We start from the raw sequence: 71,226 nt of genomic DNA, 5'->3' as shown, positions 1-71,226 counted from the left end.
ACACTTTGCGAGATCTACAGAGTAGAAATTTAAATAGCTTGAGGTTAAAATCCACCAATTAAACACATGAGTATTCCACTGCCTAAACGATTAGGTCATGCTCCCTCCAGCCCATTTATACTGCCTCCATAGTCCATTCAACTAACTCTCATTTTATTCTGAAAAATCAATATCACTATAACGGATTACCCTTGCAATTATGCTACTTTATTAGAGAGAGAGATTGAGAGATTTACTCTTTTATTAATTAGACATAGAAAAGGGTCAATTATATGGGGATGGGCCAAAAAGGAAACGGAAACTATTAAACGTGATGGAAAGAGTATTTCGCAATCAACCCCAGTAGTTTCAGGGAGAATGCAAATTTTAAAAGCTCAGAAATATATTCCTTCCCAGTAGCCTCTTTGCGATCTCGTAAAATACCAAATCTATCCAACTAAGCACAATTAAAGGAGAAAACTGAAAAGATGGATGAGACAATATGTTCAGGAAAATTTTAACAATGTCCATGAAAATCAATAGCTAGTTACCAACATTCTCCTTAAACCTCAACGTTGAAGAAAAGAAACTATTTTCATGGGTTTGAAGCGAGCCTTTTAACTATAAAAGTCAGTTCTACGTCAATTTTAGAGCATTCAAATGTATTCCCTTAAGATCTGCTATGTATAGTTTATGGTGCTTGCTGGCTACTAAATAGAAAAATATAATATATGAGAACACAGCCAAAGGAACCACGTACCTACAGCATGCAACACGCAGCATTATTATGGAATTGGTACATAGAATTTCCCTTAAAGGGCACAAACAGTGTTTAAAAGACAATGAAAACAAGCACGGCTGAAAATATATATTACTAGTGGTTCCGCTATAGATCATTAGATCGTAGCTTAAAATAGGGTGTAACAGACTACTTACAGTGGTCGCTTCAAAGAGCCTGATTCTAACGACTGATTTACAAGGGAGGCAATCCGGACTGGATCACAGGTACTGCCTTTGGGGAAAGTAAAGAGAACCAAACCACTTCTTGTCACCTTGACCAACACAAGATTTAAAGCTTGTTTGATAGAATTGTCGGCTGTTCCAGAAGATGTAGACTCAATATTTGACAGCTCATCTGCGTAAAGGTATTAGAAGTCAGTAATAAACCTTCCAACAAGTCATACTGTTACACAACTTGGACCAGAGCATGAACTTAATTTGAGCCTCAGTAATCAGGTCCGAAAAAGCAAATCTTACTTTCAATAGCTTCAGTTGCTTCTCCCTCCACCGGAAATAACTTCCTTCTTTTGACATTTTCATTGACATCACACTCCTTCAAGGAGCCACTATCAGAGCTTTCGATATACTACAACAGATGTTAAAAGAACCATTAATATTTATATATGTGAAGCTTACACTTTTTAAGTCAGAACGGACAGTTGTACATCTTCATTATCATCAACGGAAGTAATTCAACTATCTCAAGCAACATTATATATACTGTACTTTCAACTATTAGGAGTTTCGACATTAAAGAAGTAACAGCCTAGCATGCAAACTTGATCCAATTAGAAATCTAGGACACTACGAATCAGATATCAAAAATACAACTACTATCAAACATTGAGATAAGTCTTCTCATATTGTTGAGAGATTGTCTTCAGTGCAAAGAAATTGGGTCCAAAGTTGTGCATCAATTCACAGTTGCAGAAGCTCTTTCCATTGAGTAAGTTACTTTCCTTTATTGCATCATGAGTAAGTTACTTTTCTTCTCATACAGAATAGTAAACCCATTGACTATATTGGATTGGAAATACCGATAGTAGAAGGGTTACAACAAAAAGAAGGCCAAACAATTTTAGTTTAAATGTGTACGAGTCATCCTAGTGCGTATACAAGCCACCTTGACGAGTAAAATTCTAGAGTATACTCGTTATCAGGGAGAAACATATTAGATTGCCTTGTTGGAGTTGAAAAAAAATCAGACTTTTTATGAGCATACTCCTCCACAAGAGTAGTGGGATCGTTTGCAAAATTTTCAATTTCATGAACCTTGCCTTTTATATGCTTCTGGAACATGCCAGGTAGTGGCCTGTGTAAGTTATTTCACAATAAAATTCGATTCTGGATAATCTACGAATTTTGCACATTTCATAACAGGGCAAATTCAACGAAACAAAATTACAAGATAGTGTCACCAGGAGGAAAAGGAACTACTTTCTCGAGGATGGGATTGTAAAATTTAAGGGGAATTTAACTTTTCTAATAACCTAGCTAGGACATGGCTATAGACATTAGACAAGAAAGTGGGGGAGGTATATAGTGGATAGATGTCCCTGGAGAGCTCAAATACTAATTGTTTCAGTTGTTTTGATATTACTTCGTAATACTATTGCTGCTCGCCTGCTGGTGATATTAATCTGCTAGTGGGTGCTACTGTTAATCTGTTTTCTTTCGACCTGGTGCTATTATTATTATATGGTCCTAATACGGTTACCCTCATTTCATATTTTTTCTATATATTCGTTTTCATTTGTCAGGGCTTCAGGGTTTCATGTTTTATTGTTGTAATGCTTGAGAGTCCACGTCTTCACACTTAGAACTTAGACAAGAAATTTATCTCTTTTCCCTTCGAGCTAATTGACCTTTAGTGGTTACCGAACTATTCAAGACAATGGTGTCGTAAAAACTACAAAAACGAACACGCGGGACTAAAGGGCAGTAATAATCCATGATAGCACACATGACACATTCCTGCACCTACATGTTGAAATAAAACTTCAAAGAACCGCATTTAATTCCTTGCAGCACATCGTAGCAGGATAGAAACTAACAAAACAAAAAGGGGACATTGTTCGTAAAATTGAAATAATCTTTGGTATTACCTTTCCAAGAATGGTGATAGCTTCTTTTGTTGCACTTTTCTCCCTCTCTGTGGAAACAAAACAGAAGCTTGTTAGAAACTGTGATAAGTACTATACACAAATCATAATCACATTAGACAATCAGAGGAACGCCAAAAGCAGATCAGCTTTAGAGGACCAGAAGCAAGGGTTTGATCGAGGAAAATACACTACGAAAACAGAATAGAAGTCCCGACCATAACCCTAGGGACGAAAGCTCTGATGTACGGGAGCAGCAACAACATTATGCCAGACCCAGTGCTTCAATGCCTCCTGTCTATGGCGGAGTAGAGGGGGTTCTGACATGCGCAAACTTACCTCTATGTTAAAGACAGAGATGGGCAGTTACTGATGGCCCATACTGAACATTGCATCGTAAAATATATCAACAATCTACTTCACAATACAAGAGATACATAAATTTTAGTTTAGTGAGCCACTTTGCTTTATTCCATCTCATTCCGAAACAGAAGAATAGTTTTCAATATACAATGTCCAAACCACTCAATGCTTCTGATGATGAGAGCAGTCCAGCACTAACCTAAACGGCGAAAACCGATTCCAAGTCCAAACCATCAAACACAGTTACACCAAAGAAACAAACACCCTTATGATTCACATTTCACAACACTAAAAAAAAACTTAATTAAATTCCCAATATTTTCTAATATAAACAGTGTCAAAAACCTAATCATAGGTACCAAGATCAAAACTTTATGATTACCAGCAATGTCAAAAACCCTAATCAATCAAACAAACATCAAAACAATAAGAAAACCCAGTAAAGCAAACAAAAGGAAATAGAGCAGTATAGAAAAAAAGCAGGAAAAGAGACTGACTAATAGGGCAAGTGATGAGGAACCCAGAAAAGGAATGTTGAAGAAAAGAAGAGGGAGCATTGTAATCAAAGCGAGGAATGCTAATAACAGCAGAGTGTTGCTCCCATGGCTTCATTTCCTTATTAATAACCCCTTCTCCTCCTCCTCCTCCTCCTCCTCCTCCTCCTCCTCCTCCTCCATTGTTTTCTTGTTTCTGCAATTCTCCTGATTCTGCCATTTTTCTTCAGTTTCCGGCTTAGCACAGTTCTAACTGGTTGGCAACTCGCGGACTGTAGAGGTGACTGGTTTTATATGTTGCTCTTTCTTTTTTGTGATTTTGGAATTACACCTGAGTACCTGACCAGGGTCTCATTTGGGTCGGAGTACTGTTAGTTCGGTATTTGCGTTGGGTTGAGACAATTCAAGTTTAGCTGATTGGGGTTTGCAAGCATTCAAGTATTTAATAACTAGTTGAGATCACGTGCTAAAGCACGACATTTGTGAGGGTTATATATATAGAGCTCGTAAAAATTTACAATATTTATATAAATGAGTTGTACTTATAATAGAATGTTGTAATATACTGATTATAATGTTAGTAATATTATAAGTCGAAAAATAAAGGGATTAAACTTCATGTTGTAGCATCATTGAACAAACTCAGTATTTACTGATTTACCTAAAATTATTTTTTACTCGTATAATTGCCCAACCCAAATTTTCAAGAAAAATCTTGGTTAAGAAAGGTGAAATTCAGAATCCAGCTAAACGTTGTCACCAAATACTTTATAATGTACAAAATGTTCTCATTGCAGCTTATGGGTTTTAACTTAAGCTACAAATTATACAAATTAGACGCAATACCTGTACTTTTCAACATGTATTAGATAAACTATAGTCTAGACTCGATAAAATCAACTTTGTAGCAATCTAGCTTCTACAAAGACCATATTCTGGTATTATAATCTTGCAACGAACTCCCTATTACCTGGTTATTGATAGGCTTATCGTGTACCTATGTAAAAATAATATTTATACCCTAGCAAAACAAATGAATGTAGTACGTAGGGGTCGAACCACAGAGAGACGGGAGTTGTTAATTAGTTGTTATGGATTGAACTTTTATCTCGGTAGGTTAACGATTGATTTGATTTGGTTGAAGTGATGTAAAGATAAAACAATAATAAAGAAAATGTCTAGGGAGGTCGGGTCACGCATGCTAATTATGTAAATGTTCATGTCAAGTTAGGAAGTTGATTATACGATAAATGTTTAGGCTTAGAGACACCCACCTTACGATATTAGTGTCAACCATAGACCGGGTCCTAGATAAACTCTCGTCCATGACTAGGTCGTCCTACTACACATGCTTAGTCTGATTCAATTCCATGCCTCTCGACTTTTAGAACGAATGAACAAACTTAATCGATAAATAAGGCCTTTAAACAAAGATTAAACATTAAGGTGCAAACATGTAATAAAAACAATTAGACAATATAAACTTAACCTTATTTTGACATTTACATATTACTTAATCATGCATGGCTTCCCTTACTCCTTAGACAAAATGAAACTACTCTAACATGATATAAATGTAAACTAAACTAACGACAATTGAAATAATAAACATAATGAAAATAGGAAAAGAATTACCTTGAAATGGAAATGGAACTAGGAATTGAAGAACAATGCTTAATAGAAATAATCTTGAAATGTAACTTGAATACGACTTGAATGGAAATTATATTATAAATTGAAATGCTTAAGGGAAATGTAAACAAACTAAGGTAAACTAAAACTAATCTAAGCTAAGCTACTACTAATATATAGAGAGAATTTTAGATGGAAAAATATGTGTGAAGGTTGTCTCCAAGTCGTCCCTAGAGGCTTCTATTTATAGGAGATCATAAGGGAAACATATGCATTTGACGGAGCATTGAACACACCCGTGGACTGTTCAACCCCGATCGGGGATGCCAACCCCGATCGGGGATGCCAACCCCGATCGGGGTCGTGTGTTTCTCGCTTGTTTGTCTTCAATTGTGATTAATTATAAAATGGTATCCAATGCTTATGATTTAATGCTTGTTTAATCACCCGATTAATCACACCTTTGGCATCCCAAGCTCCTCAAAGCATCCAAAGTAGCATCCAATATTTAGCATCTTATGTTTGCATTTTGTGGACTTTGCATTTGGGCTTGACTTCCATTTGACTTTGTTGTGCATTTCTTCATTTAATCCATCACTTTTGCTTATGCAAGTCCATGCATTATCTTCATGCTAGTCCATCTTACTTCTTTGTTAGCCAAGCTTCTAGTTTACTTGCAAATATGTAGGATTAAACTCCTAAAAGCTCTTATACCTACAAAACATGACAAAACATACAAATAGAACTAGAAATCAAATATTAGCTCAATATCACTAAGATAGTGCATAATGGCATGTAAATTGGAGCTAAAATATGGGGATAAAATGTATATAAATTGGATTTATCAGTTATCTAGAATCTGCACACAAAGGAGAAAAGGCTGTTGTTTTAGATTGATCACAGGAGTTGAAAAAGGGTAGAAAATATAAGAAAAAACAGACCAAAATTGTGTACAAAGAAAATATATTATACTTCGGGTAAGATCAAAGTTGGACCCGTATAAACTTATATTCAACCCAGAAAGAAAAAAAAAAAGCGCAACTTATAATAAAGGCCATAAAAGACCTACAGCTCATCTGTACAACTATATACTTGTAAACAATCAGAAAATTATATGCACGATAAGAGTAGATTCTTTTAGTTAACCGGTAGCAGTGAATTAAAGGGTAACACACCCTTATAAAAATGATTTTTGGAATAAAATAGAGAGTCACGAAATAGTGGAGTTACGGGACTAGCTGGGGCGTTCATTCTTCAGTTTAAACTTCTGAAAAAATTTCAATTTGTCTTATGACATTACTCATTTGATTTCCCATATGCCTACACAAATAATCGAACACTAGTCGTCAATATGTGGAAGTCAGAGACTCATAGTGTAATACCCCGTATTTTATATCGTTAATTGAGTCGAGTTCATTGTTTGGTCGTATTGATATCGTAAGAATTAATTTAAAGTAAGCTTGTTAAGACGGGTTTAACTGAACGAATCAAGTCGACTAAGCTCTTTTCTACACTTACCCATTTACCCGTTGACCTCCCGTTGACCCTAGCCCATTTACCCATGACCCAATTAAACATTTAACCTAATTCTACCCTAACCCTACAAAACCCCATTCCCCTCACACGCCTACCATTTCAGCGGCACACTTCCCCATCAAGCACACAAATCGAGAGAGGGTGAGTGAGTGTGGATATTGTCGGAGCAGCAAGGAGGGTCCTAGGGTGGTTGTCGACGTCCATAGCTAACCCTGGTGGTTGTTTAGGTGGCGGAAAAGGTATGGGTGCAACTCCTTCTTTTATTCTTTTCGTTTTCTGTCAGGTTTTGTTGGTGTTGTCGTGACTCAGGGAAGGGGTGTTGGTGTTTGGTGTCAGGGGTATGGTACAGGGTGGTTTGGGTCGTCTCTTTTGGTGGCGTCTAGGGAGGTTCTTAGCGGCAGAATTGGCGGCGAGAGGGGATGTTGATAGGGTAGATCACACGGGTGCAGCAGGGGGTTTTCAGGCGGGTTTTAGATGCCTAGGTTGGGGTGGCACCACCGTGGACTCGGGGGAGGTCGAAATGGTGGTGTCACGGTGTCTGGGTGTGTGGTCAGACGGCGAGCAGAGCGGTGGTGTTTTGGCAGAGGTTAGGGGGTGGCTGCGGTGGTGGTGTGACGAGGACAGGGGGGTGTTGGTGAGGCTCGGTGGTGAACCAGGCCAAATGATGGCTCTGGTTCGACTCGCCGGCGGCAGTCGACCCACCTGGGGTTGGTTGCTGGTGGTGGGGTCGAAGAGGGGAGCAAGGCAGGTGGTGTTCGTGGTGGTTTAGGGTGGTGCGTGAGGGTTGTGAGGGAGTGTGAAGGTGCGGGTTGTAGAGACGGGTTGGTAGTGTTAGCGAGTGTTGTTTTAATTCCTTTAAACGTAAAAAAACTTGTTTTATCACTTAATATATCATACCCTTGTTTAGCTAATTAATTTCCGAGTTATTTAAATGTTTAGAGACGGGTTGAGTCGGGTTGGTAAAATAGAAAACTGCTAGATCGGGAAAGTTTCCATTCAAGGAAACTTTCCATTTTAAGAAGTTCTAATTTTAGTAACTTTCTATTTTGGGAAGGGAATGGTTTAAGTAATTGTTTATTATCTATTTGTCTTTCAGAGGGCGAATTTGTTGTGGAATATTACTAAGCACCCGACTTTTGACTGCAGTACTGAGGTAGGGGAATACACTGGACTTGATATAATATTATGTGACTGGATTGACTAAATCGGTGATTTACATGTTATTATATGATTGCCTGATTTCATTTCGTTAAGTACTATTGTTAAATTGTTTTATTATATTATTACGTTGGAGTTGGTGGAGGTGGTGATGATGACATTGTGATAAGGCCCAGGCGGGTTCTGCAGGACTTGCCCTGGTGTCCTCAGCTGCGAGCTGGCAGATCGGCTTCGGTCGATATTTATAGTCTACCGGGGATCGGTATGGCTGGGTTGTCCGGGTTGTGAGTTGTGACGGCGGTGTTGGTGATGGAGGAGTATGTGTTCTGTGTTACTGTTTAATTGTATTACCTACTCAGCTTCGTGGCTGACCCCGTGTATTCGTGTACGCCTGTGATGATCCAATTAATGGGGAGCAGATTGACAGGTATTCAGAGACTGATGGGAGCTGGCCGGGAAGAGAGCTTGGATGACTGACTTAGTGCCTAGCCCACCTTAGTCTTTTAGTAGTTTTATCAGACTCATCTTTTAATCGTATTTGGAGACTTTGTTTTAATTTCAGTTGTAATGTCACTTTAAACATTATAATAAAGTACTGTGTTTCTTTCCTTTGTTATCTACTGCCTCGGGCTTCCGAGATGGTAACACCATCATTTATCTGAGGAGTCCTAGTTCAGGCCCTTAAATAAATGGGGGTGTTACAAAGTGGTATCAGAGCGAACGATCCTCAGGCCTAAACCAATGAATCCAATGAATTTAGGAAGAGTCAAATAAAATGAACCCCGGGATAGAACTGTTAGGAGCACACTAAAGGTAAGGGATGAGTAAGGGGCCCCCTCACACCGAACCATTGGCCCTCTCAGTTTGACCCGGGTACCTTGAGATCATACGAGAGAAAAGGGTAGAGTAGGCAAGTTGTGTGATATTGAGCATAAAAATTTTTCCATGATGTGAGAATTAGACAAGGTGATATGCTGTTAGTATAAGTACACACGTGTTTATCTGTGACTTGGAGGTAAGAATTGGCATGACAATGAAGTAAGACATTTATATGTACGATGCTTAAGATTTTAGAATGAATGTTATGTCTAGTGATATGCGGTTATCTGATCCCTGAACCATATTAGCTAGATATGTAGGGTAGGGGAAGATTAGAATTGACTAAGTAATTCTAGTGTTGCAGGGAACATCACTAACTCACCTAATTCTTTTTATAGACATGCCTCCGAGAAGGGATACCGCTGCTAATGACATGCAAGCGGAGTTGGATAGGCTCCGAGCTGAGAATGAGGCCCTAAAGGCCAAACGATTGGACCCGGGAAAGATGAGTACCATTGTGGCAAGGCATAACCCCACAAAATTCACTGGAGAAGGGGAACCACAGTTGCTGGGGGAATGGTGTAGAGAATTCACCAATCTGTTTGAATTGGTAGCATGTCCGGAAGAGCTGCAGGTGGATCAAGCTGCCCACTACCTTAGGGCCACAGCCGGTGACTGGTGGACCAGGAACAAGGTGGATATACGAGAGTTTGCTAGGGAGGTTGCTGAGGACCCTGAGACGGCACATGTGTCTTGGTTGGACTTTCAAGAGCTTTTGAAGAATGAGTTTATGCCCGAGTTCCAAAAAGCCAAACTACGGGAGGAGTTTGACACCTTCAAGATGACAGAAGATATGACAGTGGAGACTTATCATCGAAAGTTTCGACAGTTATCCTCATACACTGATGACTTTGGGCAGAATGAAGCTATGTTGGCTATGAGGTTTGAGCGGGGGCTCACTATGGACATCAAGAAGAGGCTCACAGCGGCTCCACCCACTACAGTTCAAGACATTTACTTGAGGGCTGGTCTTCTTTGAAAGACTTTCGAACAGATCAAGGCGATAAGAAAGGCAAGGCCGAGAAAAGGAAGCTGGAGACCACAAGCGATATCTTGGGGCAAAGAAGCGAGTTCGGGCAGATATGGTGGGTACTCCACCAACAAAGGTGCCCCGAGGGGTATGAGAGCTCGAGTGGAGGCGGCTTCGAGGGTGCAGTGGGGAGGTAGTTCTGCGGGGCTTACTTGTTTTGGCTGTGGAAAGACAGACACAAGAAGTTTGAATGCCGATCATCCGGGGCGAATCGGTCTGGTGGATACAGGGCACCTATGTCCGGTTCGGTGGCTCTCGTTCGGTGGGGTCAGGTATAGCGATTATCGCACACCTATGTCTAGCTATGGGGAGGTGCGAGGTCCGGAGCTAATAACACTACCAAGGAAGCTACAACAACTACCGAACCGTAATCAATGAGCCAGAGTGGGAGCACCAACTTTCAGAAGACTGCAAATGAAGGGAACAAACAATCTGGAGCAGCTTCTTCAAGTCAGAGTGGGGCTAAGTCCAGTGGCAAGCTCTTCGCCATGGGCAAGGAGGCAGCTAAGAATGACTCTCATGTGGTGACTGGTACATTTCCTGTTAACTCTAAACCCACCTTTGTGTTGTTTGATTCCGGAGCTACACATTCCTTTATATCTGCGGAACATGCCAGAGTCTTAAACCTTAAGTCATATGATAGAATTGTTGATTCGGTAGTGGTACCTTCGGGGGAGTCGGTGTCTTGTGATAGAGTCTACACTGGGGTACCAATTCAGATCGGAGAGGTTGTGTTTCACTGTGACCTTATAGAGTTTCCCTTGGGGGGTTTTGAGGTGATTCTGGGGATGGACTGGTTAGGGAAGTACAAGGCTTTTATCGACTGCTATCAGAAGAAAATCTCTTTGAGGGGACCTAAGGGAACTAGGGTGTCTTATAAGGGGCATGTGGTCAAGCCAAGAGTCAAATTCATATCTGTTAATACCCTTAAGTCGAGTCTGAGGAAAGGGGATCAGTTAATCCTGTGTCGGATGTGGGACAGTGGGGCGGAGACCCCTAAGGTGTCTGAGATTCCAGTGGTGAGGGAGTTCGAGTGTGTATTTCCGGAGGACATTCCAGGGTTACCACCGAAGAGAGAGGTGGACTTTTCCATTGATCTGAAGCCGGGAACAGGGCCGATTTCTAAACCACCTTAACGTATGGGACCAAAGGAGATGGAGGAACTAAAGAAGCAGTTGGATGAGCTAGCAGAGAAAGGTTACATACGACCTAGTGTTTCACCTTGGGGAGCACCAGTGTTGTTTGTCAAAAAGAAAGATGGAAGCTTGAGACTATGCGTGGATTACCGTGAGTTGAATAATGTGACCATCAAGAATCGTTATCCCTTGCCAAGGATCGATGATTTGTTCGATCAATTGAGTGGAGCCGGAGTTTTCTCTAAGATCGATCTGAGGTCGGGTTATCACCAGTTGAGAATTAAGAATGAGGATATACCTAAGACCGCTTTCAGAACAAGATATGGGCATTATGAGTTCGTGGTCATGCCATTTGGGTTAACTAATGCGCCAGCAGTGTTCATGGACTTGATGAATCGAGTGTTCAGTCCTTACCTGGACAAGTTCGTGGTTGTGTTCATCGATGATATCTTGGTGTACTCCAAGAATGAGGAAGAACATGAGGAACATCTACGGTTAGTCTTGAAAACTTTGGAGGAGAACCAGTTATATGCCAAGCTGAGCAAGTGCGAATTCAAGTTGAAGAAAGTTGCTTTTCTGGGACATGTGATTTCCAAGGAAGGGGTGTCGGTTGATCCTAGTAAAATCGAGGCAGTGACGAGATGGCAGAGTCCTAAGAATGTGGGTGAGATCCGAAGCTTCTTGGGGCTAGCAGGTTATTACCGAAGATTTGTCAAGGACTTCTCAAAGATCGCAAAGCCATTGACGTCATTAATGCGGAAGGAGAACAGGTTTGTATGGGATGAGAGCTGTGAGGAGGCATTTCTCACCCTTAAGGAACGTCTCACTACAGCTCCTATACTTGCTCTACCAGATGGGAATGATAATTTCGAGGTGTATACTGATGCTTCCAAGAAGGGTCTGGGGTGTGTATTGATGCAAAACGGGAAAGTAATCGCTTACGCTTCTCGACAATTGAAGACCTATGAGGAGAATTACCCTACTCATGATCTAGAGTTGGGGGCAGTGGTGTTTGCGCTCAAACTATGGCGACATTATCTTTATGGGGCTACCTTCAAAGTATTTTCCGATCACAAGAGCTTAAAGTACATTTACACACAAAAGGAGTTGAACATGAGACAGAGGAGATGGATCGAATTGATCGGCGACTATGACATGGAGATACTTTATCATGAAGGGAAAGCGAATGTCGTAGCAGACGCGTTAAGCAGGAAATCCATCCATGCTTTGAGCAGTGCCAGATCTAGGGTGAGGTTGCATAATGAGCTGCGGGAGATGGGAATCCACATGATCCGGAGAGGAGAGATTCTTGGGGACCTTACCGTTGAGCCGGAGTTATATGAGGAGATCCGAGAGTTACAGAAAACCGATGCTAGAATTCAGAAGTGGCGCAACACAGTAGAACAGGCAGGATCTGGGAATGATTCCAGGTTTGCTATCCATGCTGATGGTAGTCTGAGATTTGGAGGTCGGTGGTGTGTTCCGGATAATGAGGAGCTGAAGAGGAAGATTCTTACTGAGGCACACGCTTCGCCATACTCGGTTCATCCTGGGGGAGATAAGTTGTACAAGGATCTCAAGAAGACCTTTTGGTGGCCGAATATGAAGAGGGAAGTTGCTGAGTTCGTGGCTCGATGCTTGACGTGTCAGAGAGTGAAGGGTGAACATAAGAGACCGCAAGGGAAGGTCCAACCTTTAGATGTGCCGGAGTGGAAGTGGGAGAGCATTTCTATGGATTTCATAGTGGGGTTGCCTCGAACTCAGAAAGGTAACAACATGATTTGGGTGATCGTCGACAGACTGACCAAGTCAGCTCACTTTATTCCCATGAAAGATACTTGGAGTAAGGCTGAGTTGGCTAAGGCTTATGTGCAGTACGTGGTCAAGTTGCACGGTGTGCCTAAGGATATCGTCTCCGACAGAGATTCCAGGTTCCTATCCAAGTTCTGGGCAGGAATTACAGTCTTTGATGGGTACTCAACTGAAGATGAGCACCGCTTTTCATCCTGCTACCGACGGCCAGACAGAGAGGACTATTCAGACCCTCGAGGATATGTTGAGAGCTTGTGTTCTAGAGTTTGGCGGATCGTGGGAGGACAGATTGGGATTGATCGAGTTTTCTTACAACAACAGTTATCATGCTAGCATTGGGATGACACCTTTCGAGGCACTTTATGGTAGGAAATGCAGGAGTCCTGTGTGTTGGGATGATCGATCAGACGCTGTTGTTTTGGGGCCAGAGATGATTCAGGAGATGGTTGAACAGGTCCAGATTATCAGGCAAAAGATGAGAGCTTCTCAGGACAGACAGAAAAGCTATGCTGACACTAGGAGAAGTGAGATCTCTTTCGAGGTGGGAGAGAAGGTATTACTCAAAGTGTCACCGATGAAGGGAGTCATGAGGTTCGGGAAGAGAGGGAAGCTGAGTCAGAAATTCATCGGACCTTATGAGATTTTGGACAGAGTTGGAGAGGTGGCCTATCGTTTAGCTTTGCCACCAGCGTTAGCCAGGGTTCACAATGTCTTTCATGTTTCCCAATTGCGGAGATACCTGAGTGATCCATCACATGTGTTGAGTCCTGAGGTGATCGAGGTGGATGAGCAGTTGTCCTATTTAGAGATACCCAAGGAGATTCTGGACAGTAAGGTAAGGAAGACCAGGAATGGGGAGACAACTTTAGTGAAAGTCTTATGGACTAACCACAATGTTGAAGAAGCTACATGGGAGACTGAGGCTTCCATGAGAGAAAGCTATCCACATCTTTTTACATGAGGTAAGTTCCGGGACGTAACTTCCTTTTTAGGAGGGTAGAATGTAACATTTTACTTCCGACCTTATCCGACCTTAATCCATGTGTCTTTTACGTGTCTTTTACCCTAGGGAATTTGTTTTGGGGCCACATCGAGTGGGGGTTGTTAGACGAGTGAACTTCGGGACGAAGTTCATTTTAAGGGGGAAAGACTGTAATACCCCGTATTTTATATCGTTAATTGAGTCGAGTTCATTGTTTGGTCGTATTGATATCGTAAGAATTAATTTAAAGTAAGCTTGTTAAGACGGGTTTAACTGAACGAATCAAGTCGACTAAGCTCTTTTCTACACTTACCCATTTACCCGTTGACCTCCCGTTGACCCTAGCCCATTTACCCATGACCCAATTAAACATTTAACCTAATTCTACCCTAACCCTACAAAACCCCATTCCCCTCACACGCCTACCATTTCAGCGGCACACTTCCCCATCAAGCACACAAATCGAGAGAGGGTGAGTGAGTGTGGATATTGTCGGAGCAGCAAGGAGGGTCCTAGGGTGGTTGTCGACGTCCATAGCTAACCCTGGTGGTTGTTTAGATGGCGGAAAAGGTATGGGTGCAACTCCTTCTTTTATTCTTTTCGTTTTCTGTCAGGTTTTGTTGGTGTTGTCGTGACTCAGGGAAGGGGTGTTGGTGTTTGGTGTCAGGGGTATGGTACAGGGTGGTTTGGGTCGTCTCTTTTGGTGGCGTCTAGGGAGGTTCTTAGCGGCAGAATTGGCGGCGAGAGGGGATGTTGATAGGGTAGATCACACGGGTGCAGCAGGGGGTTTTCAGGCGGGTTTTAGATGCCTAGGTTGGGGTGGCACCACCGTGGACTCGGGGGAGGTCAAAATGGTGGTGTCACGGTGTCTGGGTGTGTGGTCAGACGGCGAGCAGAGCGGTGGTGTTTTGGCAGAGGTTAGGGGGTGGCTGCGGTGGTGGTGTGACGAGGACAGGGGGTGTTGGTGAGGCTCGGTGGTGAACCAGGCCAAATGATGGCTCTGGTTCGACTCGCCGGCGGCAGTCGACCCACCTGGGGTTGGTTGCTGGTGGTGGGGTCGAAGAGGGGAGCAAGGCAGGTGGTGTTCGTGGTGGTTTAGGGTGGTGCGTGAGGGTTGTGAGGGAGTGTGAAGGTGCGGGTTGTAGAGACGGGTTGGTAGTGTTAGCGAGTGTTGTTTTAATTCCTTTAAACGTAAAAAAACTTGTTTTATCACTTAATATATCATACCCTTGTTTAGCTAATTAATTTCCGAGTTATTTAAATGTTTAGAGACGGGTTGAGTCGGGTTGGTAAAATAGAAAACTGCTAGATCGGGAAAGTTTCCATTCAAGGAAACTTTCCATTTTAAGAAGTTCTAATTTTAGTAACTTTCTATTTTGGGAAGGGAATGGTTTAAGTAATTGTTTATTATCTATTTGTCTTTCAGAGGGCGAATTTGTTGTGGAATATTACTAAGCACCCGACTTTTGACTGCAGTACTGAGGTAGGGGAATACACTGGACTTGATATAATATTATGTGACTGGATTGACTAAATCGGTGATTTACATGTTATTATATGATTGCCTGATTTCATTTCGTTAAGTACTATTGTTAAATTGTTTTATTATATTATTACGTTGGAGTTGGTGGAGGTGGTGATGATGACATTGTGATAAGGCCCAGGCGGGTTCTGCAGGACTTGCCCTGGTGTCCTCAGCTGCGAGCTGGCAGATCGGCTTCGGTCGATATTTATAGTCTACCGGGGATCGGTATGGCTGGGTTGTCCGGGTTGTGAGTTGTGACGGCGGTGTTGGTGATGGAGGAGTATGTGTTCTGTGTTACTGTTTAATTGTATTACCTACTCAGCTTCGTGGCTGACCCCGTGTATTCGTGTACGCCTGTGATGATCCAATTAATGGGGAGCAGATTGACAGGTATTCAGAGACTGATGGGAGCTGGCCGGGAAGAGAGCTTGGATGACTGACTTAGTGCCTAGCCCACCTTAGTCTTTTAGTAGTTTTATCAGACTCATCTTTTAATCGTATTTGGAGACTTTGTTTTAATTTCAGTTGTAATGTCACTTTAAACATTATAATAAAGTACTGTGTTTCTTTCCTTTGTTATCTACTGCCTCGGGCTTCCGAGATGGTAACACCATCATTTATCTGAGGAGTCCTAGTTCAGGCCCTTAAATAAATGGGGGTGTTACACATAGCATTACCAAAACGCCAGCTGCTACAAAGTTCAATGATATCTATGTCGCTGAAATTAATCAAATAGAGGTCCTTATTGTTTTGGGCCCCGGTTCCTTAAACCGGCTGTTATACGGCCCTATATAAATATTACACTTTAAAAATTTTGGATTGATGACTTTAATCATTTGCTACAGAACCACAATCAAATAATCAAGCGATTGATATTGAATGTTGTTGTAGAACGCTATCAATCGTTTTTCGGTTGATTGCGGATTTCTAGATTCGAGATGACGTTCTTCCTTGGCCAACGCCAGAGCCGGAGCTAAGGGAGGGGTGCAGTATTTATTATACCATCGTATTATCTCAACGAAACAACTGGCGATGTGTTGTATGCCGGGACCACTAGACTTCGCGCGGTTCATATTTTCGATACCCCCGGTTCAGGTGATGATACTACTACTACTTATATTTGCTTTGCAAATCATGCTGTTTTTGTTTATGGATCGGAACACAGCCCGAATGAGACATCTATACTCTTTCTTCTTCCTATAAGTCCATGTAGAGCTGACTCATTTGTCCTCTTTCAACTTTTTTCAGTGATAGTCGTTGGAGCTGTATGAGTTTGCTTAACGAAGAGGTACTATACTCATATCCCGTTATTTAATTTTAGTTTGTTCTTTTAAGTTGTGATTGTGTGAAGCTAATCCATTTAATTATCTTGAATGCAGCTACTGAACAATAAGGTGCAACTGTAAAAAAAAAAAAAAAAAAAACAATAAAATGAATGAAAAAAACACATAATACAAGAAAAATGGTTAATTAATAATGAAATAAGAGACTGTCTCTTACCAAAAATTGATATTGATATTAATAAATACGATAGTTTATAAATAAGACGGTTGTATCTTGTACAATGGTTAAATTATAGTTTTTGTGTAGATTAATTAATTTTATTTAACAAAACGGGGATCAAATCCAAAAATGAAAACGAGAACAAATCCAATCCGACCCGCAATGTGGATGAATCTTAAATCTTGATGGTTGTTGACTTGTTGCCTGTTGGTGTCATGTTCAACAATTGCAGTTGCAATAGGCCCATGAACACATAGGTCACGTAAGAAAAAAAATTCATTATCTATATGTATATTCACATAGTTTTATGTTATGTATGTGTATTGCCAAGGTATATATATACATTTATGATTTACCACAATTTAATCACAACTACTGTTATGTTTATTTGTATTTTGCCACGACTATAATTATTATTGTTGGTATCTTCATTTTTTTTCTTCTTTTTTATTATAGTTATTATTAATAACTAGTATGGATCCCGCGCTTGCATGTGCGATATTTATAGACCCTTTGTTTTATAGGGTATTATTTATAGATTTTAAATTGACAAATCATTAATTTTTCATATTTTATTATGAGAATAAAAAATTTTAATGGAAAACTAATCAAAAGAATGGAATAAAGTCATGAATTGTGTATTTTAATGAATATTTTTACCATAAAATAATTGATTTCAATTTATAAATTTTCTTAAATAATTTTAATAGATTTTTTGTCATGAAATTAATAATTTCAGTTCATACTTTTTTATACGAATTAAGTACGTGTTAAGTTTTTTTTCCATGTGAAACTAATAATATCAGTTATGGGGTTTTCAATTCGAATTCTCCGATTTATACCAATTTTGTTTTATTTTAGTTAAGTGATTATAATTTAGTTCAAAAATATTATAGTGATTAAAAGTTTAAATCTTAATTAAAAGATAATAATTTTTAAAAAAAACAATGTATTGTTTTCTTATTTAATCAGATTCCTTGTAGAGGGAAATTTTTTGAAAAGTTTTATTCTCTTAGTATATAGGAGATTCCTCCATCTTACAATTTGGCTGTCCTTGTATCGAAACTTCCGACTTTCAAATTTTTTTTTTTCCATTTGTCTTACTTGTGAACCAATAATTTTCAATATTCCATGGTCTCTCCCTCCTCCATTCCGCAGGTGGCAGTGGAGGTTGTTTTAGACTTTGGTTGGTTAGTTGGTGATGGTTGTTTTGTGTTAAGTGTGACTCATTCGAAAATGATAGTTGTTATTGCAGAATTCATTTTTGGTCATCCGTATCAAATCTCTACTCTTTATAGTTAACGCTGGATAATGTTGTTTTTCTTGGGTATTGCAGAAAAAGCCCAAACTCTATCTTGCATCCTTCATAGGCATGCACGACTCAACCTTTGGGCGACATTTCACAAAAACAGAAAAGTTTCGAAAGGCCAGTGTTTCCCTCTTAATTTATTTTACAACACAAAGTCTTAAAAGCTTCAAGATGCAAGACATTTCAGATAATGTTTCTGACAACTTTTAATCTTTGATTTTTCTTACGAGAAAAACTGGTAAAATCTGGATTATATTTTTTAGAATTAAAAGCCTTAATCAACAAATTTCAATTTATGAACTATACAACCAGTTGTATATGTTGTACGGTGTAAAATTCGAGCTTTGTGATAAAGTATCTGAGCTTTATGTTAAAGAATATGAGCTTTATTAGAAAGTATTGGGGTCATCCATTTACACATTAAAAACATGAACTTCGAATTAGCTCAGAAAAAAATACATATAAGCTCGGATTCTTATACCTTGGTTGTACAATGCTTATGGTACAACTAGTTGCATAATCCTATTTGTGAACAAATTTAGTATGTCAATTCTCATGTCTACCTTTATTGCTTATATCATGCGGAAGGCGTCAAGAACAGTTGTGTTAGTTTGCATGTAATATGGACTGGAAAAAATTAGTTGGTAAAAGGGATTTAAATCATGATAATATAACAACTTAAGATGGTGCAGAGATGTAAGTCCTTATGGACTCACACATCAGAGCTCTTTTGGCAGTGGTCTGGTTAAAGAAAGATGGTGTATAGGTTAGAGACTTGGTGTTTTGATCATGCCGAATGCAGTGATCTGGTTAAAGAAAGCTGGGAAAGAAAAGTTACGGGTGATGCTTCTCATGTTCTTTTGGCAAAACTTCGTCGTATAAATAACGCTTTCAGAGTTTGGGCATGTAACAAAAAGGACGAATGGGGACTAAAGTGGAGTGAATTTGATCAGGATCTTGAGTCCTATCTTTTGGATATTGAGAATGGTGGTGATTCTGTTAATTACGAATCATGCCACAAAAAGCTTATGGAATTCTCCCTTGCTGCTAGCACTTATTGGCGTCAACGTACCAAATTGAAATGGAATTGTGAGGGTGACACGTGCACAAAGTACTTTTTCAATTGGGTTAAAGGACGATCTGGTGCTAATCTTATCTTAGGTATTAAGAAGGAGTCTAATGAATGGACTTTTGATATGAAGGAGATTGGTGGTTTGTTTCATAAACACTTCTCCACTATCTTTAATTCTGATTCTGAGCGTGAGTGTTTTGAAGATTACTTAAATAAGTATGGTTACTTATTTGATAATCTTAAGCGCAAAGTGGGTATGGAGGAGAGAGCCAAATTGGGTCGTGTATATTCGAAAAATGAAGTTCGTGAGGCTGTGTTCCAATTGGGACCTCTAAAATCACCGGGTCCTGACGGTATTCCGGCAGCTTTTTACCAAAAGTACTGGGCCATTATTAAGAATGATGTTATCAAAGGAGCTCTCAATATCCTTAATTCTGGTACTGTGCTTAAGGATTTCAATAAAACCTTTATTGTTCTTATTCCGAAAAATGATTGCCCAGAGAGAGTTGGGGATTTTCGGCCGATTAGCCTCTGCAATGTTATTATGAAAGTTGTCACAAAGTGTATTGCTAATAGATTAAAAGGGGTTATGGATGATCTTGTTAGTCCTTTTCAAAGCGCTTTTGTCCCTAATAGAAGCATTGCAGATAATATTGTCGTTGCCCAAGAAATTCTTCACGCCATAAATCATAGGAGTTATGGCAAGATAAGTATGATGGCTTTAAAGGCTGATATGAGTAAAGCCTATGATAGATTAAACTGGAATTTCATAAGAGGGGTCCTCTCGTACTTGAATTTGCCGGGCTCTATGGTTCAACTTATTATGAGTACTATTGAATCTGTTTCTTACGAAATTTTGATAAATGGTGCTCCTATGGAAAGAGTTGAACCTGGCTGTGGGATTAGACAAGGTGATCCTTTATCCCCTTATATTTTTGCACTTTGCACGGAAGTCCTATCTCAAATGATTCTCTATGCCCAGGATAGCAATCTCATTAAGGGTATCAAAATTTGCAAGAACGGGCCGGAAATCTCCCATTTATTGTTTGCGGATGATTCACTCTTCTTTATCCGTGGTGACTATGAGAATTTGGATTTTCTTATGAACATTATCGATGAATACTGTGCTGCCTCTGGGCAATGCCTTAATAAAGATAAGTCCTCTATTCTATTCAGTCCAAATTGCTCACTTATGACGGTCAAGAAGTGCTTGACTGAGTTTAAATTTTCTCCTAAGCATGACCTTGGCAACTATCTTGGCCTACCTACAAGTATTGGGTCTTCTAAAAGGGATTTATTTAAATTTCTTGTTGAAAAGACTAAGCGAAGGCTATCCTCCTGGAATAACATTCTTCTCTCTTCGGCTGGTAAATTGACTCTTATTCGTTCTATTCTATCTTCACTATCTCTTTTCTCTCTATCGGTATTTCGTATACTGGTAAGTGTAACATCAAAACTTCAGTCCTTGATGGTGCATTTTTGGTGGAGTGGAACCAGAAATAATAAGTCTATTCATTGGTGTAGTAAAGACTTCCTTAGTAGGCCTGTGGGTGAAGGGGGCCTTGGACTTCGAAATATTGGTTGCTTTAACCAAGCTCTTCTTGCCAAATCTGCTTGGAGAATCTTATGTGTTCCGGGAAGCCTGATTAGTAAAGTTATTGGTCCCAAGCTTGGTCTTCAAGATGATATTTTATTCCAGACCCGTTGGAAGGCTCCCCAAGCGTCGTCTTGGGCTCTCAAAAGCCTTGTATGGGGATCCGATCTTATCTTTAATAATATTGCTTGGACTATTGGATCTTCTTCTCGTCTTAATGCTTGGAAGAGCAAATGGATAGAGGGTTATAGTCTTCATGATCTTTGTGGGGATTTTATTGATGCTCCTATTGATTCCGCGCTGCTGGTTGGTGACCTTCATGATAGCCATAGGAGATGGGATCTCTCTTCTCTTGGTTTCGATCCGGGTGAGGGAGTTACAAATAAAATCCTCGCAACTTATATCCCGTGTCAACCCTCGAATGACTCTTTCTATTGGAAATTCTCTAAGCATGGTGCATTCACTGTCAAGTCGGGATACTATGTTGTTGCTATGGCCTTAACTAACGGACCTACCTCGACTGCTGATCTTTCTAGAATGTCTGCAACAATTGTGGTTTTTTGCAGATCTAAGCTCTGGAAGTTGCCTATCTTTAACAAACTAAAGGTGTTTTATGGAAATTTATGGCTAATGCCCTACCAGTGGGCTCTGAATTCCTCAAACGACAAATGAATTGGCGCTCCACTTGTACTCTTTGTGATGGCTCAACTCCTTGTGTGGAATCTATTTCTCACCTGTTCAGAGATTGTAGCTTTGCAAAGGCTCTATGGTTTGGCTGCCCTTTAGGACTTAGAATCACGGGAGGGATGAACATTGATGTTAGGGTTTGGGTCATAAACTGGGTTACTTATTTCCTAATTGGCCCAGATCCTAACTCCCTCCTTTTTCCCCTAATCGCTACCCTCTGGAGAATTTGGTGTTGCAGAAATGATATGGTCTTCAAGAATCGTCGCCCTTGGCCTATGAGTGCTGTACATTCTATTCTTGGTGACATTCAGTGTATGAAGGAGGTTGTGTGCAATAAGGATGTTAGCCTACTTCGAGCGGCTTTGCTGGACTCCTCCCCTGGTTTTGGTTTAGCTAAGAGGATTAGAAACTCCTTCCCCTATTGGATTGTTGGTGGACCTGGGTGCGGAAATGTTTGTACTGTCAAGTGTGATGCAGCTTGGAGGGCTGATAGAAGCGCTGGCATGGGGTGGTGCCTATTGGATGGTAATGGGACCTTAAGGAATACTGCTCACGCTCGCTCGTTTGCCTCTTCTGCCCTGCATGCCGAAGGACATGCAGCTATCATGGCGCTCAAATGGGCCTTGGACGAAGGGTACCTTCATGTTAGACTTGTTACGGATTGTCTTAACTTGGTTTTGCAGGCTGCGGGAGCGGAGAAGCCGATTGCATCTATCAACTGCATTATCCAAGATATTAAGTCTATTGCGTCTCATTTTCATTGTTGCTCTCTTAGTTTCTGTCCTAGGGGAGTGAATAGGATAGCTCATAATCTTGCTCAGGGAGCTCTTGTGTAAGCTATGCTATTTGATGCTGTCAAAAAAAAAAAAAAAAAAAAAAAAAAAAAACATCAGAGCTCTTAGTCCTAGAGAGAGCTTTCTTAGGAAACCTGATAGTTGATCTCGTGTGTGTAATATTTGTGTCTTTCTTTGACGGTTGCATATATATCATGGTGCCTAAATAACTATTTAGCTAATTTAGATACCGCACAATAAATGCGCGGTATTTATAAAGTTTTTATTTTGTATTACTTAATAATGCTAAATTAAAACTTTATTAATTTTTAATATTTCACGTCATTATATTTTGATATGGAAAAAAATATTGAATTGTAAATTTATTCAAGAAAATTGAGTAAAATTGAACTGTAAAATAATAGTGGTATCTCATTAACTGTTCATTTTTCTCGTTATTGTATTTTGTTTCGAGAAAAAAAAATTAAAACTGAAAATTAATCCAAGAGATTTGAGTAATGTGCTGAATTGTATTTTTTTTTTTTAAAAGTAATTTTTATACCACAAAGCTGATGATTCCAATTTTATAAATTATTTCAAAAAAATTTTGTCATGAAAGTAATCAAAACGATTTATAGTTTTGTTAATACAAAGTATGAGTCAAGTCATTCTTAAATAATAACATCAATAAAAGATTTAATATTTTATAATTTTATATTATTTATATTTTAATTAAAATATTATAGTTTAGTGTGTAGTGAAAATTATATAATTTGATAAAAAGATTAATTTTAATGAAATACATTATAATTATTAATTTCTGTATTTAGTGAAAACAATTAAATAAATAACTTCCTTATTTAAAAAGATGTTTTTTAGAGGGAAAAGTCATGAATTCACCTATTCTTTTAGTAAACAGGGGATAATAGTATGCTCCAGTAATAAATGTTTGGGTCAAATCGGATGAAGTCGAATCGATTCGCGTTATAGGTCAATTTCGAGCCATTTGTTTGGGTTCATATCGAGTACAAGTTGGGAAATTTTGGCGGGGACATTTTTTATCCGGTTTAATTTCAAATATGAGTACATATTGTGCTACTTTGGTAACACCATTGATCTTAATAATCCGACTTCACCCCGTACCAAAAGTTGGAAGAGTTGCCCTTTTTTTAGGGGCTTCTATACCAGAAACAATGGTGTCTCCAATTATAACTCCCTGAAAAACTCCCAATTAGGTCAATAATTGGCCGACCTCTTGGCCGGTATTCGCCGAGCAGTCTTACAAATGGAGCTTGCTTGGTATCACGTTTGTTTTGGGCACAAAATATCACGGGAATTTCAAATATGAGTACAAATTTTGCTACTTTATTTAGGGTTCTTTTATTTTAACATCGCTATGGGTTAATTTGAGTCATCTTTTATTTTGGTTCACTTTGATCGAATTAATTTCAAATAGGGCCATTTTTTTTCTGAAAAAACCCAAAAATGGGTTAATGCATAGAATCAGCCGCAGCAATACACATCAATTCATCCGGGATTGAATTACTCCAACATCTTCGACCTAATGTCCACGGAGATGCGCGAGCAAATTCATGAGCTAAACGATTATAGTTTCTACGAGTAAAAGCAAAAGAAATCGAATCAAACCAATTACATAAGGAAAAAATGTCTTTGTAAACTAAAAAGATATCGCTGCGTCCATGTTTTCAAAGCTTGCTCAATTACGTTAATGCAATCGCCTTCAACAATCACCCTCCGCATACCAGCTTGTTTCGCTTCTTGTATTCCCCACAGCACCGCCATTGCTTCCGCCATAGTAGGATCAAACTACTCCTCCACCTGTCTCGACACTCCCCATGCAATCGTCCCCGAGCTATCCCAACAAGCAGCCCCCCATCCCGTCCCTACTCCCTCCCTTACGCTAGCATCAACGTTCACCTTCCACACACCCTCACTCGGCTTCAACCACCTCTCCCCACCACTTGTAAGCTGCCACGTCCCCTGCAGATTCATGGTTTAGGGAAACTTAAACTGTATTTTAATTGTTCAAAAGCAAATTCTCGCTGAGTCGTTCAGAGTTGAAACAAAACCAGCCACCTTGTGAGTTGCGACTTCATTTTGTGAAAAAAAATTCCGAGTCCAACCACTCGTTCACCAAGTTTTTGAGTTCTTATCAAATCTTGAGCAATTTGGTCGAGCATTTCGGGTAAGATCAAATTTTGTCGACTATCGTAGTGCATATGGAATTAAAAATAAAAAATCAAATAAATGAACCATGAACCATAAACCAACAAAAAAAAATGGTGAAAATCAAAGAAAATAAATACTGTAATATCTACGGAGTACTATTGAATTAATATTTTTCCGAGTGCTACCATATTTATTTTAGAAAAAAAACATTGAGCCTGCTTAACAGATGCAATGTTTAAACTTTAAATCGATTTTAGACTTGCGCTCTACCTCTACCTCTACCTCACAGAGCACACACATAATAGACACCAAGAACGGAACCCAGTGCATAGTGCACCCCAAGACTGAGGTTCAACATGCAGTGTTAACGAACGCGGTTAGTGTGAATGCACGCTAGTCGAATGCAGCAGAACTCGAAAGAACACATCCACAAAATAAAAAACAGAGGGATCACCCCAATAAGTTCAACCATATCCCAACCACAATTCCGACCAGCCAGTACAAGATTAAGGGCATCCACAATTCATTAATGAAACCTACAAGTGCATAGAAATGATGTCCAGCCGAAACAAGATAATCAACAGCAACATCCACATCTCACTACTTAACTCGTTTTCTTAACATCTCATTCTTCCATTGGTGCTGCTGCAGCCTGATCAGATGGGGCTTGGTCGGGAGCAGGAGCACCTTGTTCGGGAGCAGCTTCTGCTTCTTCCTCAGCAGGTGCGGCTTCTTCCTCCACTATTTCAAATGAGTTAATCAACTCCTGGACTACTTGTTGATCCAAAGTGTAGAATGGTTCTCCGACTCCTACAACAGAGACTGTGCATACTGAGCTCTTGAGCTTTTCTCCCTGTAATGTCTCCTTTATTGCAAAGAGGGCATGCTTGATCAGCTCATCCTTTGAAGCCTCGTTAAATGTCTCGAATTTGCGTTCCAAGTATGTTTTAGCAGCTTGTGATCGGGACCCAATAGCAAATGCTTGATATTCAAAGTAATTTCCACTTGGACAGTTGTAGTAGAGGTGAGCACCAGATTCATCCAATCCACCTACCAATAGACCAACACCATATGGCCGCTTCCACGAACGTTGAGTACAGACCTGTCAAAACGAGAAACATGACGAAACCGATTCCATACCACAGACAAATGTAAATGATAATCACAGATCCAACTGTTTGTTAGTAGGCTTCACAGCAGAAATCTACAAGTGATTTAAAGCCCATGAATTAAGTAAAACCCTTGTTCAACAAAGACCAATGAACCACTGAGCTTGAGTTTTTAAGTCCAGCGGTTGGATCTCTAAATACAGGCATTCCTGAACCCCAGCCTTTACCCCACACCACCGCTACCTTAACCTACCCTCAAGCCACAAGTCCAAAAATCCTGGCTCCCACTGCACTCACACAGCCCACTTCTCTGGTGCAACATCACAGGTCCTCTATGACCGATACACATACAGCCCAGCCCAACCCCACCCCACCCCACAGAGCCTTAAACACCACAATTTAGGACTCAATCGTCAACAGAGGTTGAAGACGTGGGGACAAATAAGATCTCCTTTTTGATGGCTTGGTCAAGGCAAGGGAGGAAAAACGGGTAGAATGAGGAGAGCATAGCTCACACAGTGAGTATGTAGAGGAGAGAGTGTAGATCAAAGAGGGATGTAGGGAGGTTTTCTAGGAGACCTGCAAAGTTGAATTAGTTAATGGTTAGGGTCATGTGGTCGGTGGGGTGGGGTGGGGTAGAAACGGTAGAGTCTGCAGCGGTGGAGTCGGTGCTCGCTAGGTGGGTATTGGTGGTGGTGGTTGGGGTGGAAATGGTGGATTAGGCCAATTTGGCCAGGATATAAAGCAGTCAACTGCATGGAGGTGGCAGTAATAGAATCCAGACTGTATGTGGAAGACAGAAAATGGAGATGAGGTGATGTGCCAAGAGTATCAGTATAACGGTATAACTTCTAGTGATTAAAACTTCCCGACCAGGACACGGAAACAATCAAGTGGGGAACTCAGGGAGTATCTAATCGACAAAATGCCTTCGATACCCGTGTAACAAAGAAAATAATTCTTCTTTCTTAGATAAGTTCAAACTCATATATATAGTTTATATACAACGTTGTACTCTATACACTAGAGATCAAAGATACAAGTCTGCAAGGCCAATATAAGCACATATGATATACAGTTGAACAGAAAAAACTATCCTTCACTCAAATACTCTTCCTTTGGTAACATAAATTTATTAAAAACTACTTATTATAACCCTCGAAAATCATGTTTTTTGTAAGAAAATATTGTACAACATCAACACATAATTCTTCTTCGGTTACATAAATTCATTAAAAACTACTTATAAGTTATAACCCTCGAAAATCATGTTTTTTGAAACAAAGATATTGTACAACATCAACATAACCCAATTGTCTCTCATCGTATAACAAAAAGGGGAAATCAATTAAATAACAGTATTGTTTGGGTATTGCTTTTTACTCAAAGTAAATGTAACAATGTAGAAAGTTATTTGGTCAAAAATGAAGTAACCAATGGCATCAATTCAGAGTCATTAGATGATCAGAAAAACGCAATGGTTCTAATCAGCTACTAGCTTTGATGCTCAACAAATCTAGACACCATCTCTCAAAAAATCTGGTAACCATCTTTCTTATATGCCAGACTTCCAAATTAGAAATCATTCTTCTCGTTACCTAACTTTACATTCAAATTAAGCTCACATTCATATATATTTACTACATCTTACCTCAGTGATACTACAGTTGCACGATGCAAGGTCAACATAACCCATCTACGATACACAATAACACAACAATTATCCTACTCTCAAATCTCTCTGGCCTTCCATCAAACTATTTATATAATTCACGAAAATCACATTCTTTGTAACAATGCTGTTCCGCAACATCAAATTCAATTGACTGTTCCAATGGTTAATCTAATCATCTTCTACGTTTGATTTGTTTACGAATATAAACGCCCTCCCATAAGAAATCATCGATAACCACTTTTTGGCTGCTGCTGCCACCACTAAATCAACAACATATATGTTCCATAAAACCTTGACAAACACAGCACCCAACTCTAAAATTATACTCATAACCAAATGACACTCCCTACAGGCCTACCTCTAATTTCACACAAAGTTAAGCTCCAAATCACAACCAAATGGCATGCCCCTATCCCTAATTTCATACAAAGCTAAATCTCCAAATCACAACCAACCCCAAACCTCATTCGATAAGCACGCGCCATCCTCCAAAGCTAGATCACATCCCCAAATACAGACATTTAGCAAAATAAAAAACCCCATAAAATGACTTGTCCCCAGCATCTAAACAACTTCACTCCCAAAAAACACCAAACTCACATAACATCAGTACCTAAACCCTAATCAAAACCACACAAAGCTAAACCCCAAATCACAACCAACCCCAATCTTCAATTCATAACAAGCAGATCACACACTCAAATACACAAACAATTAGCATAATCAAAACCCTAGAAAACTATTCATCCCTACCATCTAAACAAAATTACACCCAAAAATCGCAAAACCACAGAACACCAGTACCTAAAACCTTCTCACAAGAAATCATTGATGAACATACCCCTAGCTGCCTGTACTACTACTGTACAGCTCCCATTTCCCAAATCCTAAATGGCAAACTCCCTGTTTCTATTTCATGTGGGTAATTTATAATTCTCGAATCACATTCTTTGTAACATAGCTTTTCCCCGACATCAAAATCAATTGATAATCATGTCCCATTGTTCTAAGCACCTACTAGATTTAAACCTCAACAGATCTAAACACCTTCTCACAAGAAATCACCAATAACCATACTTCTTAGCTGCTAGTACCACTACATCAACATTTCCATAAAACCTCGACAAAATCCAGCACCCAACTCCTAAATGGCAAATTCCATATTGCTAAATTCATATAAAGTTAATCTCCAAATCATAACCAACCCCAATGTTCAATCAATAAGTCCGCGCCATCCTCCAAAACCAAATCACATCTCCAAACACACAAACAACTAGCATAATCAAAACCCTAGATAGTGATTTATCCCCCATCGCTCCCAAGAACACCAAATTCTCATAACATCAGTACCAAAACCCTAATCAAAACCACCCAAAGTTAAAAATCCGAATCACAACCAACCCCAATCTTCAATTCATAACCTCTAACAGATCACATACCCAAATACATAACAATTAGCATAATCAAAACCCTACCATCTAAACGAAATCACGCCTAAAAATCACAAAATCGCAAAAAGCTTCTAACTTTACAAAATCACACCCAAAAATCGCAAAACCACAGAACATCAGTACCTAAACCCTATCAAATCAACAATTGAAAACACAATAAACATGCGAAATCAAAAACCCTAATTAACCCAATCAAATCATAAATTGCGAAATCAAAACCCTAATTAAGCAAATCAAATTAGTACCTGAGCTTTATCAGCGAGTTGAACAACAAGGCGACCAACAGGAAGAGAAGATTCATAAGTAAAGCCATAATTAATACACTCATTACGCATGTAGCGCGAAAGAACACGACCATCAGCAGTTAAACCAGCAATGGCGACACCGATATGGTCATCAACCTTGAAGATCTTGCGTTGATGAGAAGAAAGTTCAGATTGAGACTTGTTAACACAAGCTAAAACGACATGGGATTTAGATCGGAGACCAATAGCGGCGGAACCTTGTTTGACGGCTTCCATGGCGTATTCAACTTGGAATAATCGGCCTGCTGGACTCCATGTTGTTACGTCTGTATCGTACTGGTTTCGGAACATCTTGGAAGAGAAGGAGGAGGGAGTATTGTTGAGGGAGGAGTGTTTGATTTGTGTGTTGGGGGAGGATGGTGGTCAAGTAGAAGAGGAAGGATTTATGTATATGAGGGGTAGATGGCTTGGGTTTGGGTTTCTTTTTAGGCAAGGCAACGGATTACTGTATCTTATTAGTGGGTGTCTTCTGCCTTTTTTTAACTTTTGTGTAGGATGGCCTTTTTTTTTTTTTTTTTTTTTTTTTTTTTTTTTTTTTTTTTTTTTTGGGGTGTTAACGAGTATCCCGTACTAACAGAGTGACAGTTGGGTAATCTCCTTTGAAATATTAAGGGTAATTTAATGGGTTAACTCCTCTCAAGTTTGGCTTTTTCATTCGCAAGAGTTAGAAATCGAACTCCTGACTATTTGTTTAAAAAATGAGAGCCCTCACTAGTCACACCAGCCAACTTTTGGTATGGACTTTAGACTTTGTAGTGTCAAGTATATCTTTTCTACCTTTGATGTTTTAAAATGTTCACTTTATCTAAAGTTTAATTTAACATTAAGAATACGAGTCCGAGTCCATGTTTTCTAGACTTCAAATTTATTATTTTTAAATGGCTTACATGGTATACGTGATTCAGTACTTTAGTGTGCTCCGAAGATATTGAGTGCAGATTCCCACGTCACCAAAAAAAAGGAACTACTTTATATTAACATACGTATACATAAGCACAAATATTATTCTACAACCAGTTATATAGTGATATTGTACAACTGCCTCAAAGTTGTTGATCTCTTACACTAAATTGTTGAGATTTTACGAAGTTATTGAGCTTAATAATGATTCTGTTAAATTCAATAAATTTGTATCATAGCTCGATAATTTTGTTAGTAGAACTCGATAACTTTATAACAAAGTTCAACCACATTGAATAAGTTGTAAATACAACCAGTTGTATAATACATTAACTGATATATAAGACTCATATTTATAGTCCATAAATTTTAGTGTTATGTCTCATACATATTTATAGTAGAATAGTTAGATCATCTAACTCTCCCTTCCAACATTTATTCCAAAATCAATTTTCCTTCTCAATTTCGTATGTGAACTACCAATGTGGCCTTGTCTATTAACCACCACTCCCTCCATCGAAACAGCATTGCTCCCATTCGCCGGAAGCAATGGATAAGCGGGCAACGAACATATTGCCGGAAGTAGACAGTATTAAACGTCAACTTATCTATGACCAACAAAGAGGAAACACATCGCGTTATTATAAAAGCTTCACACATTTTCCATCACAGCGAAACTATGACATTGCACAACTATTTTACAAACTAGATGAAGTCTATCCATAAACACAGTCCAACAATGACTTGCTGAATATCCACCATGTCATTTTATTAGAATAACAAACATATTTAGGTTGGGTGATTTCCGACTTAAATATGTACATTATCCTTATTATATACTGTAACTAAAAGTATTCTCTTCTTTTGTTAATCTTTTTTCAGCTGATCTCATACAGTAAGCTCGTAAAAGAGTGGGTCATCACAGCAATAGGGTCGGCCTCCTCTCTCAATATGTTAATCGAGTGCCAGCACTCAGCAGTCGCACGCATGACACAAAAGCCTCAACCCAGATTACAAAGTACACTCCAAAGTTCAGCATGAGAGCAGATGGAGATACAATTTTACAGAGAACAATCTGGGTCAATGAGAAAACATGGACACACAAGGTCTGCAATGTGTCCCAAATTAGTGTGCCGGAGTAATTCTGCTACTATAGATTTGTAAATCCGATTCAATTAGCCCTACTAATACAACAATGGAGCATAATGCAAGATTAAAGAAGACATAAATAAATGACGGCTTACAAGCTGACTCTATCTAATGCCCATATGACATGTCTAGGGCATCTCACCGTAGCAAAATTGCCGATAATATTTCACCCATAGTCTTTTCAGGCACATCAACTCCGTTGTCCATCACCGCACCAGATTCTAATACAGCAGCATCCAACACTAACTTCCTTTTAGCAATCTTATACACATTTTCATCTACAGTATCTTTTGTCACCAGTCTGCAAGGATTCCGAAAAAGGGTCGAATTAACAACAGCTCATAGACAAGGAACAAGCCTGAGATTGGTCTTATAATAACTTTTGTGAGGCCATGTCGTAATTGAAACAAGAGTATGTATCACTTATAGTTGTCAAATGATCATAAAATAATGTATAAGGAGTCATTAAGAAAAGGGTCACTGGGCAATGATACAAAAGCCAATAATTATAGGGGAAAGGTCACTAACCAAGGGTCACTCACGATATTAAGAGAGGTACTAGTAATATATATTCTGTATATGTATTACGTCCATAGACCTTAAGGGAAAATTATAATTTCTAAATGAAGTGTTTCATATTGTCAGACAGTCTGATATTAAAATAAACAGAAAAAAACCGACACATACCTGTATACCGTTACGGGTTTTGTCTGGCCTATACGATGGCAGCGATCCTCTGCCTGCCGATCAATTTGAGGATTGAAATCCATATCATATATAATCACAGTATCTGCTCCAGTCAGATTCAGGCCCTGCCCTCCCGCTCTTGTAGACAGCAAGCAGGCGAATATGGAAGTATCGTTATTAAAAGAATCTACGATGGTTTGCCTCTCTGACACCTGCGTACTGTAAGCGAAAAAAAAAAAAAAAAAATTAGCTAGATGCAAAACTCTGTCGAAATTCATCCTTTTTATTGAAAGAGTGAGCTAGACAATCTAGGGAGCAAAGAACATTAAAAGACACAATACCAAAAGCTACATAGCAAGCAAAACAGAGAGACACCAACTTTACCTTCCATCAAGACGTCTATATGTCACCCCAATCACATCCAATGCCCACTCCAAGATATCAAGCATTGATGTCCACTGACTAAAAATGAGAACACGGTGACCATCCCGCTTCAAAGAAGGAAGAAGTTTAGCTAATGCCTGTATAGCCAGAATATTACTAATCAGTGAGACTTACCATTCATTTTGCTTTTAAAAAACTCAAGATTATCAAGGACGCTGAAATTACTAGATTAATGCCTTTTACTGGCATCTTATAGTCGTGCATGTCCACTACATAAAATTATTTTATGCTCTGAATATAGAGCTTACAAAAAATTGACACTTGTGCCTATAATATTTCAAACATCTACTTCCAGGATCTGTACTTACTCGGCACTTAGAAGACGCCATAACCTGTGCCTCAGGAAGAATTCCTTTTGGATCCTCAATGCCAGTGTTACATAAAAGCTGCAGCATCCAGTAGATATAAGTCAATGATTGGAAGAAGGAAATGCTCTCCATTAGTAGAACGATTCCTAATCTCACTAAAATATGATAATACTATAAAAGTAAGACAATTGAATTCTTGATCAGAACAAATAATATCATTCAAGGCATGATTAGTTAAAATATAGAAACATTAACTGAACAAAAGTAGGACAGCTGCATTACAATTTAGGGCTCACTTGAATTAGAGGAGTGGTTATTACGCGCATAATGGATCTCAAAACAAAGAAAAGGAGGAACATGATGGTGATAAAGGAAAGATAAGGGGTGGTGAAGGGGAGATAGAGGTGTGGAATATGGTGGGGAGATATTACTTGAATTCAGGGGTAATGCATTATCAGGGCCAGGTGGGAAACTATTAGTCTATTGCCCCTTAATTAGGTAGTTATTACTCTATATTCATCTCCTTCCTCTATGCACCAGACCACCACCACCACCACCACCATTACTCCATACTCTCCTTTGTATGTACCCCCACTACTCTGGTAACCCCAATAGCTGTAAAAATACAAAACACAGCATCTAGCCAAGGTGCGAGTTAGGTACAAACTACAAACCCTAGATCTCTTTTGAATTTTAAAGCGCTGGTTTATAACTTCATATGCCAGCTGCCCAGAACAAATTCTCACATGCTGGCCTAGACTTCTCATTTAGGGGTAAGACCTGTGGTGTGTGAATAAACATGGTGGAGCACTAAATCGCCTATTAGCAAATATTACACCTCCACCAAGTAAAGAAAGGAGAAGGAGATCATTACTAAGCTTTGATAGCCCCTCCATTCAAGATATTGAAGTAGAAATTCAGTAATTTATTATGCTTACTCCAGAGTCCAGCCCAAGTGGTCCAATAGTTGCTCCGACCTCATGTCAGTACGTTTTTTAATCGCACAATTCGCATTAAGTCAAACACAAAAGGGAAGGAGAGGGAAGCATCAATGTAATGAGCATCCACTATATTATAAAAAAAGTTCCTTCAAGCAAACACACAGTCTAAGAGGATGATGAAATAGCCTATATTTTCTGAGCATCGGTCCTATGTACTTTCTGAGCATCAATTCAGAAAAAAGGATAAGTTGCATGTCACCCCCTTGGTGTGCCTTAATTAATATCCCGATTGCGAAACATCGTCGACGTTTTATAACGAATCGTCGACGCTTTTCATAAAAAAGACGCCTCCTACCCTTCCTCTTCCTCTCTCTACCCAATTATCTCCCAAGCAAAAAACACTAAAAAAAAAAAAAAAAAGATGTTCTAACTCGACATCAACAAAACAACTACACGAGAAATCGACATCAACAAAACAACGATTCAATGTCAAACAACGAGCAATCCACATCAAATGCTAACAACGAATCTGAGGAACGTAATTACACAATCTATTTTCATTTCAATCGATTTAGTATGATAATTGAATTAGATGTTAAGTTGATATATTGAATTACATGTTAAGTCTTCATAGAATTAGGATGAATGTAACAAACACGCCCAAACCCGTCGAAAATAGTTGTAGTCGTGTATATGGACGTGCAAACTCAAAGTCCCCCATGGTGACGGACGTGCAAACTCAAAGTCCCTCATGGACTAGGACGTGTACATTCAAAGTCCGTCATGGACAGGGACTTTGAATTTCAATGTCCACCATGGACAGACTTTGAAACTCAAAGTCCCCCAGAAATTCAAAGTCCCTGTCCATGACGGACTTTGAATGTACACGTCCTAGTCCATGAGGGACTTTGAGTTTGCACGTCCGTCACCATGGGGGACTTTGAGTTTGCACGTCCATATACACGACTACAACTATTTTCGACGGGTTTGGGCGTGTTTGTTACATTCATCCTAATTCTATGAAGACTTAACATGTAATTCAATATATCAACTTAACATCTAATTCAATTATCATACTAAATCGATTGAAATGAAAATAGATTGTGTAATTACGTTCCTCAGATTCGTTGTTAGCATTTGATGTGGATTGCTCGTTGTTTGACATTGAATCGTTGTTTTGTTGATGTCGATTTCTCGTGTAGTTGTTTTGTTGATGTCGAGTTAGAACATCTTTTTTTTTTTTTTTTTTAGTGTTTTTTGCTTGGGAGAGAATTGGGTAGAGAGAGGAAGAGGAAGGGTAGGAGGCGTCTTTTTTATGAAAAGCGTCGACGATTTGTTATAAAACGTCGACGACGTTTTATAGCCCCCATTAATATTGTAATTTATTTAGAAAAAAATAATGTTAAGGCTGCAAACGTAACTATTCTACTATCTTAATCATCATGATCTTCCCAAATATCAACTGGAAGCAAGCACATCAACGATTGTTTCTGGTTGAACTCCAGAAGACAAATTGTCAGGCTGATCACTACATTATTCTCCATGAATAAAGAAATCAAGATACCCTTCTTAAACATGTAAAACCAAACAAACATCTAGATGACATAGAATGATTTGTTGGTGCACGATTCACCATGCATCTAACAAGTTCCACAGACTGAGTGATGCTTGGTTAGGAGAGAGCCAAATATGAAGTATCATGCCCTTAGGGTATCATTTATCCAAAAAAATAGCACGGACAATTGTTTCTTATGAGGAGTCGATACCACTTGTGCAGCAACCACAAAATAAATATTGGGACATTTGATACAACAACAACAACATCAGAGCCTTAATCCCAAAATGATTTGGGGTCGGCTGACATGAATCATCTTTTCGAACGGTCCATGGGTGAACGCACGCCTCAAAATGCGAATAAAAAAGGGGAAGATGAAAAACAAAAAGGAAGAACGAAAATGTAATGGAAAGTCAAGGTGAACTTAGGGGTTTTAAAATCGAATTCCGTCTTTCTTTTATAAAAACTTAACATTTAATCGAGAGAAAAAATTAAAACGATTTTTTAAAAACCGAAATAGAGTTAAGGATCCGGAATGAACCAGATAAAATCTATAAGAAAGTGGTTGGTGAAAAAGTGTAATAAAGGGGAGAAAAATAAATAATTTAATTTCTTTAAATTAAATAAAAAAACACTAAATTTGTCAAAAAACATCAAATACTAAAAATCCACATATATCCTTTCCTTCCATTGTGCCCTCTCCGTCACCATACTCTCCTCAAGCCCCAGAACTCTCATATCGTGCTCTATCACTCTCAACCATGTTTGTCTCGGTCTTCCTCTGTCTCTAGGGACTTTTTCTGTTTTCCAAGTCTCTAGCCTCCTAACTGGTGCGTCCATAGGTCTCCTTCTCACATGGCCAAACCATCTTAGTCGGTTTTCCATCATCTTGTCCTCTATTGGCGCCACTTTTACCTTTTCCCTAATCACCTCATTCCTTAACCGATATTTCCTTCTATGTCCGCACATCCACCTCAACATGCGCATCTCCGCCACACTCATCTTTTGAATGTGACAATGCTTCACAGCCCAACACTCGGAGCCGTAAAGTAGGGCAGGCCTAATTGCCGTGCGATAAAATTTTCCCTTTAATCTTTGGGGCATATCTTTATCGCATAGAAACCCTGAAGCACTCTTCCATTTCAACCATCCCGCTTTAATTCTCGTGAGCCACCACATCTCCGTCTAACTCCCCATCTTTTTGAATAATAGATCCTAGATATCCGAAGAAATCCGAACCCTCAACAACATTCCCATCGAAAATAATACTCCCCGCCTTTGTCGATCTCAACCCCGCCACCTTAGTGAACCGACACCTCAAATACTCGGTCTTACTCCCGCTCACCAACCCACGAGTCTCTAAAGTTCGCCTCCACAATTCCAACTTTCTCTCCACCCCCTCTTTTGTCTCATCAATCAACACAATATCATCAACAAACATCATACACCAAGGGATGTCGTCCCGAATATCCCTTGTCAACTCATCCATAACTATAGCAAAGAGAAAAGGACTAAGTGCGGAACCTTGATGCACCCCGATGGTAATAGGAAATTCTTCCGTTCTCCCAACATTAGTGCGAACACTTGCACTAGCCCCCTCATACATGTCCTTTATGAGGTCAATATATTTTCGCGACACACCCTTTCTCGCCAAAGCCCACCAAAGTACTTCTCTTGGTACCCTATCATATGCCTTTTCCAAGTCAATAAAAACCATATGTAAGTCCTTCTTCTTGTCCCGATGGTATTCCATCAACTGTCTCATGATAAAAATCGCATCCATAGTCGATCTCCCGGGCATAAATCCAAATTGGTTTTCCGAGATGTCTACACATCTCCTAAGCCTTTGCTCGATTACCCGCTCCCATAACTTCATCGTATGACTCATAAGTTTAATTCCCCGATAATTGGAATACTCTTGAACATCACCTTTGTTCTTGTACAAAGGGACAAGAGTGCTTCTCCTCCAAGCCGATGGCATCTTGTTGCTCCTCCAAATCTTGTTGAAGAGCATGGTTACCCATTCGATCCCTTTCTCCCCGAAGCACCTCCAAACTTCTATGGGTATACCATCCGGTCCCTCTGCTTTCTTTGACCCCATCTTCCTTAACGCCTTTCTAACTTCACTCTTTTGTATTCTACGCACAAATTCCCGATTAACCATGCTTGGTGTTACCTCTACATCCCCAAAACCTTGTTCTTGATGGCCATTGAATAAATTATCAAAGTAAGAACTCCATCTAGCCTTTATTTCGTTATCCTGAACCAGAACCTTGTCGTCCATATCTTTCACACACCAAACTCTCCCAATATCTCTCGTCTTTCGGTCTCTTATGCGAGCCAGTTTATAGATATCCTTCTCTCCTTCTCTCGTGTCCAACCTGGCATACACTTCTTGGTTAACTTTTGCCCTCGCATCCCGTACGGCCTTTTTAGCGGCTCGTCTAGCCTCCTTGTACTTTTCAAAGTTCTCATCACTCATGCATTTCCCCAGAACCTTATAGCATTCACGTTTAGTCTTTATCGCTTGTCTCACCACATCGTTCCACCAAGATGTGTCCTTACTTGATGGACATTTGATAACTTCAAAAAATCTGTCATCAGCTTTTTAGGCCTCTAGTGGATGTTTTATTCTTATTCAAACTTTAGCACAGTCAAAGAATGGTCATATGCAGGAAAAGCGACCAAGCAAGAAATACCCAAACCCCCAGTTAAAGCTCATGATTGTTCTGGCGAACAACTAACATCAAAAACTTGGAAAATCCTGGGAAAACTAAAGCAAACGAAGTCCCAACAAATTTAAAACTTACACACAGAAAATATAGCTTTCTAAAGTAGGCCTATATCATGCTTTTTATGTCCCTATTTCAACTCACCCCCATTCTGTGGGGAGAAGTTCCGACTTCTGACTACAGAAAACAAATACAGAAAGGGAAAATAATTATTGAGGACAAGAATTACCCTATGCATAGAGAAGTCACTATAACCCTTCAGCTCATCAACTACTCTCTCCAAAGTACATTCATGACCAAACACGCCTCTGGGATGGAGCTTCTTTGCAAAGCGAACAACATCTTCATCACTGTAGATGCGCCTTATAAGTAAAGGATGATTTGCAATCTGCAAAATAAACAAAGAATATTATGTCAGTAAAGAAGCAAAAATTATACGCCAAATAATATACAACCTGTAAAGTATACTGAGTTTAGTTGTGATAGTAAAAATGGCCTTGTTAAGCGCCAACTCACCTTACGAAACTGAACAAAGTAATTTGAAATCTGACGGCGAGGAAGAACTCGAATGATATCATTAGGATTCATGTCAGGGCTCTTAGCCATACGAGCTAATGAAGCACAACGATATTCTTCAATGGCTTCCTTATAAGCATCCTCCTGTTGTTTTTCCATGTTAACATACTCCACCTGCATCAGAATTAAACCAGCGTTTTAAAATTACTCGAATAATCTCAGACTAAATGAGTGAACAATCGTGTATCAGTCCCACAACAAAGAATTTAAATGTACCCGTTGTTCTTTGGCTACAAGCTGCTGCATTACATCAGACTTCAGACGCCTCAATATGAATGGCCCTAATATAGACTTCATTCGAGCAACTAATTCGTGATTTTCAGAAGTTAATAATTTTTTCAGGTCTACATTCTCTGTAACAAAAAGATCAGGCAGCATAAACTCCAACATGGACCAGAGTTCCTGCAGCAAAGGACAATTTCAGCATACAGAAAGCTCGTGCCAGCAATATAAGTCGGAATTTACTTACTAATAATGAACAAGTTGCTAAAATGGAGCATCATCAATAATCATTCTAAAACACTAAAGAGCATATGAAAAAGCATCATTACGAAGATTCAAGAGTTTTGACTAATGACTAGTCTAAATATAAGACGAAGTGTAAAACCAATGCTTTCTGACTTCCAGATGATTTACTTTACACAAGCATAGTCCAAACAAACACATCCTTAAGGAGAACTTTTACTTTTTGAACAAAATTTCATCAGAAGAATAAGCAGAGATCTGATGTCTTATCATCTATGCACTTTATCATCATTCCTTGTATTTCTACTGATTCATTAATAATATCTTTTCCTATCTAAAAAAATTATTAGATTTTTAGTAGTCAGTGTGCTTGAAGTGTTTTTTAATTGCCATTTAGGTGCCAGTATTCTAACTATTAGTAGTACACAAGTAAAATTTGCCAGTAGCATACATGCAAGTCGTTCTGCAGTGGAGTTCCAGTCAGCATCAATCGCTGCTTTGCATTTTTCGCAACTAACATCAAATTCTTCCATCTGTAGCTGTTTTTATCTTTCAGTGCATGAGCTTCGTCCATCAGCACACAGCTCCATCTCCAACGTTTAAGAATTTTACGATCTTCTTTCTGTTGCTCGCTAGTAGCAAAAAAAAAAAAAAAAGCAGTATAATCACCAAAAGTACATACTCCGTAATTAAGATTATGAAGAATGCTAAAACAATACATATATATGAATAATGGAGCAAACCTGTGTCGTTCAAAAAGCGAATAACAAACAAGAAGCACATTAAATGGTGGTGGCAATCCAGCCTTGGCACATGAAATCAACACTTTCGAGTATGCTGTTCTATTAGCACCATGGTACTGCACTACTGTAAATGCCGGACACCATTTTGTAAGCTCTCTTTGCCAATTCTCTAATACTGAAGCTGGACATACAACTAGATGCGGCCCAGGATCGTTTTCCAAGTAATCTAACAATGTTAGATATGTAATAGCCTGAAAAGGAAAACACTGAGGTAAGAAGACAGTAAAGAGTATAATTAATAGAGTAGATAAATAGAACGATTGAAATAGTATTATCATTAACTCTACCTGAATAGTCTTTCCAAGACCCATTTCATCTGCCAATATAGCTGCCACATTCAAACAAACAAAGTACTCAATTCTCGCAAAAAATTAAACAAAAAATTTTTTAAAAAAAAGCCAATGATTTATGAGACAAACAAAAGGAAACTAAACAAGAGAAAAGAGCTTTCTCCTAATTTTGTATGCTTTAAAAACATTAGAGAAAGTATACACATGCAAAAGGCTAAGTTCGACAATTTTATCAGCTTAACCGCTATAGTCAACTTATGATAGCTATTACAGTTTTATTGTTTTGAAATCAGATACTTTGCCCTACGTTAGTAGTTATTTTAAGTCTTCTAAATCTCTCAAAAATGTATACCAGAGGTCTAGAAGTCTTGCTTTCAGCAAAATGAAACATGAGTAGATTTTCCATACTAATAATAAAAATTCTCTCAGTTCCATTGATATATCTAAAAGAAATAGGTGGTATAGATTATGACACAAAATGTTAAATTGCAGCAAAATTCCCAAGTACTGGTTGTCACAACCGAAATATCAGAGTTCATCTACAGGTTGTCAGAAATTGACTTTAAGACCCACGTGCTTACAAAAGCGCACCAACCAAGACGCCAAGTTACGTATGAAGCATACCCAAGGTGCGTGAAGGGTTTAGGGTTCAGGAGTTTAGGGTTTAAAGTTCGGGGATCTAGTTCAAGGCACAACGCTTGACACCTTAAAGCAAAAGACGCACTTAGTGATGCAGTTTCAGCTTTTATTAATCATTCTTTTATTCTACCCTTTTTCTATCCCTTTACATTCACTTTTGTGCCTCATAAAACCATAACAAGATTTAAAGACCTAAAAGAGATTATTTGTGACCTGGGTTTGGATTTTTTGTCAATAGATTTGCACAAAAAGGGTAACTTGTATCAATTTTATATTTGACAATTCACTTTAAGTGCTTGTCTATTCAAACGTGTCGATTTGACAAAAGAAATAGTACTTGACACTCCACTCTAGGCTAAAAATATGAAAGTTAAGCGCGAAAAGTTGTGTTCGACACGCTTAATACTCACTTGCATAGACTCAAAAGTAACATAGCTTGCATCTGTAAGGTGTACACCTTTGCATTGGGACTCGGATCGTCATCGTCTCAATGTGCATCACGCTGTCCAGAACTTATAAGGTGTATCACGACGATTTTACGACTCTCGCCCAAAGTCTTGCTCACATACACACATGTACTTGTGGCCATGTGGGTACTAGTGTAACACACATTTTTTTTCTGAAATTAAAAATTTGCATTTGTAGTTTCTTTGTTTTCCCTATAAATTGGTGGTTCATATCACGGATCATCTCTGATGTTATATCATTGTTTGTTTATTATAGTAACAGTCAGGAAAGAGAATTCCAAGATTACATGTATGATGTATGCAATTAAGCAGATCTTACCTCCACCTATCTTCTTCCTCTTCATTAACAAGAGAAAGTTGACCCCAACCAGCTGGTATGGCTTAAGAAGTGGCTGGAAACCTGAGCTCTCTGCGCCACATGCTGTATTGATATCATCCTGGAAACATTAAAGGTAAGGGACATTGATAAATAAGGGGGTGTAAAAGAGGGAGAGTATAAGAAAATAAAAGAGACATTCAGTTTTAAACCATATCATGTAACCACCTTACCATTTCAAAAGAACTATAAACAGATATAGACACTTGTGAAAGGCTAAGAAAACATAACACAAAACTATCAAATTTGATAAACTGCAGCTTACATTAAGGAGGCACGAGAATATTGTTTTTATGATGCTAAGGATGTTATACTAACCTTGGAGAACGTATACACATTGGCATCATAAAAATTCTTAAGACAGCAAAGAAATCGACCAATTATTGTCAGAACCACTTCGTGAAAACTTATTCTACAATAATTTTGCATGAAATTATCTATGATGGAATGTATGTCATAACTCATATGTCATGAACTCATGATCCTATCTCTTCAACTCGGCTCATTAAGTTCAGAATGGGATAACTCAATGTTGACATATCACAAACTCTACTTTCACCTCATCATTCTTTGGATCGGCTCATACGCTTTTAATAATGCAGATTAAACACTGGCAAGAGACAATGATGAGCTAAGTCTGAGTGCTTCATCCTCCAAGTTTTAGCTAATATCCCTCTCATTTCACGTTTGCCTACTTGCAACATTTACGTTCGCGGAATTTCCTTGGGAGGTGGTAATTGTTCCAGATTAATGGATATCAAAATAAGAAGAATGCAGTGGTAATTGGAGGTGGAAATGAGGAAGATGAGCTAATGAGTACCCCATAAAGTGAAGTAATAGTTATTCACCTCCCCGTAGAGTAACAAATTACCCCTCTATAGGAGTAATAGTTCACTCATCTCCTCCTCTTGCCACTCCCACCTAGCACCACTTTCCTCTGTTTTCCTCTTGTTCTGAGGTTTGTTATCCCAGTAACAATTACACTCATCTCAGGTGAAACCTTAGTACTTATTATTCAGACTATCACAAGGACGAGAAGAAACCACTCATAAGCTTAGTTTGAAGAGGCACAAAGCGCACCAAAGTGCTAAGGGGCCGAGGCGACGACGAGCAAAGGCACAGAGTAAAGAAGCGTGCCTTTTAGACACAGCCCTATTTTAGTAATAAAATTGTATTTTCCAAATAAAACGTTGGGGAACAATACCTTTTCAGAAACAGTAAAAATTAGGAGTAACATGGAAAATAATTGGCGTAATTAAATATCTAGAGAAAAAGCTATCGAAAATGCATACTAGTTAGTGTTGTTAGGTGAGCCTTATCTAAAAGGCGCGCCTAAAATGCACCAAAGCGTTTGGGCTAGTGCCTCATCCAAGATGCGCCTCGGGCGTGCTTTTTTAAACTATGCTCACAAGATCTTCGCCATGCTCTACAAGAAAACCAGCATGGATTGGACTAGGTAAAAGCAACTACAACCGTCATTGTCCCAAAAACATCACAAACACCTTGATCAACAGCGAAACACGAACTTCTAAACTGCAAAAAACAACCGAGAGCTACGGAAAAAACTACAATAAGCATTCAAACTTGTGAATTAAGTCCCTGAGAATATGTCCAGGCTAACAATCCTAACTCAAGGGGCGACAGCTACAAATTCCAAAAGCAAATTCGCAGCATTATTCACCAGTAAGCCAAATATATCAGCAAAAAAACTCGAACAATTACGAAATTCTTCGAACCTGAGTAACAATCCTAACTCAAGGGGCGACAGCAACGAATTCCGAAAGCAAATTCGCAGCATTATGAACAGTCGAACATCCTAACGCTAATACGATATACATTCATACTAACATAACATAACAAAACAAATTCAGCTCATTATTCACCACAATCACCAGTAAACCTAATATATCAGCAAAAAAACTCAAAACAATTACGAAATTCGTCGAACCTGAGTAACAATCCTAACTGAAGACGACTCAGTCTCAGCATAACGATCACAATTCGCGGCAGCAGCAGAAGAACCGTAAAGCTCCTTCTTAAGCTCAGCCGAAATTTTAGCACACTTCCTTAACGCTTTACCAACCACATCCTTCTCTCCATTATTCACCGCCACTTCCATCTCCACCTCACTGTCGTCGTCCTCGTCATCATCATCATCATCAAACGAGTCAAAATCCGCCTCCTCCTCATCCTCAGCCGCTACCGCCACCGCTTCCTCCTCATCATCATCATCATCGTCAACAATAAACCTCCGGCCAGCGCGAAAACTCCTCCGAACATGACCGACATCATCATCCTCCAAATCCTCCAAATCCTCCAAATCGTCATCAGAAAGCAGCTCAACGACGTCGTCTTCCTCGTCTTCCTCATCCTCCGGCCGGAACTCCTCGTCGCCGTCGTCAGCAGGTGCTCCGCGTCGATAATCGTCGCCGTCGTCGTCGGAGATTTCAATTGTAGATTTTCCGGAAGTTTTGTTACTGTTATTGCGAAATGCGAAGGATTCGATAGGAGGAGGATTGAGGTTGAGGATTTTGGAAGGTTTGAAGTCGTGATGATTATCCCATTCATCGTCGGAGATTTCGTCTAAGTTTCGCTTCATGATTGATTAATTGATTTTTTCTAGGTTTTGGAAGGTTTTAGGGTTGAATTAATGGCGGAAGAAGTAAGAATGGGGGGAAAAGGAGCGCCAAAAGGGAAAAAAGAGAGAGAGTAATAAAGTTGAGTGAGAGAGGAGAGGGGGAAAATGAAAAGGGAGAGGAACCGGGAAGGTTGGAGTTGGACTGTTCGACTTGCAGGGTTCGTTGTCCTCATTTTGTGGACTAATTAATATTTCAGTCCGTCTCATTGAGGACGGTTACTATCCGTCACAAGTTGAAAATGGATAGTGACACCCTCACAAAATGTAAGTGCGTGGGTAAGTGGGGTATACATTTTCATTTTGTAAGAGGGACATTATCCGTCTTCAGCTTGTGACGGATAGTGTCCGTCTTTAATAAGAATTTGTGTTAATATTTAGAGCAAGTTTCATTTCAAACCGATGATATTAGCGTCCATTTAAATTGTAGACGGATAAAATGTGAATATTTCCTAGTTAAAGGTACTATTATCATTGTCAAAAGGTAACGATTTTAGTTATTACCCTATCAATATTACATTGGCGATTTTTGTTATAAAATAGTGACATTTTTCGCTTAAGTTAAGATTATCTGAAATGAAAATTTATTTCTATTTTCGTAAATTATCAATTTTAAATCCTTGTAAATTTACACATACTGTTTGAAATATTGTTAATATCAACAAGTCTAACAAAAATAATTAATTTTGTATTAAAACATACAGTATTTAAGATGTGGTTGTGCATTCAGTTTGTATCGCTTCCAAAATATATCTACACAATTAGCGTACGAAAATACGAAAACTAAACTAAAATATCTAGAATGTACAATGATAAGTAAATGATACTACAAATTCTGGAAAATTCGATTACATAAGCGATATCTTGAGTTGTTGCATGCTCTTTCGTTTTCAATGTTGAGGTTGGTTGAAAACTTTGATATTTTGTATGTTTTGCCTTTGATTATTGTTGCCTAATTATACTTATCAATTCGGGAATGTATCAAATTACCCCATAACTTATGAACTATGTGTAAATCAGCCCTTTAAGTTTCACTTGTAGCAAATTAAGCCTATAACTTTCCAAAAATGTACAATTAGGGATAAATCAAGTTTTTACCATTTTTTTTAACTAAAACCTATTTATTTCTATTATAAATACATTTCTTAAATAATTAAATATAATATTTACCTATTCAACGAAAAATGCAAACCAATTTTAGTATAAACAAAAATTTGTTCATGTAACTTTTCATTGTAAACATCATTAACAATTCTCATATTAGAAACATTTTTCGGCAAAAAAAAAATATTTGAACATGTTTTTTAATAATCAAAAATTTTAGGATTAAAATCTAATCAATAATTTTGATTTTCAATAATAGTAAAATATTTAATTAGCAATTTTTATTCTTAAAGATAAGATATATGGTTAATTGCACATTAAGAGAAACTTATGGAGTTAATTTGCTACATTTATAAGTTAAAGGTTTGATTGCACATAGTATCAAACTTATGGGGTGATTTGCTATTTCTACCCTTATCAATGTCTTAACAACCGATGCTTGAATGAATAATCTTGCAAAATTTACAACTTATTAATTTGATTTTTGAAGTATAAGTGAGTATCATATATTAGTATCTATCATAATTTAATTTCAGTTTAGTCTTGCTGATGACGGGTCGGAGCAAGTGACGGGTAATGTCATTCACAAAATGGATAGGGGGGGACAAGATGAGGGCACCCCATATGCTTCCCTTTCTCCTCTATTTGGGTGATTTGTGAGAGAAAATGGTATCCGTCACTCCAAAGTGACGGATACATGTCGTCTTCAATGAGATTTTGTGATCATAATTTAATATGGTAGTGTATATATTTACCTCATTACATACATTCATAATTTAATGAGGAAAAGCAACGACCTTAACCTTCTCCGCTAGATGCTTATCTATTTTTAATGTATTTTGGTGACTGAAAATTATGAGACAAACTAGGCCAAGTGTGCACATAGCCACATACTACTTAAAGAGGAAAAGAAAACATCTGCAACTGCCACGTGTTTGTTTAGAGCAATAATTTTAGACTAAAATAATGATAAATATATTTTTTTTTGGTTGTTTTTATATATGTTGGCATCACAGCATATACATGAACACGGATTCTTCGTCTTAGAGAGTGACTGACCCACTGAGAGCAACAAAAGCAGGATAAACAGCAACTGGGGTACATAACTGATTTAATTCAAGTCTACTCAAGTTGGCGTCGATAAATAGAAGAAAGAGTAAAGCTAATCCCAAGTGACGGAGATCATGGAGTTTGAGAGACCGGATTCTTCAAAAGTTAAACCGCTATCATACTCGAGAACCTTTGATGCACCAGGGATTGCATTAGTCAAGCGGAACGAACGCGTCTCTGAATCGCCAAGCTGGGAACTGCAGAATGACCATAACAGCTGCACAGCAAATATGTTAGAAATATAGCTGGGAATTAGCAAGACAATAACATATCGCCTTAAGAAGATATCTTGAATCTGATTCTCCCAGAGGTTATGCTTGGACCGAGATCAAACAAAAAGATATCGGGCGTGTAATGAACTAATGATGGAGAGAGTACAGGGACATAGTTCACAAACTCTGTTCAATATGGAGTATGGACAATTCAATGATATGGACAAATTCTGTTCACAGACTAATTGAGTCCCGAACCATGCAGCTGTGATTAAAACAAAGTTCAAACGTTTTGAAGGCTACTTGCCTACTTAGAGGTAATTTTAAGGTAGTAGTTACAACATTTTCAGTGAAATATCGTCCATGACGACCAACATTTAAGACTCAAACCCAGATATAACACCACGGTGGAGACTACGAAAATGGAGAGAAGCGAGGTAGGTATGTTTTTTTTTTTTTTCCGGAATGAGGAAGATGACTAATAACCCCAGTCCCCATCCCCTCCCAGCTTCAGAAGTCAGAACCAACGCCTACCCATGCATCGCTTTCTTCTCTTACTACAATCATGGACCTACTACTCTACCCCAAGTCCAAGCATGCCCTAAGGAATAACTTCAGCCATGGGCCTGACTTGTTTGTAAGTTAGATGATCTTAACACTATCGTCTTCTAGTTGTGTATGGTTTCAATTTGCTATATTATGTGAAAAAAGGCAATATAAGTGCCTATTCAGAAACAGAATCGTTCTACAGATATCTTACTCTTAACCAAGTCCTTCAAAACTCTGTCCACGAATGGCCTTATCATATACTCCATAACATTTTTAAAAGAAAAAAAAAAGGTTCCCGAGGGTCCGTCAACAACTCAACATAAGGAGAGAAGAATGGCTAACAGACAACCATTGTGAATTTGAGATGACACTAACCTGTATTGGGTCAGCACGAAGGAAATTCCGCTGAACTCTACGTCCATCAGGGAGACGAATTCCAACTCGGCACATAAGATTTCTGCCGACTTTTGGTTCTTCAGGGAGGGAAGGATACACAGACTTCTTCGCAGAGCTTGATTCTTCACCTTTGGCATCGGCTGCTTCCTTATCTGTAGAATCTGGTTTAACCGAATCTTGCATACTTTCCATTGATGCAGCAAGAGCTCTTTGCAGTTCATCGTCTTCTTCATTTGTCTCGACTGCGGAATAAAACGTCAAAAGTTTGAATTTTTTTGGGATATAGGAAACAATTTCCTTAAACAACAAGCTATGGACACAACCCTGATTCTTCACAGGTTCTCGTTTAAGACAAGATCCAACGTTCGCGACCTTGCCTTCGTATTAAAAACGGTTATTTTCTTAAATATTTCAACATAAAGTCTGAAATTTGACATACTACATATTTAGAGCAATTTTTGCCCTGATTTTGGGTAGTACAACCCTGAACGTGACAATAAAACTTGTGGATTGCTCAAGTCATTTTGGGTTATACTAAGAGATTAAAAGAGTTTGATACTACTTTTACCAATTTGTATTTTAAATTTTCAGGACAATAATCAATTTATAAAAAAAAAAAGTGAATATATTTATCAAAAAACATCAATGTTGTTATTAGAAACCTTAATTTGGGATTATTGGAAGATAGCTGAAACTTTAGATTATTTTGGGAAGATAATGCAAACTTGAGATTACATTTGTGAAATTTTCGAAAAAGTTATTATACCTTGCAATTTTTGAGCAGGCTTATGAGAGTTTTCTCTCGGACGCTTGTTAGACAGCGAACTGTGATGAGTCTTTGGACCACCATCCATGAAGGGCAATAGATCCTGAAGATTGAGCACATGTTACCGCAAACTTACCAAAAGAGATTGCTCCAATTCCATCAATTAATTCAACAAGTTTTACATGACGTAAAAAATGAGCACAAACCTCCAATAGCCGCTCAGGATTTACCATGCCAGACCATGAACGCATCTTTTGTCCAGTTATTGGATCAATGATGAGGACAACAGGAACAGATTCAATTTTGTAGTAAGTGCAAACCTTCTTTCCCTCACTCGAATCATCATAAACCTTAACAGAAAAAAAAATTAATAATAATAAAACAAGCAGAGAATCAGGACAACAAGAGTTAAAGATAAAGTCAATGGATGAGAGTTCCTTTGACAGTTTACTTTGGTTGCACATTGAATGGCCAACACTATTCCAAAACAACATGACACGAGAAGCTAAACCTTCATCAGCGATGAAAGAAACAGGAATGCATGGGAAGTCTAGAAGTGGCAGCCCCATCCAGACAGGCACCTCTAATTCTCAGTTTCTACTTTCTAGCAACTAGAGATGATTAGAGAGCTCTGAGCCTCTGACTGCTGACTCAAAGTCAACCAAGTTCTAAGCTCATTAATACCTTTGATTCAAAACATGGAAAGAGATCACTAAATGCTCAGAACTGGGAAACAGTATGTGATTGAAATTGACGTAACCAACTCCCATAATTTAGCATTAAATACCCTAACACGTGTGCCACAGCCATTATATAGTGGCACTTGTAAAAGAAAACCTAAATGAAAATTTTATCATCAACAAGAATGAAGCAATAATTGCGTCATAATGAAAGACGCAATTATCATTTAACAGAAACAGAACATAAAATTGTTCAGTGCGAGAAAAATGACAGAAATGAGGGGAAACATAAGAGAAACAAACCTGCCAAAAGATAAAATTAGTTTTGATGGTTTGAGCAACAGCTTCATTTGCCCAGGTGTCTCTGTTAAGCTTCACAATTAACACACGGTGAACAAGTTAGAAAAGTGCAACTGGCAGACTTTCACAAAAAGAGAGGGTAACATTAGTTATCAAAAGTTAAAACAATAGTTACACATGACGCAGTTAGAACGTAGATTACACAGGGGGTATACACTAAACATCATAAGTGTCTCAGACTCTTTAGGATGTAACCAACACAGGTGTGTCCAAGTATGGGACTTGAATATTCTATTTCTATATTCAATGAAAATACATGTTTGGCTTAAAATGAAGTTTCACGTGTCATACCAACAATCGAGTATCAGCACCGTGTCACAGGATAATATGAAGAGTCGAGTAACATAGTATACTACTTTTACCTGAAGACACAACAGAGAGTAGGAATGAAAGAAAACAAAAAATGATAGGGGACATGGCCTAACCATGTGGGAGCTGAATTCTGTAGTAGATTGCAAGTTGGCCACGAGCCACTTGTCCTCAGCAGCAGCAGCAAGCTTTGCCTACAAAGTCATGGCAAGAACGTCATCACACAGAATAAAAATATGAAACAATCCATTAATAACTACATGAGATGCAATTAATAAATGAGACAAATGAAGAGTTTAAAGTAGAGTGAGTGACCCAGAGTACCATATGAAAATTCCTGGATTAGTCCAACTACCCACCCCACTCACAAATGATATAATGATAAACAAATATGAGTACTAGATAAAAAAATATATAAAGTAGCAAACTATCAGCTTAAACCAGACCTTTTCAAAAGGACCCTGGTGCATCAGATCAAATGGTGGCCGGTATAAAGCAGCAAGCTTATCTTGAGAACTATCTGCAGTAGAAGGACCACCTTGCTCACTTGACCAAACACCTGGGTCTTTGTTTTCCTCTTCGAAGTTGCGGAAAGCAACCACAGCACTTCCTCGAGATGGATTCCTTGTTGCCCTGTATCAAGCATTGAAGTCATTTGATACCCATTTCAGAAACTGCAAATAACCAAATGAAGTGCAACATTTGCTACAAAGACAAACACAGTTCAAAGGACAGGCAATGAGATGGCTTTATAAATCATATACTCCTGTCAAATGCTGAAAGAATGGCGGGGAAAAAAACAGCCTGTACACTTTAATAACCGCCTTCCATAAATTAGGGGAAAAACTAACTCCAAATACTAGTTTTCCCCAGCCTAAAATATTGTTTTAACTTCCTAACAAATACAATGGCTACACATTTGTGCAATTGGTCTTCCACATTGTACGCATCACACTCCTTACAGCCCATTATAAAAACTGCAGCTTGTCACTGAACTTTATTTCAGCTTCGCTCAAGAGGATTATGCAAAGGGATGCCACCATAAACCAAAGAGAAACCTATCTCTTGAAGAGTAAAAGGAATCAGTTAAAAAACAAACGCCCAGCAGTTGTTTAATACAATCGCTTGACACAAGGCCATGTAACATTCCCATTTGGTGTACGTGAAACTATCTCCAACAGGGACTCATGAATACACTCTGAGTATTTTGGGTGCCGTAACAGAAACACACAAGAAAAGTAACAACTAATAAAACAAATGAGGGGTGCATAAAAAACCTAGAAACATTCACATGCAGCAATGTTCATTGATCAGGTAAAACAGGCCTACTAAGGAAGGTGAATGTATGATAACAATGTGAGGCAGGAAACAACAGCGAGAAGTTGACTGAAAAATACCCGTAAAGCATCGCATCATCATATAGCGCCTCTCTTATAACTGGTAAAGGTGGACGTACATCATCGCCACCATCTAACCCAGTAATATCTGGTGCCACATCATTGCCTAACCCACTGTAGTATAAGACATGAAAGATGAGATGTAAGGCCAAATAAAAATAGCATCTTAAAAGTAGGATTAACTAAAACACTTTGACAGTTGGAATGCATAGACACCTGGAGCTCTGATCAGTTATTGGAGCAGTATTTTCTGCTGGAGGAAAATATGCTGTCGTTGGCATTGCACCACCTTCATTCCCCACATAAAAAAGCTGAATAGCTTCATCAAGCTTCCAACTTGTTGCCTGAGCCAACAGATGATCTGTTACACTTTGATAGGTACAATAAAAGCTGATAAACACCATGAACAATAAAATAAACATTAATATTGACATAATTTTAGAAGCCTACCCACAGATTTTTGAAGTACAAAATTCCACCAAAAGATAGAGGGTGGGCAAACACGCCTAAAACCCACCAACTTTCAAGTTTCAAAACATTGTACATTCCAGTTCTCCAAAAAAACTATATAGAAATCAATAGGTGATCAACATGGGACTAGAGAGAATATCACGAAAATGTCAAGTTTCCAAGCGGGATAATGCTTTTACAGTTTTATCTAACCTACTGCAATAGTGCAACTACTTTCCAGTTTAGCATGAACCATAAGGGATAAAAAAGAACAATAAAATCCTTATAATTCTTCAAGACTACGTTGATATGTCTTGTCTGCAAGTAAAAATCTCAGAAGCTCTTCTTAATTGCCACAAAGTAATAGGTCCCTAACACTCCAAAATCATTACACACGAGAATTAGTAAAAATGTAAGCCATTGATCACATGAGAAGCCTACCCACTAATATCTTTTGCATAAATTCATAACTCCACCTCCAAAGTTGCAACAGATGCTCAGGTACGAAAAAAGGATACTGATGTGTCTATCAATACAATGCTCCTGTTATATTATCGACTAACACTTTTCTTTTTGCGTTGGTACATTGTGTTCTTTACTGTGTACACTATTATTTTTGACAAACAATTAGAATGTGATAGCTGTGATCAAATGAATATTTTCTTGTCACGCACATGAACCCTTCTTCTATACTAAAGTTGTAACGAAACCAAGATTAAAGAAGTCCATGGAATATAGAGAGTAATTTACTTCACCACAATCTTGCCCAACATATCAACACCCGCTTAACTTACACTCTCAATGTGACATTAGTCAATACACACCACCTCTGCCACAAACTCTACATTGTGACGAAACAAAAACATCTCCAAACATACAACCTCTTCCATGTACTGAAGAAAACCGATAATTATAGCAAGAATTAGCAATAAGCCACCTATCATAATCAAACTGCAACCCTATTCGTAAAGTTTTATGCATTTAAAGCACATATCTCAATACTCCATCAATTACATCCAATTCAAGAACCCAAGGGCAACAGAGACTTCTCACCATACTAGCATAATCTAAATTGAACAATGTCATCAGCCTTCTCTTGTGTACCTTCTTACTAACATTCTCTGAATCAATAAAATAGCATTCAGTTTGCTGCCTTCAATTCACAACCTCATGAGAGGAAAAGGTTGGCGATGGTAGAAAATAAAAGGTTGATAATATTGTTTTCTAAAATTGCATTGATTAGTCATCACCAACAACATGCGCGCGCGCGCACACACACACACATGACACACCCCAAAAAAGATCAAACTTTAGCAAAATACAGTGTTATTAATCAAAAACCCATTTAATTGCAAGAATAACACCACACCAATTGTAACCGATAATCCGATTCCTGAAATCCTTGTCAATTACTCATCAAATACAGTCACTCTTAAGCGCAAATACATGATGATCGCTTAAGAAGATTCTCTTTAATCAATAAAATGGCATTGAAATTTCCGCCTACAATTGACACCCATGTGAGAAAAATTGATACTAGTTGTAAAGGATTGTGAATTGTAATAGGAAAAGGTCGGAAGAAGTGGTAGAAAAGAGAAGGTCCGTAACATTGCTCTCTAAAATTGAATGGATTACTCATCACTTCATCAGTGTAGTCATCACCAACAACAACCGAACTTTATCAACAACCAAAGAACAAATTAGTTCCTATGTTACTCCGACACTTCACTTAATTGCCGTGTCGCTGTGTAAGACACGTGCCGGTGTCCGACACTTCGACACTTCAATTTAGACCACAAAACAGGAAAATTCACCCCAAATAGCCATGTCCGACACGCCGATGAGTAACACAGCAAATTACCATACAAAATTGCCCATTTACTCATCAAATATAGTCACTCTTAAGTGCAAACACGTGATCATCACTTCTATAGAGACAATTAACGATTTAACCCATCATTCAATCATTCACTAATCACCACCAACATCCAAGAACGAATTACCATACAAAGTTACAAACTTTATCTCAAACCCACATAGAAATGCAAACTGAAATTACCCAAAATGGTGAAAATACAACTACATTGCATACAAATATAGATCAAAAAAACCCTAATTACACCAAACATTAACCAACAAAAACAAATCAGTAATCAAATAAAATAAAGATGTTCAAAACCTGTAAGAATTGGCGGGCAGTATCGGTGGTCTGACCAACGGCAATTTCGAGGAAAGAAGAGACCATGCTCTGCTTATCAATAGCAGATAGAATATCATCCATGGATAGATATCAAGCTTTTCTCTTGAAGGTGTGTTAATGGGGGATCTGGGTTTCGTAGATGATGACTGATAAGATGATGTTGAAGAAGAAGATCAAAGGTTTTGAGGTGGGTCAGTTTAATGGAGGATTGAAAGGAAATAATAAAGGAGTGTGGTTTTGGGAAAATAGATTACAAGTTGCTTTGGATGCAATTTAGGGTGCAATCCAGCCGATTTGAGTTCGAACTCAGGTGGGCTTGGAATTGGCTTAGAATCCGTCAGCTCGAAATTTTCCAAGCTTAAAAGGTTAAACATCGGAATCACTTATATTAGGCTTGAATTCAACTCGAGCCCGGCTCTAACTTGGTTAATCGTTATTTTTTTTTACTTTATTTAACTTTTAAATCAAATTAAAAATAAATATATTTTTAAAAAATGCAAATATAAAATAATTATCAAATATATTCAAAATATAATCATAAATGCTAAAACAACATTTTATTAAGAATAAAAACAATTGTAAAAAGCCAAAATAAAGTAATAATGGTCTGTACGGACACAACATGAAAATTAAATAGTCAGGTTAGGGTTGAGGTCTTAAAGCACAAATCCGACATAAATAACTCATTTGTTTAAATGGTTGAAGTCAGGTTGGGTTCACATAGCCATCTAACGCATATGACTTTTTTGCATACACGAGGCTAGACCAAACTACAAAAATTACGAAAACAAAATGTTGAAATCTTTAACTTTTAATGTGAATGTCGCTGAAACAATTACATTTTGTTTCCCATATTTCTTATTTAAAGTTTTTTAATTTCAGGTAATCATATGTATCAACCAAAGAGAGAGACGTCACAAAGAAATATTTGTTAGATGGGTTGCACCACCGGTGAATTGGGTTGTCTTGAATATTGATGGGGCTTCTAAGGGTAACCCATGTCCCAGTCAGGTGGCGTTTTCAGGGACTTGGCTAGTCAATTGATAAAATCTTTCCCGAAAAAAATTGGAGTGGCAACGACAACTAGGACGACAATTATGGCGTTGAGGAGAGGCTTATTGTTGACTTTAAAACTTCGGGTAACGTAGCGTACGTATTACACTTCTTATTATCCAGACAGATTCGAAGGTTGTTAAAATGTTAATGGAATCGACTTTTGATTTCCCAATGGCGCATTCCCACATTATACAAATATGTCAATCGTTTATTCGGGATAATCCTTGGATAGTGGAGTTTCATCACATTTATCATGAAGCGGATTCTTGTGCGAATCGGCTATCGAATCAAGGAGTGTCTCCAATGCAGCAGTTGATCACTTATGACTTATCAAATGTGCCGAACCAGCTATTTCTTTAACACCCCCGTTAATTAGGGAGCCTTTGGCAAGACCTTCCTAGCTAATAGAGGTGTTATACATCTCGATTTCTCGAGGAAATGTGTATGAGACAGCAAATTAAGAAAGCAATACTTTAATTAAGTTTAAACGTTTAGGAAATTATAAATACAAGTCTCCAAAATCCAAAACTAAATGTTAAATTAAACAAATCAATTACTCAAAAAACGGGACTAATGTCTCAAGACCACTCTGAACAAATGAAGGCTCTAAGTGAATGGCCGCTCCGCGTCTCCGACCCGCAAACATGCACAAATGCTAACCTGTCAATCCACTGCTCCCCATATAACTGGAAATATCATATGGATCATCACAGATTTTGAAAACATTAAAGGTTAGTCTCAATAATACAAATGGTCATTATATAATACGATATAAAGATATGAAATTCAATAATGACATCCAATAGTGAAGTGTAAGAGTCACAAACCATCGCCAATCGCCACTCAACCTCTAACTCAACCCGGTGACGGCATCGCAACACTGTCACCAACAACCAGACCGCAATCCATAAAGATACCCGTGACGCTCACAGAATATCGAGCTCAAACGCTAACCGGACCCTGCCAGATTCGTGACGCCGCAAGAATCCCCCCGTACTCAAGCCATAAACGTGCACGTCCTCCTTGAAGTGGAAAACTCCAAGGAGCGACCCAAGCGTAAGACGGTCTCCTGAACCGCCTTAGTCTCCCGAACAAAACACAACCACACCACCACCAACCTCCACCAACATCCACAAGTAACATAATACTAACACAATATGCCAAGTATGATACTTTATCATGCACAAAGGTTATCAAGTATGCTACTTTCACATGAATAGTTAATGTCAAGTATGCGATAACTCAATTCACCAATAATAACTACAATCTTTTAAGACAAGAATGTCAAATCTCATGTTATAATGCAATTCTACCAACTACCATGAAATTCAGGACAATAAACACATGAGTAAACAATTATATTATCAAGACCAAGTAGAAAAAACCTATCTCTTAGCAAATCTTCAATAACAAGCAACAACACTAGAAACCTTCCTCTATGAAGTCTGCTTCTACATATAATCAAGAATTTCCCATCATAAACATATTTTACCACAATAATATATACATAATCCCTTGTTACAACTACTTAATTAACCAATTGCCCAAATAAAATACCCAAAAGATAAAACCTCAAAATTCCCCCAAATTCTAAGATAAACAACAACTTACAATTGGAAATAAGTAAGAACGTACGAAGCTTGGTGAATAGATCTCCCAAATCAAGGTGAATTTTAAAGGCTATGGTTTTGGGAAGGTTATAGAGAGGATTTGGGTGTTAGAGAGAGAGAGAGAGAAAAAGTTTAAGAGTGTGTTTGTGTTTGACCTGGCCGTATTTGATTTGTGTTTGTGCCCCATTAATAACTTTACAAATCAAATACTCAAACTAGATCTGTCAAAACCTGACCTGGCCAAAAACCAACCCTAACCCGACCCATTAATAATCTGCAAATAATCCAGCTTTTTCAACCCGAACCTGAAAGATACCCAAGCCCATCTTGACCCGTAAATAGCGGGTCGAGACCCGACCCGTAACGGGTTGCCCGATGGGTCAAGAAAATATATCTTCCTTAAAATACACAATGTCAAATAGGTATTATAAGTATTGACTTATAGAAATTTGAGGAAAAATATGTATATATGCGGTATGCCATGTCATCACCTCAAACCACATGCCACGTAATCACCTCAAAAGTGCGTGCCACACCATCACTTTCACTATATTACGTCGATTTGTACTCCACGTCAGCACTGTCACGTCATCAGTCCATGTCACCGGCCACGTCATCAACTTGAAGTGTGTGCCAAGCCATTACTTTCACCATATTACATCGCACCGCATTCCACGTCAGCACTGCTACGTCATCACCTCGAAGTGGGCGCCACACCGTCACTTTCATCGTATTACGTCGAACCGCTCTCCATGTTAGCACTGCCATCTCATCACTTCAGATTACATGCCACGTCATCGTTGTCATCTTATTTGAGTCTCATTGTCGTACTTAGCGAGTTAGTGAGGGCAATGATGATAACGATGGCGATGGTGGTGACAATTAAGTTGATTAAGACGGACAAGAAGAGACAACAGATATAAATGGTAGGAATTACGATATAAAAGAAGTTTTAAAAAACGCTAGAAAAAGTTGTTGATCGACCCGTTTTTTTCCCGAACCCGACCCGAAACCCGTATAGAATTTACTCGTATTTTACCCAACCCTTAACCCGCCCGTCCGACCCGTTTGGCAGGTCTAACTCAAACTAACAACTATTTTCCTCTACTACATTACCATTTGTATTGTCTAGTGCATCTTAACCTAACCTGAACCATTGACATTCAACTCATATACTTTCGAAGACCAAGCTATTAAACAACATCCAGACATGATTAAACACCACCCTAAAGATTACCAACATACATATAATCAATACCTAATCACTCAAAAAAATCACCAAAATGGACAATAATAATGCATTAATCCCAACTTCCAAACCTAAAACCAAACCAAAGAAACAGTGCAAACCATTGCACCCGAACCTACTTTAAGAGCAAACAATATATACAAAGCAAGCGAGGGGCTAAGAAAAGAGGCAACACACACATACATTATTACATATACACACACCTAGCTTCAACCACCAAAATCCCCTTTTCTCTATCTCTCTCTTTCCCCTCCAAACCCTAATTTTCAATTTTTTCTATTTCAACTTTTAGGGTTTTCACTTTTCCGAACAATTTCCCCCAATTTCTCAATCTTCAATTAGGGTTTCGGTTCACTACATCTCGATCCGGCGACAGCCGCCGTATAATAATGGCCACCGCCGGTGAAAAGCCTCCGCAGCAGGTCCAACCTCCGGCGTCTACGGCGGAGGATGATTTGTGGAAGCATAATACTGATTGCGTTTACTTTCTTGCTTCTCCTTTGACTTGTAAAAAGGTATTTTTTTTTACTTTTGTTGATTTTGAGCTGTTGATTTGTTTAATTTCTTGATTTTGGATTTACTGTTAGTTTGATTTTTCGAGTTTAATTGTATTGAATTGTTTTTTTGGGTTAGTTTTGATTTAGTTTAGGGTTTAGATCTTTGTGTGATTGGAGATCTGTAGGAGTTAGGGTTGGTGATTTTATGAAGCTCGAACTTAGTTGGATCTCGTTTTGTGGCGGAGTTAGAATTGAGATTTGGTGGAAGATATGAATCAGAAACTTAATTCGAGGTTTGATATTGATTGGAAGTAATCTTGCTAGTGCTAGAGAAGTTATGTTGTCGGTATTGGTTGAGAAGTAACTGGTAAAATAACAAGACTGAGCTGTTTCGTAATATTAGTTACGCGACGAGAAAAGGCGAGGGATGGGGGTGTGATGTTCTTTTCGAGATTCGGATGACAATGAGCTGGATAGTTATATGGCGAGAGAAGGGAAGAAAGGGGAGTGTGATGTTTTTGCGAGATTTGGATGTCGGTGAGTTGGATAGTTGTGTATCGAAGGGAAGAAAGGGGAGTGTGGTGTTTTTGCGAGATTTGTATGTCACGTGTTTGGAATCGAAAATCTCTGGGTTTTGCAATTATCACTTGTTTGTAAAGAAGCTAAAGATTCACTTTGTTGCTTACAGACTCATTCTCATACTCTTTGTTTACTTGTTTGTAGGGAAGCCAATGTGAGTATAGGCATAGTGAAGCTGCTCGTGGTAATCCGAGGGATTGCTATTATTGGTTGAATGGGACTTGCTTGAATGCTAATTGTGGATTTCGGCATCCTGTAAGCTATTTTCTTACTTTCTGATTGTTGGTTTATATTTTTATTTGATCTGTTGAGCATCAGTGAGACCAAGCCAGAAATTTACGTTTATATCCTTCAAATTATATGGTTAAGGGTTCGTCTCACAGTTTCATACGAGTATAAGTTATTGTGATTGAGCATGCCGTAGTAATCTTCTCTTCTGCTTTTTTCAGCCTCTGGATGTTATGGTACCACCTCAAGGCGGGAGTTATGCAGGGCCTTCACCTCTTATGCCTCCTTCAGGTGCACCTTTTGCTTCGATACCTCAGAATGCTGCCAAGCAAGCAGTCCCATGTATCTTTTTCCAGAGGGGAGTTTGTTCTAAAGGTGATAAATGCCACTTCATGCACGGCGCTGTTCCTCTACCTAATACCAAGATCCAGCCAGGCGTCGCGACAACTGCTTCGACGGAAATGCCTTCATTTAAGAAAACTTTTGGTGCCTCTGAAAAGGGTCCACAACCGAAAATGAATGTTTATTCAAATGCATCTAAATCTATTGAAACTCCACGCCAACCACAAGCAAATGCAGCTCTTAAAGTTGTGAAACCTCGATTGATGGAGCAACCAACAGCTGCAAAACGTTATCCATCTCCTGGTGTTATTGAAGAGGCTCCTAAATTTAAAGAAACAGTACCTCCTCTAGCTGCCAATGGGAGTTTGAGAAGCAGGGCTGCTCGTCCACATCGTTCTGGCTCGGTAGATGATGAATATTATCAGAATGGAAAGGATGTTGATGATTCTTTTAGGGAATCTTCCCCTGGTTTCGATGTACTTGTGGATGATAAACTTGAGGAGGATGAATACTATCACAATGACGATCAATATGTGAGATTGAGAGGTCAGGAAGGTAGAAGAACAAGTGAATTTGATATTGAAAGTCGTGATGATTATATTTCAGCAAATGATGTTAATCATGATATATATCACAGTAAACACGGCTACCGTGCATATGACGGTTTGGTAGATAAATATCCTCGGGAGCAGCGTCAAGCATCATCCGAAAGACAAACCATTCACGATAGGAGAGGTCCATATAAGCCAGAGAGCACTGATTTTGTCCCAAATTCCTCGGATCTGCGCCATCGTTTATCAAAACAACGGAGGGATAATGGTCTAAGATCAGTTATTAGTCCTGATTATAAAGCGGATTATCATCGGGAAGATCGAGGGTACCAAAGTTCTCGAAGGGATGCACGTCGTTCCCCCACGCGTGAGAGCACGCGTGAGAGCTCCTTTGGCAGCCGCCTTCAAGGTAGAATAAAGCTCCCGAGAAGGTCTCCTCCTGGGAGTGTTGGTAATATGTATTCAGGGAGGGGAAATGACAGGGTAAGGAACTCGGGCATATTATCTCCAAGCAGGCCACAACAATCTTCTCTCCAAGGTAGGCTTCGAGATAGATTGAGTGGACGAATACAAGAAGAAAGTAATGAAGACAGAAATTTTAGAGGTCAGATGAGAAAGGACTCGACTTTTGAGGATAGTATCGACGGGTTTGCTCCCCCAAAACGTTTATCAGAGCTGCGAGTCAACAAGCACACTGGTAACAGTCAGGTGACCACTGGGAAGCTTAGAGATACTGTCTTGGCTAGTTCTCACACACATGATGGTGATATTTCATTTGATGGTCCCAAGCCACTAAGCGAGATCTTGAAGAGGAAAAGAAATGCTACACCAGCTTCAACGCGTGCTGTAAATTGTGACAATGAAGAGGGTAAAACTGGAAAACCAGCTGCTCTCTCTTTGGCACCTGAGCAAACACAGGGTGATGTACAGGAGAATAATGAAGCTCAAATTGCTGAAGCAGACGAAGAAGAAGTGGGTGAAATTTCGACTAAAAAGGTGAAATTACTTGAGGACGAGTCTTCCTTACTCGATGATGATAAACATCAAGAGGTGGTGGAGGAGGGTTTATTCGGTGGTGACGAGCAAGGTCCCGAAATCGATGAAGAGTTCGATCAGGGAGAAGGGGAAGATCCCGAAGTTGATGAAGAGTTGGAATATGATTATGAACAAGATGACGAGGTAGAGGGTTATAATTTGAATGAAGGGGAAGTTGCCGATAATGAAGGCTTCATGGATGAAGATGATGGAGATGATTTTGCCAAGAAACTTGGTGTTTCTTTCTAAGATCATGATGTCGGACTGTCGGATCTTAGGAACTGCAATAAGGGAAGAAATTCATTACTCTTGGTAGTTTTGCGTTATGGTCAAGTGAATTTATATCTTGTCTCTCTTTTTGATTGTATCTCATTCTAATTGTATTACCTATATACTAATCAAAGGCAGAATTTTCTCGTGTAAGGAACTTTCACTGGTTTCCTCCTTTGTAGATCACAGCATTGTAACATTTTTAGTCTTATTATGAACAAAGTTTTTACATGTTCAATTCTATTTGATACGGTTCGGTTTATGGTCACCATCTTTTCTTAGTTCTCTTTTTCTTCTTGTTTTCTATGGAGGTAATACTTTCTTCATTCCAGTTGAATGTATTTTTTTGGAGGTACGAATGAGGGGAAAGGCCCTGAAATTAAAATCCAGTTGATTGTTAACAGGCCCTGTTACAGAAGTTTTAGATAGACCTTTTGGTAGGGGTAATATTGGTAAAGTACGAGAAAAAGTGGGCTACTAAAAGAGATCCAGTGGAATTTTCAGTAAAACAAAATGTCATGCACAAAATCTCATTGAAGACGGCACATATTCGTCACTTCAGAGTGACGGATATCATTTTCTCTCATAAATGACCCAAATAGAGGAGAGAGAGAAGCACATGGGGGTGCCCCACTATTCGTTTTGTGAGTGGCATTACCCGTCACTTGCTCCGATCCGTCTTTAGCGAGACTAGCTGAATATCATGATTCATGAGAATAAGGTCTGTCACTTTTTTTTTACCAAACAAAGGATTGGTAGATTAGATTGGATTGTTTTTATTTTTTGGTGACCAGATTAGATTGGATTGTACGAAAAAGGAAAATGGATAGAAATCTTAGATTTGATTGGATTAAAGGAACCGGATTAAAGGGAGGTTTTTCTAACATGTGCCCTAGGGCAGATGTTAATAAGTTAATTATGGAAAGATTTTCAACATTATATCACTAATTATGGTAAATATGAGTTTTATCTCTAATTTGTCATGATATATTACCAACAAACCTTCCCTAATTAGCTTATTATCATGTGCCCTGGGCACATGTTAGAAAATCCGTTCATAATTTCCAATGATCCCCACAACAACATTAGCAGAAAAATCTACATAGTTTTTTATTTATCTTTTCAAAAAGATAATCACAAATTTACAGCATCTTAAGTTACTGGAGTATTCAACAACCAGCGATGTCGACTAATTTAACATATCTTTAGTTTCTTTTCTTAAATTTACAATAATAATCTCGAAGATTTAAATGTAAAATGTAAGATGATTTTTATTAATACTGAATGACTAAAACAACATTTTCCATCCGTTCATCACCTTGTTTTATATGCCGAAAGAAATGATAGACGAGAAATGGGTTTAACAAATAAACAAAAAAGATATTTAAGACACATCATTGCTTCTAGAGTTCGAGTAGAATCAAAATTCATTACAACTTCCCTTGAAGAGAACAAGTACAATTGTACAGGGACATTTACATCCACCTTAGCGATAACTTCAGCGGGTGATGAAAGCCGACAAATCAAGTAATCAGCAATGCATGGGTACTGGCTAACACCATTCAATCAACATTACTAGTCTACAACAAAAAGTCCTGAAATGTAATTTCCGCCATAATTTTCAAATAAAGAACTGAACAAGCCCTTTTCGTCACTACAAGCTCATTTGGATTTCACAGCTTCTATTTAGTATGATATACCAGATGATGCCTCAGCCAGTGATAGAGACTGAAGGCCTCTGATGATAGGTCATATCTTCGTATCATCTATTTTTGGCCTTTAGGTCTCGTGTGGTTGAATAATCCCTCCCCTTGAACTATATCAGCCTTGTGGACTTGCGGTTTAACCATGTTGAAGGGACGTGCCACATTGTAATCATTGTCTTCAGCTTGTCCTATCAATGTAGTTAGGAAAGTTGTAGGCTATAAAGCACAGACCTGAAATCCTGAACATCAATCTATGCCAGCGTTGATACTTCAGCACAGTGACAATGACCGATAATATTCTCTCACCGCCTGGCTTCTGATAGCAATACCAAAGTCTGAAAAGCAAAAACCATTAAGAAGAAATTCTCAAAATAACAAGTACGAGTAGTTAATTAATGTTATTTGCAGACAATGAAGAAGACGAAGCACATAAATAATTGATAACCTTGTAGGGTAAGATCCTGCTATGAAGTGAGGCGATAAAAGTAGAAGCTCTGATCTTCTGTATGCTAGCTTGAATGACACATTCACTCTGAAAACATTCATTCACAAGTTTAGTATTAAGCTAAACTGAAATAATCGAGATCATAACGCTAAGAAATACCAAAGGTTTCAACTGTTGTTATTATTCGCCATTCCGCATTCAAGTCTCTAATACAGTTTCAAGTAAGTGATAAGTCAAGAAAGCAAAGTATTATATCAGTTAGAAACGAAAAGGATGAGCTTCAGTATAGTCAAGTCTTGTAAGAAATTTGTGATTACCTGCACAGGATATTAAGGGTTGAAGCTCTTCCTGACTCCATCATACCCATGTTTTAGAAACCTGCAACAAATTTTAATAAGAACGTAGTACTTAAATCCATTGGAATTCCCTTCATTTTCAAATGACAAGTTTTAAGATGGTGATCTTCAAAAAAGTTGTTCTTAGGAATAACTCCACTTTGGTACCCTGAGATTTGGCCTAATTCCATTTTGGGATCACGAGATTTCGCTGATTCCACTTTGATGACCCAAGGTTTGAGATATTTTCCACTTTGATGATCATCAATATAGAATTAGCCAAACATAAGGGTATCAAAGTGGAATTAACCCCAATCTCAGGGCACCAAAGTGAAATATTCCTTCCACTTAATAAAAGGGTGCCGCAAATTCAATAAATGAATGAATTCCAGTTCCAAAAGAGAGAGCAAAAGGGGTTTAAGAAAATTCAACATGAAGATATGCACAAGTGTACTTAAAGGTACGTTAAAACAAATACTTGCAATCCTGGATTCCTGGCAGCTAAAATTAGGCATTGCTGATTTTGCATAAATAGATCAAAACTATTTGCAAAGAGACGAAGGGATGTTACCTTTGTCACTTTACTATGGCTAGAAACTGGAACTGGAGTAGGTCTTATGGATTACTTGCCCTGTTTTCGATCTCTCAGAAAATTAAACATCCGTGTTATTCCCTGCAGGCGGCAACTAAAATTTCCCTGACCAATAGGTTCATTGGTTATTAATTTATTCAACAAAGCACAGTTACTTTAATTTCATTAATTTCAGTACGGGTCTCCCTTGTGACAGGTCAAATATTACCCACGTGGGTAGATAAGAGAAAATCAGAGTGCCTAAGGAGTCACAAATGATTTGTCTTTATCTACCCATGTGGGTTTTATTTCACCCGTCACAAGCTTCTGACGGATACTGTCCGTCACAAATGAGAATTTGTGCTTTAATTTGCAGGTTCATTTAATTTCTACAGAGAACATTCACTTTACCATTCAGCCACACTATTACTTTATTCCAATGGATTGGTGAGGAATCCAAATCTACATTATCAACCTAATTTAATGTTACTAAATGAAAATGAGACGCTGCCATACCTCTGTTAAAATAAGTGCTGGGTTGGAAGTTGGAATCAGCTTTATCCGGTTGACTTGCGAGTAAGAACAGAGAAATCAGGATTGCTTTGCATTGCCACAAAATGACACAGCTGATGCAAGAAAAAGAAACATGGTTGCAAAATTTGACATCACCATATAATAATAAGAAAAAGGAGGGGATCCAGCAATTTAGCATCATGTTGAAGCTATTAGAAGGACCAACCTCTGTTGTAAGGTTTGCATAACCAAACCCAAATATTTGCCCAAGGCCGTCGCCTAACGGAATAAAGATCCGTGAAACTTTCCAAGCAATACGCCATAGGCTACGATGTTCCATAAAATGTTCAAGCAAGGATAATTCAATATTGCTCAATTCTGTGATTGGTTGCTACAAGCAGCAGAATCACCAAATTCAGTCAAAAACCCATTATTGATCATTACTTCTTGCAATTTTGCAACCTCATCCGCCATTCCAAGGTCATGATAATTTCTCACTAGTAAACCATAAACAACTTTGTCAGGGCGAACACCCCTTTTGATCATTTCATCAAATAACATTTTTGCATCTTCATGTCGAACGGCTGGCAGCCCCTGAATTATGCAGGTATAAGCTTGAAGATCAAGCTCCAAACCCATATCCATCATCTTTGTCTTTAACTTAAATGCTTCCTCAATGTTGCCGCTTTTCATATTGCCAGATATTAAAGCAGTAAAAGCAGCTACATCTGGAACCACACCCTTAGATTGCATTTCATAAAAAAGCTCAGAAGCTGTCTCCAAGCAGTTGCTTTTACAAAAACCATCAATTAGAGTGGTATAGATGACAACGTCAGGAGACAAACCGGTTGTTAGCATATACCGGAAATGATTCAGGGCCTCCTGAACTAAACCAGATTTACACAAACCATCAATCAACACAATATAACTACCAAGAGTCGGAACAATACCTACGTCCCGCATTTCTTGGAATAAATCTAGAGCATTTTTCACATCTCCTACTTTGAAATAGACCTCCATCAAAGAAGTATAGGCATATAAATCAAGCTGCAGGCCTGCCGCTTTCATTTTGCTTGTATATTCCAAAGCTCCCTCAATATTTCCACGCTTCAGGTTGCCATCAATTAAAGCTGTGAATAGAGGTACATCTGGAACGAATCCCTTTATTAGCATTTCATCAAAAAGATTTCTTGCCATTCCTAAGCGGTTATTTTTACAATAAGCGTCAATTAGAGATGTATAGATCGATATATTAGGAGATAATCCAATAGCTTGCATCCTAGAAAAATGGCTGGTTGCATCTTCAATCAATCCTGATTTGCAGAGACCGTCAATAAGCACTATGAATGTTACAAGTGTGGGCGTGATGTCCAATTCCTGCATCCCCTGATATTGGTTGATAGCTGATTTGGCATCTCCTTTCTTGAAATATGCATCAATAAGAATGGTGTATAAAACAGAATTCGCCTCTTGGCTGATTTGCTTCATCTCACTGACTAGAGAATTAGCTTCGTCAATTTTCCCTTCATTGCAAAGTCCCCAGATGAGAGTACTATATAGCACTTCATCTGGGTTTAGCTCTTTCTCGTTATTTATTTTCGTCATTATCACTTTTGCTTTTTCCATATTACCTGCTTTAATGAAGCCATGGATTAAGACGGTGTAAGTTTTCAAATTTGGAATTACACCAGCTTTTCCCATAGTCTTTAGTAAATCTTCTGCTTCTCCCATTTTCCCTTTGTCACAAAGGGCATCCAGTAAAGCTGTATACGTAACAACATTAAGGTTGAGCCCAACATCTAACATCTCTTTCACCATTTTAGAACCTTCATTAAGATTCCCCCTTTTACAATATGCATCAATCAGAGATGTATATGTATATTCATTTGGACCAAGGCCACGACGCTTCATGTCAATAAATAATTTCAAAGCTTGTTGCATCAACCCTTCTTTGCAGAAGGAATCAATCAATGTGCTATACGTTACAACGTTAGGCTTCAAGCCATCACATGTCATCTGATGAAGGAATCCAAAAGCTTGACGCAACTTATTATATTTACATAAACAATTAATCAACGCATTGTATGAAATGACATCAGGGTCACATCCCGCTTTCTTCATTTCTTCATACAAATCAATTGCTTTATTTATCAAACCAAGCTTCCCATGCCCATCAATTAGTGTATTATACGTAACAATATCAGGAGCTAGTCCCCCTTTTTTCATATGTTCGAACAGTGACACTGCTCCAACCATATCTCCTGCTTTGCACCTATCATCTATCAATATATTATATGTAAACACAGTCGGAGAAATCCCACACGCGAGCATATCCCTAAAGACCTTCTTCGAAAGCTCAACTCTGCGTGATTTACAAAGCCTACTCAAAAGGTTATTGCACGAACGCACCTTAGGAAAAACCCTAAACCTTCTCATTTTCTCAAAACACTCACTCGCTTCCTCAATCATCCCCAACTCAATCAAAACACTGAAAAAAGCATCAAACACTCCAAAACCCGTAACACAAACACCCCTCATCGACCACAAGACATCAAACAAGACCACACCCGGCCACCCATTGGCCGACAAAATCATTTCTTTGCATACATTATTCGCATCACGATACATTCTATTATAAAACAACACATGAATCACTACACAATATGCCTCACACGAATGTCGAAACCCGACCCTAGCCTTAGCCCATTTAAAGAATCTCAACATAATTTCCGGGTCTGCCTTTAACACAACCAAAACGTTACAAACCAAATTTGGAGCTGAAACAGACCTAAACAAACCATCAATCCTAACATCATCATTCAACCTATCATCAAGAACTAATCTTTTCATCAAATCTCGATTAAACAACTCATGAAAACAATCATGGTTCACATTATTACTACTACTACTACAAAAAGGATGCTTAGACAAATACAAAAACCCAGCAACCAAGATCATCAAATCACACTTTAATGGCGAAATAACAAAATGGGTAGAAGGAGGCATATTAAGAGGGAAAAGGGCAGCCATTGACGCACCTCTGTTGTACAAAAAATGGGGTTTTCTGCCCAAAATATTTCGCAGAAAATTTACCATTTCTGAGGAATTTGGTATGGCATTCAGGGAGCTCCATATAACATTATTTTTAGAAAATATTAAGATAAATTAAAATCAAAATTTATGTTTGTTTTAATTGGGTTTATTAATTAAGATGAATAATCCGAGAAAATGGGGTAGAAATTTGAAAATGGGGATGGAGTTTGATGATATTAATTAGGGTTTATGTTGAGTTGTGCACTTGTGCCAGGGTTTTTGGGCGGGTTAGTGCGGAGGAAGAGGGGTTGGAGTTGGAGCATTGCTCTCAAGAGGATGTTTTCTCTATTTTATTTTTGTTTATTTCTTTTCTTTGGATGACAAGTAAACCTGCAGTCGATACCTATTATACGGTTATTTTGACTTATCGGGGTAAACTACACAAGATTGCTTTTCAAAGAACTCGAGCTTGACTCGTAAGTAGAGGTGATCAAATGCAGGTTTTGGCTGGACATAGGCTGGGTTCACGTAAAATATTTGGCCCACGGACAAGCGGGTTAATGGGTTTGGGACGGGTTAGTGAACCGGACCTATGTAATTTTCGGAAAATGCCTTGTCTATACCGGCTTTTTTAGTGAGCGGTGATGGGCCGAGGTTAAATGAACGAGACGTCTCATGAACTGCTCTACTCCTAAGTATTTATCCTCAATTTTTACTTTTAACCATTAAACTCCGTACTCATGGAATTATCTCTTTTATTTATAACTAGTGTAGAACCCGCGCACAAATGCGCAGTTTTTTAGAAAATAATATACAAAGACGTTAAATATTATAGTTTGGTAAGCGAATAAGAGCGAAAATTTGATAGTTTTCACACCAATTAAGATTGATATTTAACTTAAACTAATTATATAAATTATTACGTAATTATTAAAAATCCCCTATTTACTAAATGAATAGGTCAATTTACGTTTTTTCCCGCCTAAAATTTTATCTTCTAATTGGGCCTTTAATGTTTGCATTCTACTATGGGCTAAGTCTAATGTAAAAATGATTCCCAAAAAATATTATGTATAATGTTCTACTAGATTTCATGCCCGGCCGCTGGCCGGGTAATGTCGAGGAATAATTTCTGAATATTTATCTTGATTGAGATGGTTGCTTTGTAAGAATTTTAATTCTAACAAATATAGTACATAGTAATTGGGAAAATTTATACTACTTTCAATTATTTTTGTTTGTCATCAAATAATTTACTTAAGTAGTTTGCTTACTCACACAAAATTATACGTGGAATGAATATAATAATTTCTTGTGAGACTATACTATAGACATTTTATGGTCAAATATAACCGCAATTTTGTTATTCAAAGGTGGTCATATTTGGCTGTAATATGGACTCAAAATCCCGTCTTATTGTTTCATATGAAAATTATGTAGATACAAATTCAATAGATTTTTTAGGCTGATAAAAAAATCAAAATTATGTAGATACCAATTCAACCAAATGTTTACACATCCAACTGTATTATAGTCGTATATCATCAACAATCAACAATAACCTTATTTTAGGCAGTTATTATAGTTCTTTAAAATACTTTATTTTGACATGATAAGTAGTTTATCACAGGTCTGTGTAAGGCGAATACTATAACTCTATCCGAACATTAGTTAAGGCGGGGAGAACATGTAAGAGTTACGTAAACCTAAGAACTCTTTAACATTAGAAAAAATATTCATAAACAAATTGAAGCAAAATATCACATATTAAATAGTCTACATTTGTTTTATTTTGTGAGGGGAAATTAAAGCAAGTGTAAAATATTGACTGAGACGTATGAATATTCTGATCAACTGAATTTCATTCGTTTGCATGTCCTTTGTTTTTCGTATATGCCCAATTGCAATCATGAGTTATATGTCAATTTTGCATTTTTTTTGCTAAACACAATCAACGGACACAATATTAGAAAACAGGAAAAAAGAGTAAGATGAAAGAATTGCAATCGTGGGCAATAAACGTAGCTTGGTAAACATGGGTCTGTGACGCATTATATATAGTGTAGTTTTGTAATTGTGTTCGCTTATATAGTTAATAATCTCATAAAATAACCAGGCCAATATCAGACTATTAATTAACCAAAGACTTATTAGAAGAAATTATGAAACAAATTAAAGGCTAAAGACACAAATTAAAAAACGAACCGTAGGAGAAGAAAAATATTGGTATTTCGTAATGAGTTCTGTTGATAAAATCTACAAACAAATAAATAGACGTGGCTAAAGACGCAAACAAATTATTTTTGACAAATTATAATGATGGTTGTTGACTTCTTGTTGAGTTTATATAGTACTCTTATTCTAATTTATGTTAATTACATGCTAATCAATATTATATGTATATGGGTAGTTACGTAGGTAAGGTAATGTTAATAGCCAAATAAGTTAAAATTTGTTGCTATTATATTAATTATTTTAGTGGCTATGTAATTTACAAAACATGTATTTTAAAAATTAGATTAATGTAAATAAAATACATTAGTATATATATTTAATTGAATATTGATATATATTTTTATACACATAATTTATTGAACGAAAGGTATAATTATCTTTTAATTTACTATTTTAAAATTCTGATGGTAGTTTCTATTTTAATTATCTTTTTATTTATACACATAATTTATTAAAAAAAAAATAACCAATGAAATCGCTCCAAACTAATAGCCAATGAAATCGTTTCAAAAGTTCCTCTTTTAAGTATATATATTGATTCTACTAAGTACTAAATAAGGTAAAATTTGATTGCTACATATATTATTTGATTGCCAGAAAATGTAGATCACATATTATATTATTTGATTGCTAGAAAATGTAGATCATATATATTATATTATTTGACTACCCAGATAATGATTTCAGCAAAATGTAACTTATTATCTTGCCCAAGGATTATTATTTGATTGCATATATTATTCTGCAAATTATAGTTGCTGAAATCATTATAAGATATCATAAAATGTAGATCATATATATTATATTATTTGACTACCCAGATAATGATTTCAGTAAAATATAACTTATTATCTTGCCCAAGGATTATTATTTGATTGTATATATTATTCTACAAATTATAGTTGCTGAAATCATTATAAGATATCAGAATTGAAAATGTAGATCATATCAATGATCTTGCCCAAAAATAATGTAAAATTTGATTGCCAAAAAACGTAGATAAAATCCTCAGTCCAATCATTGCTATATTGCTACAGGTAAAAAAAATCCTCAATCATTGCAAAAAATTTGGGTTCATATATTACAAATCTCGAAATATATCTTTCACTAATCGAAATATATAAAATCATTGCCAAAAAGAATATACCGTCAATCATGCCAAATATTTACGTCAAATAATATATCTTCAAAAAATATCATCAAATTACCATTACTCATAAGACCATCCCCTATTTACTAAAAGAATAAGCGAAACTCCAAATTTTCCCGCCTAAAACATATCTCCTAGAATAATGTTTGGTATTTTTAGTATATAGTAGGTTATAAATAGACATAATCTTTTGTATTTAAATATTTATGACATTCAATATTTCACATTCTACACAAATTTATCTC

General features: G+C 38.1%; 7 protein-coding genes and 1 long non-coding RNA gene across 10 annotated transcripts in view; 2 read left to right on the top strand and 6 right to left on the bottom strand.

The window, feature by feature from the left end:
* Positions 1-4,027, bottom strand: part of LOC141643681 (uncharacterized) — a 6,164-nt gene extending 2,137 nt beyond the window's left edge. Inside the window, exons 1-5 of the mRNA XM_074452932.1 lie at positions 3,900-4,027; positions 3,722-3,866; positions 2,865-2,911; positions 1,237-1,345; positions 916-1,114 (exon numbers count right to left, since the gene is read on the bottom strand). Coding sequence (XP_074309033.1) covers positions 916-1,114; positions 1,237-1,345; positions 2,865-2,911; positions 3,722-3,866; positions 3,900-3,938 — 539 coding nt within the window. The 5' untranslated portion in view covers positions 3,939-4,027. The remainder of the gene's footprint in view (positions 1-915; positions 1,115-1,236; positions 1,346-2,864; positions 2,912-3,721; positions 3,867-3,899) is intronic.
* Positions 4,028-21,554: 17,527 nt separating this feature from the next.
* LOC141641767 (uncharacterized) lies at positions 21,555-22,409 on the top strand. Its single transcript, XM_074450415.1, has one exon. The coding sequence runs from the start codon at positions 21,555-21,557 to the stop codon at positions 22,407-22,409; it is 855 nt and encodes a 284-aa protein (XP_074306516.1).
* Positions 22,410-24,971: 2,562 nt separating this feature from the next.
* Positions 24,972-29,540, bottom strand: LOC141643683 (proteasome subunit alpha type-1-B-like). The gene is made up of 2 exons (XM_074452935.1): positions 29,017-29,540; positions 24,972-25,638 (listed from the first exon to the last, which is right to left on the bottom strand). The coding sequence occupies exons 1-2, from the start codon at positions 29,365-29,367 to the stop codon at positions 25,162-25,164; spliced, it is 828 nt and encodes a 275-aa protein (XP_074309036.1). The 5' UTR covers positions 29,368-29,540; the 3' UTR covers positions 24,972-25,161.
* Positions 29,541-31,007: 1,467 nt separating this feature from the next.
* On the bottom strand, positions 31,008-44,208 carry LOC141643680 (protein CHROMATIN REMODELING 19). The gene is made up of 12 exons (XM_074452930.1): positions 43,357-44,208; positions 41,352-41,469; positions 39,924-39,964; positions 39,577-39,827; positions 39,285-39,465; positions 38,585-38,770; positions 38,309-38,482; positions 38,022-38,180; positions 32,565-32,642; positions 32,197-32,333; positions 31,813-32,031; positions 31,008-31,426 (listed from the first exon to the last, which is right to left on the bottom strand). The coding sequence occupies exons 1-12, from the start codon at positions 44,005-44,007 to the stop codon at positions 31,264-31,266; spliced, it is 2,358 nt and encodes a 785-aa protein (XP_074309031.1). The 5' UTR covers positions 44,008-44,208; the 3' UTR covers positions 31,008-31,263.
* A 1,795-nt stretch (positions 44,209-46,003) lies between these two features.
* On the bottom strand, positions 46,004-53,846 carry LOC141643679 (plant UBX domain-containing protein 7-like). Its single transcript, XM_074452929.1, has 10 exons — positions 53,556-53,846; positions 51,143-51,270; positions 50,927-51,040; positions 49,976-50,162; positions 49,646-49,723; positions 49,164-49,232; positions 48,387-48,530; positions 48,181-48,283; positions 47,394-47,656; positions 46,004-46,474 (listed from the first exon to the last, which is right to left on the bottom strand). Exons 1-10 carry the CDS (start codon positions 53,655-53,657, stop codon positions 46,310-46,312), a joined length of 1,353 nt encoding a protein of 450 aa, XP_074309030.1. The 5' UTR covers positions 53,658-53,846; the 3' UTR covers positions 46,004-46,309.
* Positions 53,847-55,030: 1,184 nt separating this feature from the next.
* LOC141631587 (uncharacterized) lies at positions 55,031-56,395 on the bottom strand. Of its 2 annotated transcripts, none has more exons than XR_012537660.1 (2): positions 55,460-56,395; positions 55,031-55,318 (listed from the first exon to the last, which is right to left on the bottom strand). It is a non-coding gene; the product is annotated as an uncharacterized LOC141631587 (long non-coding RNA). The 2 variants fall into 2 exon arrangements; XR_012537661.1 differs by having other exon boundaries at positions 56,244-56,395.
* Positions 56,396-57,641: 1,246 nt separating this feature from the next.
* LOC141643674 (zinc finger CCCH domain-containing protein 17) lies at positions 57,642-61,231 on the top strand. The gene is made up of 3 exons (XM_074452924.1): positions 57,642-58,006; positions 58,712-58,822; positions 59,017-61,231. Exons 1-3 carry the CDS (start codon positions 57,881-57,883, stop codon positions 60,970-60,972), a joined length of 2,193 nt encoding a protein of 730 aa, XP_074309025.1. The 5' UTR covers positions 57,642-57,880; the 3' UTR covers positions 60,973-61,231.
* Positions 61,232-62,358: 1,127 nt separating this feature from the next.
* Positions 62,359-67,969, bottom strand: LOC141643677 (uncharacterized). Of its 2 annotated transcripts, XM_074452927.1 has the most exons (6): positions 64,790-67,969; positions 64,567-64,676; positions 64,051-64,176; positions 63,462-63,522; positions 63,145-63,231; positions 62,359-63,034 (listed from the first exon to the last, which is right to left on the bottom strand). In XM_074452927.1, the coding sequence occupies exon 1, from the start codon at positions 67,657-67,659 to the stop codon at positions 64,936-64,938; it is 2,724 nt and encodes a 907-aa protein (XP_074309028.1). In that variant the 5' UTR covers positions 67,660-67,969; the 3' UTR covers positions 62,359-63,034; positions 63,145-63,231; positions 63,462-63,522; positions 64,051-64,176; positions 64,567-64,676; positions 64,790-64,935. The 2 variants fall into 2 exon arrangements, with proteins under 2 accessions (XP_074309028.1, XP_074309029.1); XM_074452928.1 differs by lacking the exons at positions 62,359-63,034; positions 63,145-63,231; positions 63,462-63,522 and having other exon boundaries at positions 64,051-64,165; positions 64,567-67,969.
* Positions 67,970-71,226: the final 3,257 nt, after the last annotated feature.

The sequence above is a fragment of the Silene latifolia genome, chromosome 2 (assembly GCF_048544455.1).
Source record: "Silene latifolia isolate original U9 population chromosome 2, ASM4854445v1, whole genome shotgun sequence".
NCBI classification, from domain to species: domain Eukaryota; kingdom Viridiplantae; phylum Streptophyta; class Magnoliopsida; order Caryophyllales; family Caryophyllaceae; genus Silene; species Silene latifolia.
The sequence above is the reverse complement of the archived record's forward strand: the minus strand, read 5'-3'. Positions and strand labels throughout refer to the sequence as shown.

Coding starts and splice junctions, on each gene's coding strand:
- LOC141641767 (XM_074450415.1), top strand. CDS start 21,555: ATGAATTGGCGCTCCACTTGTACTCTTTGTGATGGCTCAACTCCTTGT.
- LOC141643683 (XM_074452935.1), bottom strand. CDS start 29,367: ATGTTCCGAAACCAGTACGATACAGACGTAACAACATGGAGTCCAGCA. Junction 25,639..29,016: donor AACTCGCTGATAAAGCTCAG/GTACTAATTTGA, acceptor TCGTTTTGACAG/GTCTGTACTCAACGTTCGTG.
- LOC141643680 (XM_074452930.1), bottom strand. CDS start 44,007: ATGAAGCGAAACTTAGACGAAATCTCCGACGATGAATGGGATAATCAT. Junction 41,470..43,356: donor CAGTTAGGATTGTTACTCAG/GTTCGACGAATT, acceptor TAATGTTTCCAG/GATGATATCAATACAGCATG. Junction 32,334..32,564: donor TGGCGTCTTCTAAGTGCCGA/GTAAGTACAGAT, acceptor CTGGCTATACAG/GCATTAGCTAAACTTCTTCC.
- LOC141643679 (XM_074452929.1), bottom strand. CDS start 53,657: ATGGATGATATTCTATCTGCTATTGATAAGCAGAGCATGGTCTCTTCT. Junction 50,163..50,926: donor GATGATGCGATGCTTTACGG/GTATTTTTCAGT, acceptor TGCTTGATACAG/GGCAACAAGGAATCCATCTC. Junction 49,724..49,975: donor ACCAGGGTCCTTTTGAAAAG/GTCTGGTTTAAG, acceptor ATGACTTTGTAG/GCAAAGCTTGCTGCTGCTGC.
- LOC141643674 (XM_074452924.1), top strand. CDS start 57,881: ATGGCCACCGCCGGTGAAAAGCCTCCGCAGCAGGTCCAACCTCCGGCG. Junction 58,007..58,711: donor CTCCTTTGACTTGTAAAAAG/GTATTTTTTTTT, acceptor ACTTGTTTGTAG/GGAAGCCAATGTGAGTATAG. Junction 58,823..59,016: donor ATTGTGGATTTCGGCATCCT/GTAAGCTATTTT, acceptor TGCTTTTTTCAG/CCTCTGGATGTTATGGTACC.
- LOC141643677 (XM_074452927.1), bottom strand. CDS start 67,659: ATGGTAAATTTTCTGCGAAATATTTTGGGCAGAAAACCCCATTTTTTG.